At 32.3% G+C, this 58,034-nt stretch overlaps 6 protein-coding genes across 6 annotated transcripts; 1 reads left to right on the top strand and 5 right to left on the bottom strand.

Annotated features, from left to right (window-relative positions):
• Positions 1-3,632: 3,632 nt before the first annotated feature.
• LOC128548827 (uncharacterized) lies at positions 3,633-4,911 on the bottom strand. Its single transcript, XM_053524330.1, has 2 exons — positions 4,861-4,911; positions 3,633-4,292 (listed from the first exon to the last, which is right to left on the bottom strand). Exons 1-2 carry the CDS (start codon positions 4,909-4,911, stop codon positions 3,633-3,635), a joined length of 711 nt encoding a protein of 236 aa, XP_053380305.1.
• Positions 4,890-7,621, bottom strand: LOC123563083 (uncharacterized). Its single transcript, XM_045355663.2, has 2 exons — positions 7,495-7,621; positions 4,890-6,980 (listed from the first exon to the last, which is right to left on the bottom strand). The coding sequence occupies exons 1-2, from the start codon at positions 7,540-7,542 to the stop codon at positions 6,309-6,311; spliced, it is 720 nt and encodes a 239-aa protein (XP_045211598.1). The 5' UTR covers positions 7,543-7,621; the 3' UTR covers positions 4,890-6,308.
• A 2,242-nt stretch (positions 7,622-9,863) lies between these two features.
• LOC123563092 (uncharacterized) lies at positions 9,864-16,793 on the bottom strand. The gene is made up of 2 exons (XM_045355674.2): positions 16,630-16,793; positions 9,864-14,503 (listed from the first exon to the last, which is right to left on the bottom strand). Exons 1-2 carry the CDS (start codon positions 16,660-16,662, stop codon positions 13,850-13,852), a joined length of 687 nt encoding a protein of 228 aa, XP_045211609.2. The 5' UTR covers positions 16,663-16,793; the 3' UTR covers positions 9,864-13,849.
• Positions 16,794-18,184: 1,391 nt separating this feature from the next.
• On the bottom strand, positions 18,185-23,341 carry LOC123558797 (uncharacterized). The gene is made up of 2 exons (XM_045350658.2): positions 23,131-23,341; positions 18,185-21,493 (listed from the first exon to the last, which is right to left on the bottom strand). Exons 1-2 carry the CDS (start codon positions 23,185-23,187, stop codon positions 20,813-20,815), a joined length of 738 nt encoding a protein of 245 aa, XP_045206593.2. The 5' UTR covers positions 23,188-23,341; the 3' UTR covers positions 18,185-20,812.
• Positions 23,342-27,758: 4,417 nt separating this feature from the next.
• Positions 27,759-33,027, bottom strand: LOC123556316 (cubilin homolog). Its single transcript, XM_045346943.2, has 3 exons — positions 32,801-33,027; positions 32,405-32,524; positions 27,759-28,851 (listed from the first exon to the last, which is right to left on the bottom strand). Exons 2-3 carry the CDS (start codon positions 32,466-32,468, stop codon positions 28,019-28,021), a joined length of 897 nt encoding a protein of 298 aa, XP_045202878.2. The 5' UTR covers positions 32,469-32,524; positions 32,801-33,027; the 3' UTR covers positions 27,759-28,018.
• A 2,427-nt stretch (positions 33,028-35,454) lies between these two features.
• Positions 35,455-55,972, top strand: LOC123534187 (uncharacterized). The gene is made up of 2 exons (XM_053525689.1): positions 35,455-35,818; positions 54,535-55,972. The coding sequence occupies exons 1-2, from the start codon at positions 35,762-35,764 to the stop codon at positions 55,207-55,209; spliced, it is 732 nt and encodes a 243-aa protein (XP_053381664.1). The 5' UTR covers positions 35,455-35,761; the 3' UTR covers positions 55,210-55,972.
• Positions 55,973-58,034: the final 2,062 nt, after the last annotated feature.

Raw genomic sequence — 58,034 nt, 5'->3', positions numbered from 1 at the left:
TGTAATGTTGTCTTCTTGCCGACTTAAAATAAAACTTATTGTATTGTATTGTATGTCTTCGTCAGAAATAACAACGTACAATACAAACGACGTCACATCCGTTTGGACGCGAACGTCAACGTGACAAAAAGCGCAGATATAGAGGATATTTGTTTGTTTTGAGTGAATATAGAATATATATCTCACTTCGAAGAGAGAAAATTTCAAATATTTTCACGAGCGCGTAGCGTGAGTGAAAATACGAAAATTTTCTCACTTCGAGGTGAGATATATTCCATATTCACGAAAAACAAACAAATTTTCTTTTTATTTTATGCTCAATTACGTTGAGAAATGCATTTTTCAACTGTTTTAATCTCAGCGCGGGAAACAGACGCGCGTAAACAGACATGACGTCAGACGTTCTCTGACGTTATAAAGACGCATGCAACATAAAGTTCCATTTTGTTTTATATTTTGCTGCATAACGGTATGGAATTCTCTTTAAGTAAAATAATTTGAATCGAGAAATATATTAGAATCTATAAAGAACAAAGTGCGACTATAATTTTCATCCTGTTTTAAGCAAATAATTTAAAATTCATACACAATGTATGAGGGGGCGGAGCTCATATCTCTCACAGTGTGAAAATATAGATTTCATATTTTCACAGTGTGAGCGATGAGATATGAAAATATTTAACTGATAGAATACAGTATTTCATTAGTTAGCATAAAATAAATAGAATATATTTGTATTCTAACACGATCCGATTCATTTTCCTATCAAACAAAGAGGGCTGGAAACAGTGAATTATTAAACAACAATTCACTGTTCTGACGTCACAACTATTACGTCATAGCGTCAAGCGTCGCAGCAGCGCGCTGGAAAAGAAACCGATTGAAAACGGGCAAATATTTAATGCATGCCGACAAGGGTGTACTTTTAAGTCCTTGATAACGTGTTAGAATCGATATATATCTGATTTAGTGATTTGCTCTTGAATAAATCACTGTTTGTCGTTCAGATGCGTAGCATTATACCACTCGGGCTGCGCCCTCGTGATATAATTCCTTCGCATCTGAACTCCAAACAGTGATTTATTCAGCGACAAATCACCGATGAGATATATTATTTCTAAATTAATGTACATATAGAAATGGATCATAATGATACGGCGGGTATTTATCGAAAAACATATTTCTTCAATATGAAGTAGAGAAAAAAAAAATAAAACCCAACATATCTACATGACAAAGTTTGAAGTATACATGTGAAGTATAAGCGAGAATTAACAATACTTATAATTATAATAGTAAATTAACATTAATTTATAAGCTAACTACACACATAATTACAGAAACAAACAATTAAAAACTTTAAAAAGAAATACGATTTAAAGAAAAAATGCAGTCAAGCGATGGAAAAAACAACGTCAAGTCATATTTTCAAGATGGCGTTGCCCACAGAAAAGTGCACAGAAGTAGTTAAGCTATATTATGAGAGTTAAATATCTGTCCCAGTCATTAGATCAATGCAAAAACGAGGGGCACTTCCAGTTTAGCGGTCCCCGGTCGGAAATACGTCGTGACGTCACGTTACTTTGGGGGCTGCCCCCACAGCCCAGTTTTTTTCAATTAGTGCTACCGGCCCCATTCCAACGCTATGCTATTTTAACAAGAATTTAAACACAACCCTCCGAAAATAAGTAGTCAAAGTCAGTGGGGACCACTAAAATGGAGGATGAGAGACTTAGCAAGATGCAACTGCACATAATAGTTAAAAGATTTGAACAGTAAGGGTGAGTTATTGACAGACGACATGGTAACACTGGCCGACCGAAAACAGTCAGATCTTCAGAGGGGACGTCATTTTGAGCACTTGTTGTAAAACTGAACCTTCTCTTTGAAGGGGCATGAAGGTCAGCATTTTAAATATACCTGCTGATGTTATGTATCAAATGAAAATTTTATTATATCTCCTATCGCTTAGTGACTTTCATTTAAAAGTACATTCCATATTTTGAAAAATTTAAAACAGCGAAATGGTAATAGATATTATGAAACAACCTGTACATGCCGCTTGTCAGACTTTTTCTTTACGAAGAAAATGTAGTTTTCACAAGTACATTCTACTTTCTTCTACCTGTAGTATTACAGCTCTGGTGAATCCCAAATTCTTCATTCCATTGTCCCTTCTTCGTGAAATTGTTGGTTAAATTCCTTTTGGTCCAATTTTCGTGAGTTCTGATCTATCACTTGTTTTTTTTTTCAATCCATCAGCTGTTTTTTTTTTTGTTTTGTTTTGGAACATCTTAATTCAATAGGAGTAAGTTTTGCAAATGTAGCTTAGATTTCGTTGCTAATTAACTGCTCGAATTTGCTTTAAAAATGTTTTATGTCGCTATAGTTTATGCTTATTTGTGTTTGTTTCGCAGGACACCCTGCTTTTCTAGATTTACAAACACTATAAAGAATAACAAAGAATCCACAACATCTTATTTTATCTTTTTTTCATTAAATCTGCTCTGTTACAAAATATAGAAGCACTCGATGAATGATTCGTGTATTCAATATTTCAACTATATTCTGGTTCTAAAATGGAACCAATCACAATTCTTGAATCCCGCATTCACGTATTGATTCTATTTTGGAGGGCGAGTTTACCCGCTACCAGGGTTAACAGTGCACGTCTGACAATCATGGCATATTTGTTTTATTCCTGATCACATCAAAAGATGTTCATGCGCTACACAAAATAGTTACATTCGTGAACTGGTCGCGGATGAATTATCAATGATCAAACAGTAATAATTTAACATATAACATGTGTTAATATAAGATCTATCAGATGATAAGTGGCAGTGGAGGGAAGGGGAAGAAGTGGGGAGGGGTGGAGGGCTCCGTGGCCAAGTGGTTAATGTCACCAAATTCAAATCACTTGCTCCTCATCAATGTGGATTTGAGCGTCAGTCGGGGCGTCGAATTTTCATGTGAGGAAGCCATCCAGCTGGCTTACGGAAGGTCGGTGGTTCTACCTAGGGGCCCGATCGCCATATGACCTAAAATTGTGTCAGTGCGACGTTAAACCCAACACAAGAAATAAAAATTAACCTGCTTTGATTGTGTGGTTAAATTACATCTCGGTGTCTTTTTATAATTATAAAATGAATAAAATAAAATCAGATGATAAGTGGTTCAAGCCCATTTTTACATCACTAAATTCCAGCTGACTACTTAGAAAACGTAAATAACTAATTCATGTGTTTTCTTGTAGAGTTCATCTTAAATTTTAGGCACATCAGTCGGGTGTGCCTCCGTAACTTGTCGGGTGTGCATCCGTCGTACATCCGTGATCCGCCGGACAGGAACCAGATAAGGTTTTGTGTAGCAATATATGGATCCACTATTTACGGGTAAAATGAAATGCTTTGCTCAACAAAATAGATTTTTTTCTTACATTGGGTGTTATGACCAAACTTAGCATTTTTTGTTTGTTTAGAAAATGAAGTTTTTGAAACAGAAAGAACAACATACTTCAGTTATTTAGATGTCTTGTTCAATTCAAACCTCGTCATGATATTTACTGACACAAAATAATTGCTCACTGACGTAGGGATTCTCCAGGTGTACTCACTACTGAAACTCCTTCTTCATACAAGACTTTTCGCGTATACTGTCATAGATTTATGTTCACCTGTGTTATCAAAAATGACAGAACCATTCACTTTATAGTCCTCATACGAGAATTCGGCCACAGATTCGAATCCGCATTTCTCAAAAATAGTTTTTGAAAAGTTTGAAGAAGCTGATCCCCTTATGTAACAAGGCTTTATTCCAAGACTATCCAAAAACTTTACACCAGTTTCCATAAGCAACTTCCCAAAGCCACGCCTTCGGTATTTTCGGACAACGCCAAGACCGAAAAATTCGAATATTTCTGTAACACCAAATTTGCTAAAGAAGTCGCATTTGTCCGTTGTGAAGTCAAAGAAATTAAGCAATTTTATCACGCGTTCATCTTTATATTTATTCTTTTCGAAGTAATCACTTTTACGTGTTACGCGGATGACACGCACGCCTATAATTTCTTCACTTTCTTTATCTACTAGCATAAGTGATAAGTTGTACTTTAGAGCATTCAGCCAAACATCTTCCATATCCGAACTCCACTGCATTTGTAGCGATTTCTCCAAGGGTTCGTTGTCGATGAAACATTCTTTAAGTGTCTCTAGAACTTTTGGAAAACAGTCTTCCGTTATCAGCTCCAACCTTCCCTCTGCAAGTGTATCTCCTTGGATTTTCTTGAATGCCTGAAATAAAATAAATAACAATTGAATTTTGGTAGGACTAAGACATGAAAAAGTTTGGAAAATGTTAGTCGCTATAATTACCTCAATACGTTCCGTTGTCGTAAAAGCGGAACTTGCTGACCTGCAGAGTCATCATACAGACATTTGACAATTTCTGTTCGATAATGTGTTCTTGTATACTATTTAATCATTTGACTGTTACACAGAAAACTGGAAAAAGCCTAGAGTGTATACGAAGAATATGTAATCAAACTGAATATGCCAAATTTCATAAAAATCCATTGCATTACAGAAACCTGATAAGCTGTGGGAGAGAGTATTCCTATAAATTGCTTTTCAGCAAACTTCACTCTATATCAGATCAATTAGAGGTTCGAACTCTTTAAGCTGCTGGAAGCTCATCCACTTCGCATCACTAGATTCGATAGAACGCATAGTTCTAGCCCAGCTCGTGACAAAGTTCATTTCAATGTGATTTTTAATAAAGAGTCACAGATTAAGCCTATGAGAGTACAAACTGGAACACATACTAATACAAGAGGGGAGTTACAAAGAAATAAATGCATACCTGCTGGATATCTGAATCCGTTATGTTTCTCAGTCGTTCTTCAGTATACATATTAAAGATTCACTAGCGAAACAAAACATACATAGATATCAGTGTGTTATGTACGTAAAATAGTTTTCCCTACGCACACTCAAGCCAATACTGAACACAAAAATAGTATACTTGCCACCAATAACTACTCATATAATTTATTTGATTTATCATTTAGTTATTACATCGAAAATTTCTGTGTGGTAACACATTTATGTCAGACAATTTGGCATTTTTTTCGGACTTAAATATTTCTGTACGGGCACATGGCTTTCCGTAAAAAAAAATAAAAAAAGGAAATTCGTATTTTCGTATTTTGTCGGCTGTCGTACATTAGAATCTGATTTAGTAAAATTTCATATACGTTTAGATCATTTTCCCCAATGAAATAAACGAAGGAGTGGCGAAAATCCAATTTAGGTCGACCCATAATAAAATTGGGCAAATTAAATTGCCTAAATAAGCGTTTACGTCCGAAACATGCCGAATGTCAAACGAGAATGTGTCAAGCACATGCCCTAGTAAAATTCTCAGAACACTTTATATTCATTTGTTGATTTTAGCTTGTTTTTCCCTTAAGGTAAGTCTCACATTGTAGTAAAAATGGAGAATCAACTATATACGGTTCTTTTTCTGTAAAGAATATATTTCAATTTAAATCCATTTAAAGCTAATATTTTAATCTGTTTTAAATGCAAAGGTACATGAATAACATGAATAAGAATTTAAGATATTAACACAACCCATATACACCGAATAGAGATTAGTGTGCGAACACAATAAATGATAAAGTTAGACCAGATCTCGATAGAGACCGGTAAGTTACCCAGTTACCGCACAAAATATGAACTCAAGGTGATATATAAAATACATTGATTTTAATTGTTAGTTCTATGGAAGTTTAATTATTATTAAGTTGCTATACTACTGGGCCACAGGGTTAGTTTCCCAGTAGTGCTTTTACAACTGCCGTTTAAAGGCGGTGCCCCACTGTTTTCCTTTATTTGTTTTGTCCTCATGTGTTTGTTTTTTATTAGAAGTGTGCACACCTGCGTGCTGAGGGTTTCGTTTTGGGGAGCCTTGTTTTTTTGAACGTGGTATTCCGTGTTTGATATTTATCCTTGTTTCTTTTACTAAGATGAGCACGTGGACCTATCAGCTGGCACTGCCTCACAATTTTCGCACTGTTTTCTCGTTTGATAAACTTTTAAACATATTTCACAAATACTTGTTTACGATAGGCAGTATATTTATTTTTTCTTAGTTTATATACTACATCCCTACAGTATACGGATGTTTAAGACCAAATTTTAGAAGTTACATATTGCCATCACGAATCATCCTACTTGAAACTAAAACATAAAATAACATAACTAGTATTATGCAAACGATTTGTTTCGGAATGATTGATAATAGGCTTAAATTGGATTTTTACTGGAACAAATTCCATAAACTTTCATAGACTTGTGCTCGGCAGTGTTATCAAATACCACATTCCCGTCCTTTTTATATTCATCAAAAGGGTATTCCATCACAATATCAAAATGGCAGTTTTCATAAATTTTCTTTGAGAAATTAGAGGTCCCCTCGCCTTTGATATAATACGGATTGATCCCTAAGTTCCCAAGAAATTTCACAGCAGTTTGCATCAAGAACTTTCCTAAACCACGCCTCCTGTACTTCTTGGCCACACCCAGACCGAGAAAATGAAACGCCTCTTCTATGCCGTATTTGTTGAAAAACTCCGTCACACCGTAACTCATAAATTCAATTATTCTCCGTAGCTTTTCATCTTTCAGACTGTCCAAGTCAAAATGGTCTCCCTTTTTAATCAATTTAGTGGCTCTCATCCCCATTATCTCTCCGTTATCTTCATTGACTAAGATAATGGACAGATTTGCCTCGAATGTGTGTAACCATAGAGACTCGAACTCGTCACTCCACTGAATACCAATAGATTTTCCAAGGGGCTCATCATATACAAAACACTCTTTCGGAATTGAAAGCGCCCTCTGGTATAAATCTTCAGTTACTAAGACAAGTTTACTTCCTGCAGGTACCTCTGTTTCATCAACTGTTTTCTTGAATGCCTGAAATGACGAAAGATCAGTCGTACACATAATACCTTAAGTTCAACATAGCAACTTCCCTTATTTATGTGTTGAAGGGAAATCTAAGGAAGTTCTTCCGGCGTTCTTTAACTTGAACAAACTTGATGGAAACATTTAACCGTCTGGAAGCAACCTTGATGGCATTCCTGCATGCTTTACGTAAAAAAATCATATACTTAGAAACAAGACCTTTTTGTTGCCGTTTGGCTTGTGTTTTTTTTTGAAGACAAAAACAACATATAACGATTAAGGTCTATAAGTAAACGAATTTCCGTTGATCACAAGAGTCGATATTATGCAGTAGACCCTTAACGACAATCGGCAAATTACAGATTTTCGGTAGGCGATGTCGGCATTCTCCGGTGATTACGGATTCACAACATTAAGACAGAGGTCATCTTTTATAAGAATAGTGAAATCAATCTAATGAAATGTCAATTAAGATATTAGTTATTTAGATAATTATGAAAATCTAAATGAAATAATGTGTTACCTTTTCTATGTCGTTCTGTGTTAAACTTCTCATCTGTTTAGTAGCCATGATTTCTAGTGCTTCTAGCAGTGCTCATTAAAGAATGAAGAATGTTAAAAAGTTAAAATGAGTACAGGTACAAACTATGTTTTGGGGAATGAAGAACACCAATCGTTTTTACAGTATGATAACTATAGCGGGAAACGATAACACGTTATAGATATCTGACAAGCGAAATGGAGGCCTATGTATGCGTATGTAAATCTCTTTTTACCCAAGCAGCGTTCATAAGAGGAAGATGTTTCATTTTAACTAAGGGATACTTAACATGACGTGTGACAAAATGATGCAAAAATGTTACAAATGCTTCAAAAAGTGGCAAAAGATAAACATCAGCAACATGGCACATCATAAAATCGGTAGGTAAGAAGATCCTTTGGAAGCATTGAACGCAACGAAAAAGCGTAATTAAAGGCCTAGGTCACTCGGTTTTATCGAGTCTCTTCATGTGAGATTTTATTAACTATCACAACTGAAATCTTTAAGTGCCGTGTGGCGGCTGTAAAAAGTCTCCCCGTACTTGGATTCAGTGTTGTGATATATTCTGGTCCTTTGGGATCATGGAGTCCATTCAACATATGTGTAATAGTGTTCCGCTTAAGCCGGTGCTGGTTGGGGAGGGTGTGTGAGTGGTGTTGCATATTTCATTAACTCTTATGAACAGACTCAATCAAATCGAGTCTGCTGTTATTCTTCTTGGTTGCATTCTTTGCCTCCAAAGGACCTTTTTACATATTTTATTGACTATTCACTGTACGATAAACCATTCAATGTATGTTTTATTACTTGACATCATAAATAAATTTTCATACCTTGTCCTTCGAGTTTTGACTTTTCCCCTGGAATATTCATGGTTAAACTACAGATCGGTCAAAAGCAGAAAATCTGGACCGTCGATTTATATAAAAAGTCATCTAATTTTTATTTTGTTAAGAAGATGACAATTACTAGAGGGGTTAACAACGAGTTATAAAAAGAAGAATTAGTAATATTTCAAAAAATTCATAACTGATTAAATGACGCAAAGTATTATTGAATATGCTGATCAAATTTCGGTACACGATGCTCACAAACATGGACAACATCTGTAATGAACGGTATAACATGTTCAACAGATAACAGTTGTCCTCTACATAAAACAACCCTAACTCTAGCTTAAGAGCGACAGAAGTGCGGCAAATATGAACTATTGGAGGAGATACAGCCGTTTCACACTAACGTCCTGATAAGCATGGGATTGAATCGGTGTCATGATAAAATATGACACACTTAACCTGACAATGTTATGATTAAATATAACACATTTAATTCGGAAAAGGTAACGACCCATTATTGTTAGATTCTTCGTGTTCGTCAGCGAAAGTGAAAAACCAATTCCATGTGATATACGATAAGTACGAATATAAGTGAATAAAATCTGTAAAGGACCCTTTGAAAGAATATAATGCACCCGAGAAGGAAATAATAGCAGACTTAGTTTGATTTAGTCTGTTCATGAGAGGTAATGACATATACAACACCTCTCATGTCCCTTAGCACCGGAGAAACAGAACATTGCTATAATATCCGTTGAATGGACTCCAATGGACAAGAAAACTTCACAGATACTTGGAGTTTGGACCAGCTACGACCCATTTAGCAAATACAACAAAGACCATTGAACAACATCATAACAGCTCCAAAAATAACAAATTAATCAAAATCAATCCACTTGATGAAAATAATAGAAATACCCACTGATCTCTTATCTTCTAGACTATTACAGTCTGTAACTGTCTCGTAATAAGATCTGTAATTAATTGTGAGTAATACCCCAGGACATCGCTTTTATACAGGATAAGGAAAATGCAAATATTGATATTTTGACATTCGGCCTTCACGCGTGACATTTGTCCCTGAATCAAGCGACTTGGGATGCACTTTGAAATGATGGCTTGATGCTAGATTTGTAAAAATGAGCCACGCCATAAGAAACCCAACCTAGTGGCTTTGCGACCAGCATAGATCCAGACCATCCTGCGCATTCGCGCAGTCTAGTCAGGATCCATGCTGTTCGCTAACCGTTTCTCTAATTGCAATAGACTTTGAAAACGAACAGCATGGATCCTGACCAGAATGCGCGGATGCGCAAAGCCACTATGTTGGTTTTCTCATGGCACGGCTCAAATGATTAAACGCCATCTCATTTTGGAAATTTGTTAAACCAAAAAAATCAGTATTGGCTATTTAATACTGATATTGAATATACTGACATTTATACAACAAATTAGTATTCGCAATTTGCTTATATTCTAAATACTGACATCTATATAACAAAAGACTATTGGCAATTTGCTTATATTCTAAATACTGACATCTATATAACAAAATGGCTATTTGCAATTTGCTCGTCCTATATATATATACTGACATTCATACAAAAAGTTGAGGTACTAGCACCGCCTATGTTGTATATACTGATATTTGTGTAACATAGGAGATAATGACATTTGCTTATTTAATACATATTTGAAATCGTAATTAAACCATGGTAAATATTTCTTTCTGTTAAATGAAACTATATAATGATTAGTATTTATATAAAAGAACATCGCTTACTTGAAATCTATGGCACCGGCACAATTTTGTTACGGTTATATCAGTTGTTAGAGCCATCGAGCTTTTGGGCCATTACATACATGTGCATACGTACCTGGTTTCTTCACATAATGCATATTCATACCGTATTCAATGTAGCATTTTTTAAACTAAAACAGTAAATGGTACATGGGTTTCAAGTACCATGTTAATTCAAAGATAATAACTTCTTTATACCTTACCAAGTGTAGTTGTATTAAATATGTATACAATGATCGAAACACGATCTATTTAAGCATCTACTGTAACATGCAAATATTGGTATTTTCGCAACATATTGATGTTTACTTTAGCAAAACGACCAATCACTTTTTGTCCACATTATTTATACACTTCTCAGACACTTTCATCGACTTATTATCGCCCGTGTCATCAAAAAAAAAAAAAAAAAAAAAAAAGGAAGAAGAAAACAAACAAAACAAATCCTAAACATCAACTTTGTAAACTTCATACCATATTGAAACTCTACTGCACTTTTAAACTTGACCTCATTTCTCGGAAATCTCTAGCGAATTGTTGGTCGTGGCTTGTGAAGGTTGGGAAGAAATTTCGGACCTGTTTCAATTAGAAAGATTTAGCGACAATGTCTCCTGTATTTTGGAAGTACACCAACCAAGAAAAACGTTTCTGAAGTACTATGTTGTGCGAAAACACCGAAGTGCTTTTAGGAATTTACAATAAATTTTATTATCTTTTTAGCATTTTTATCTTTGACGTTATCGATTGCACTGAAGTCAGATGCTGCACGAACCTTCATCTCTTGCAAGCCAATAATGTCGCCATTTTTCTCATTCATGACCCTACATGACATTATTTGTTTAAACTCTGACAGCCAGTATTCATATTGTAAAAACAAGACAACTAAGCAGTGTATCAGACTCGAATGAATTTAAATGTATGTCACGTACAGGATACTTACTTTCAAAAGCACGCTCACATATATGCTTTTGCATATATTGTTCCATTGCTTAACCCATTTTGAAATTTAGTAACCTTTGCATTCTAAAATGTGCATGATCACGTGAGAAGACAACAAATTGTCTTCCGTTCTATTTGTCGATAGAAGTTATCGTTAAAACTGACGGATGCTACCCGAAATATGATTATTGAATAAAAATAGATTCACAGACTGGGGGCATGATATGTTGAATAATCGAGTGGCAAATTTTAATCGAATCATTCCACCAAACTAGTCCATTGGAACACGAAGAAAATATGAACACCTCCTCTTGAGAGTGAAATATCCTATGATATTTCGCGGAATTCAAGCCAGTGATTGCTGCTAAATACTCCAGTCTAAGTTGGCGCTATAGTTTACTATGTTGAATAATTAAAGGGAAATAACTCACTGAAAATTATCAGACCGAAACATGAGGTAATATCCGAATGTCACCTGGATTCAGATTTCCTATGAAAGACAAGAGGTAAGGGTAGATTCGAGTGAAGTTTCGATCAATTCCAACCTGTGGTTCTCCGGACAAAAAAGTGGTAAAACAATACATTAATGCTGGATTACTCATTGGAAAATAAGTTCACCGGAACATGATAATTATATTCACATCTCCTCTTCTGACAGAATTTTCCCATTAAGTTTTGAGGAATTCCAACCAGTGGTTGCTAAGTAATACTTTGAAGAATTGTACAGTAGTATACTACTGGCCAATAACTCAGTGGGAAATTTCCTGACCGGAGCACAAAACAAATAGGCACATCTCCTCATGATAGTAAAGCTTCCTGTAAACTTTTTTTTACTGAATTCCAACCAGTGGTTGCTGAGAAATACTCCGGAGAAGAATTATATCATAGTGTACCAATGTTTGATATTCAAACAATCTGTCTTAAGTACTTGATATTCTAAACGAAGATCTAAGGATGACCTGTTCACATTAATCTATTGGTATATTTGGAGATCCGATATTGCTATTTTCGTTTCTAAAAATCTATTTTTATTTGAATCAATTAAAAACGACTCATTTCAACAAGCATCTGCATGAACCATCAAAATAGTGTCGAATGTCACAAGGTGAGAAAACTGTGCTGTCAGTCAAGAGCTTGAACCTGCAGGACCTCTCTAGCTCTTACAGGGCGAGTGCTCTACCGACTGAGCTTACCGGCTGCCTGACACATACTATAACATATGATACTCTCAAAACTAACACGAGGGCGCAGGCATGATGTGGTTATAAGTTATAAGAATTATTATTATGAGTTTGAAAAACCAAGGCTAAATATAGATTTTTTAAACGTCTACTTTCTTTTTCAAAATGTTGAAAGCAAGGCTCTAATTGGCTAGCGGAAGGGTCGTCTGAACGAGTCTATCAAAAGCACGTCTTTAGATCCAAAGCGTAGCGTAAACTGGATATGGTTTTAATCAGATTAATATTCGAAGGTAAATAACTCAGTGGAAAATAACCCTACCAGAACACAACACTAGTTAGTAAAAAGCTTTCCATGAAGTTTCACGAAATTCCAACCAATGGTTGTCGAGAAATACACCAGACAAAATTGCGGGGCGGACTGACAGACGGATGAAACAGCAATTATATGCTTAGCCTTCGGGAGCATAAAATTGCATAAGCATCTATACTTTCATATGATATGAAATAGTTCTTAAGCCCGAGTAAAATAAATAAACAAATAATTAGACAAAACATACGGAAATGACGTCACAAATGCAGTCGGTATGCAATTTTCTCCACTGTATGGAACAATGGTTCTGTCGTATATATTGATATTTGTACAGCATAGCAAAACTGACATTATGTATCTTGTACATACTGACATTTGTACAGCATAACAGATATTGGCATTACGTATCTAGTATACACTTACATTTGGGGAGCAAAGCAGATATTGGCACTACGCATTTTGTATACATTGACTTTGTACAACATAGCAGATATTGGCATTAGGTATCTTGTAATCACTGACATGTGTGCAGCATAGCAGATATTGGCATTACGTATCTTGTATTCACTGACATGTGTGCAGCATAGCAGATATTGGCATAAGGTATCTTGTATTCACCGACATGTGTGCAGCATAGCAGATATTGGCATAAGGTATCTTGTATTCACCGACATGTGTGCAGCATAGCAGATATTGGCATAAGGTATCTTGTATTCACCGACATGTGTGCAGCATAGCAGATATTGGCATAAGGTATCTTGTATTCACTGACATGTGTGCAGCATAGCAGATATTGGCATAAGGTATCTTGTATCCACTGACATGTGTGCAGCATAGCAGATATTGTCATAAGGTATCTTGTAAACACTTACATTTGTGGAGCATCGCGGACATTGGCATTAGGTATTTTGTATACATTGACTTTGTACAACATAGTAGACATTGACATTACGTATCTTGTAAACACTGACATTTGTACAACATAACATATATTGGCATCGGTTTTCTAGTATACTCTGACATTTGTACAACATAGCATATATTATCATGAAGTGTCTTGTATACATTGACATTTGCACAGCACGGAAAGTTCATTGATCATTCATGAAATATTTGAAACAGCAACTGCAAACCAAGTAAATCCTGAGTAATGTTTTAGTTCAATGAAAGAATAAAAGGCATGATAAATATACAACTGATAAAGATATGTAATTACACAACCAGTGAACCAGTTTCCTTCAGCTAATCGAACTCTTAGAGTTCATCGACATTATTGAATACACTTTCCATATACTTTCATCGACTTATTCTCACCCATCTTATCTAAAACGACTTTTTCATCAACTTTGTAATCTTCATATGGAAACTCTGCTAGGGTTTCAAAGCCGCATTTCTCAAATATCCTTTTAGAAAAGTTTGACGTAGCCGATCCTTTTATATAGCAAGGTTTTAGAAGGTTGCCGAGAAACTTCACACCTGTTTCTGTCAGGAGCGTTCCAAGGCCTTGTCTTCGGTATTTAGGAAGTACACCAAGACCATTGAAACCAAACGCTTCAGAAGTACCAGGTTTAGCGAAATATTCAAAGTCTTTTGAGGAAAATTGTATAAAGCCTAATATCTTTTTAACCTTTTCATCTGTTAGGTTATCAAAGTGGTCGGATTTTATTCCAGTTCTTATTAAACGTAAACCCATGATATCTCCATTTTTCTCATTCACGACCATAAGTGACATTCGCTGTTTTAACGTCGAAACATAGTAGTCTTCAACATCGGGACTCCATGTTAATTCTAAAGATTTTGCAAGTGGTTCGTCGGTCAAGATGCATTGTTTAAGTGCATTGAGCATTTTTTGCGAACACTCATCTGTAATTAGTTCGAGTCTACCGTCAGGAAAACGAAATTCTTCTTGCGTTTTCCTAAATGCCTGAAGATAGAAATGAACACTATATTGTTTATGAGAATCAGAAATGAACACTCTATACATTTGTTTCGTGAGAATCAGAAATGAACACCATATACATTTGTTTCGTGAGAATCAGAAATGAACACTCTATACTGAAACTGAATAATTAGATTAAACGCCTATTTGTATACAATGCTATTTCAATGGCGTTGTACATAATAATGATAATAATAGTTATTATAACAATATTAATAATGACAATAATAGTAATAACAACAGCCTTATTGTAATAAACAGTCTTGATCGCACCCCTCCCCTTGAGGTCATGTTTTCCCTATTGCCAATACAGTGTTTAAAACACCTGGTACGCACAGACGGACTGCATATAGAGGTTCAAACCCCTCGGTTAATGGTGCCATCATTTACTATTCAAGAATGAAATACTACACACTACCCTACCCATAGAGCCTTACCAACAAGTGCGTTTATTAAACAAACCTTGGAGATATAAATGTTGAAATGTAAAACCTTTTACTAAAATTTAAAAACTATTACCTGCTGTTTTCGCATGATAAACAATTATCAAAAATTTAAAACAATGCCGAGAAATCTCTGAAATACAGTGTCTTAAGATTTTTTTTCGAATGTGTGAAGTGATTTACTTTTGCGTAGTTCTAACGGCAGTTCATTCCAAAGTTTTGGACCAATAGTACAGAAACATGCATCTATCATTAAATGTTTTGCACTTGTTGTGTGGAACAACATAACGAAATTCAGAATTTTTAGACGATCTCAAACCTTGTCTACTAGGAATATACTCTGTAAGCAATTCTGTCAAGTACAGAGGTGCTCTGCCAGTGTGACAACTATACATGAATACATGAAAGAGAATATCTTGAACTCAATTCTTGCTTTCACCGGCAACCAGTGTAAGTTTTACAATTATTGTTTAGAACTGTCAAATTTCCTCCTATTAAGGACAAGTTTTGCGCACATGTTTTGAATACGTTGCATCTTACGCACCTCACAGTTGAACAAAACTAAAATTTCAGTGGCTGCTTTTGTTAAGTATTTTCGGATGTTCTTAATTTGTAGGTAATTCAACATGGCTGTACGACATTTGCGATTTATATGATTTTTAAAGTTCAAGGTTTCGTCAAGAAATGCACCGAGATATCTAATTGTGCTTTCGCGTTTGGCATCATCTCCAGCAATGGTAACGGAACTTGTATATCATGTGTTCAATTGAGGTCTGCTGCCAAACATAATAAATTCAGTTTTGAAAGTGTTCAAGTTTGTTTCTATGCATCCAGTCATTAATTATAACTGCGCATCTTTCAAGGTCTCCGATCGCTTGTGTTTCTACGGAAACAGAGGTAGGACGAAAGCTTTTATTTGCTATATGATCATCAGCAAAACCGTAGACTGATATGGATTTTGGAATGGCATCAAAAAGAGTTCCAGCATAGGTGAGATACAGCCAAAGGCCAGGGCAACTGCCCTGGGGCACACTGCATTCAAGATGGCGGTCAAATGAATATACATTGTTGATATTAATCTTACAAGTACGAGGCCTTAAATAGGAGTCTACCCATTGAAGAGCTGTATCACAGACGCTACATTGTGCTTTTATTCAGTGACTTCCTGAGAATCGGAAATGAACGCTCTATACATTTGTTTCGTGAGAATCGGAAATGAACGCTCTATACATTTGTTTCGTGAGAATCGGAAATGAACGCTCTATACATTTGTTTCGTGAGAATCAGAAATGAAGAAATGAACACTATATACATTTGTATTCTTCGTATGTAATTTGGGCATTCTCCGGTTGTTATGACAACAAATATTCGGATATGACCGAAGAATGGCGATGATGACGTAGCCAACGGAGTTTGTCGATCGTCATTACGAGTCCTGGATATTTTTATCGATATATAAAATATTTCCATTCTTTCTCATTACTAAATCAGTCAATCGTAATAGATAGAAATTCAGTTTTACGTTTAAGCGAATAAACACTTTCTACACACTTGTAGATATAATGTTTATTATACTAAGCCTTTGTAATGAGGAATCAGTGTGGACAAAGGTCTTAAAGCGTCATTACGAATAATTTTTATTGATTAAGTTTTAAAATGTGTTAATACCTGTTGAATGTCCTGATAAGATATGTTTTCCATGGTTTCAAATATGTGTACTTTTAAGAACTTAACACTAAATCAAGCAAAACAAATACCTCAAACAAGAAAACTAGATAATAAATCAAGCCCGATTAAACTTGAATATATGTCAAGTTTACAAAAGCACGTTCGAATTGTTGACCCTCTGCATATATACGACAACCTGTGAGTTTAGTAACAGGTTACATGTTCACATGTGAAAAGATAAAACATGTCTTCGCATCAGGTTTTATCATTATGTTGTGTAACTGTTTTATTATGTTATACATCTGTTTTAATATCTTTTTGATATTTTGTTATAACTGTTTTAATATATTTCGATATTATTTGTTATGTTTCAGGGAATCACCTAGGGACAACCTCTGCTTACAGTAAAACTGTCTTGTAGCTTTGGAACATGGTCAGGGTTAAGACTGAGTTTTGAAGCGTTCAATTAACTAGTATAATGTAACTGCCACTGACCATTCGAAGGCGGTGCCCCACTTTGCTTAGTTTTCTTATTGTGTTACTTTATGTATGTTAATCAGTCACATATCTAATGATGGCCGGTGCGCCATGTTGATTGCGATTTTTATGCTAATTACTTAATCCTTTAAATTAATACCATATACAAAATGCTTAATGCCATATAATAATTGCTAAACGCTATATTGAAGGCCGTGTCTATGAACACACCGTAAAACTTGTTAATTTCAAATATATTCACACAAAATGTTCCGTGAGTGATGAGCCAATCTGACTAAAGTACTGTCAAATTAACGCTACGCTTTGGATCTGAAGACGTGCTATTGATAGACTCGTTCTGACGACCCTTCCACAAGCCAGTCAGAGCCTTGCTTTCAACATTTTGAAAGTGAAAGTAAAAGTTTAAACATCTTTATTTAGGCTTGGATTTTAATGCTGATGATCATAATTGTTATGACGACCACATCATGACTGCGTCTCCGTATTTTGAGAGGTATCATATGTCATGGTATGTGTCGGGCAGCCGGCCAGCACAGTCGGTAGAGTACTCATCCTGATAGCGAGAGGTCCCGGGTTTGAGCCCTGGACTGACTGAACATTTTTATCACCTTGTGACATCCGAAACTATTTTGATGATTTAGCCAAATGCTAGCTGAAACGCGTCGTATGATTGGTTCAAATATGAACAGATTTTCGGAAATAAAGATGGCAATATCGGAAATCCTTTCGAGTTGGCGGGGCGAAAACACGACATCACGAAAAACGACAACACGAAAACACGAAAAGTTGTACACGAGAACACAACGTTAAGAAGGCGCCGGCACAAAATATTTATTTGTCGAGTTTTCGTTTCGGCGGGTATGAATATGTCGTATCGGCGCCTTTTATTTGTCGTGCCCACCAACCCGAAAACACAAATAATTCCATATTTGTCGAGTTTTCGTGCTTTCGCTTCGGCATCTTTCGTTAGACATGCGCACAACAATTACTAAACTGTGAACAACATAAATGCTAGCTAGAAAATATGTTTAAGAATAAAAATTGACTCTTTTATTATTTTTATTTTTGAATAACGTTTAAGACCCGTTTATTTATCACAAATGTTGTACATTATATTTATATACAACAGATATTAAAACATTTTGTCCTTTTTTGAACATGTACATGTACAGACCTTTTGGCCATTACTAGAAAACGTAGTTCAATCATACTTTTAAAAAGGGAAAATAACTCTTACATAAGTACTATTAATATTAGAATATTAAATGAAACATGCAAAAGAAGTACAATAAGGAAATAAAGAAAAAAGAATAAAGAAATAATTAAGCTGCCTTTACTATTCTAAATAACTTGAAAAACAATTTACTGATCTAATGGCAACATATATAATACTAAATGATGATGATTAGATATGTTATAGCATATATTTAGTTTCATATCTTAGAAACAAGATATTTCATTAATATTCAAGTTATATGATGCATATATAAGGGGGGTCAATATACGTTTCCGTAGATATGTGGATTGACAATAAAAAGATGTACAACTGCCCAGTTTTCTCTCTCTATTTTCTTTATACTGGAGCTTCTGTATATTTGCAGGCACAATTCAGATTACCTATCTAAAGACGTATAATGGTTTCTTCCTCTTCCTCTTTTTTACAAAATGTACAAGGATAATCAGTAACAATATTCATATGAAATAATAAAGACAGTACCAATAATTCTGCGGAGTATTCGTAATTGTAACCACTGAATGTCCTGTTACGAGAAGAACAACTTTATAGACATACTTCCATTCAATATCATTAAAACATAGGTTCCATTTAACTTGACTAGTAGGTATATCATTGTTTGCAATCAGTACATTATACACATGCTTATTTGCCATATTTGAAAATACAACTTTTGAAACATAACACGAGACAACAGGTCCATAGCAACTACAGTTACCACTTGTTATAATATTACATGTTCTTACATAGGACCTTATAGCACTATTTAAACCTTCATAAAATACAAAATTCAACATTAAGTAAGAAATATCACAAATTCACCTGCAACTGATATTATATTGCTAACAAATCGAAAACCTTCATCAAACATACTTTTATCAAATACACCTGTGTTACCAATTTTAAAACAGCTGTTTTAAAATATTGCAAGAAGTTCATCTACAGTTTCAACAGGCATCTTATCCATATAAGAGATAAAACTTCTTAACACATCACACCAGAATTTTTTTTTTTGCCTTTTCATTATATTTTTGCAATACAAATTTCCAAGTTTAACTATTCTATGTAAGTCAAATATTAAATTTAACAACACACAACACTTTCCAGTACCCCTAAAAGCTTTTCTAATCCACGACATTTTCATACTATCTTCAAATTGACAAATATCCACCACTTTCAGCCATCTTTCTTCATAATCTTTATCAACAACAGAGCATCTTATTTTATACGGGCCATTCCATACAAATCATATAACAATTTGTTTAAATCATCCATTAACATTTAAGGTGGTGCTGGCAAAATTGTTAACAAAGTTTTAAAGAGTAGAACTAACACTGATTTCACTACAGTAATTTTTCCAATAGAAGTAAGTAATCTTCTGTTCCAGTAGGATATTATCCTTTTAACATTTTATAACTTATCATTAAAGTTAAGCATTATCATTTTATCAAGATCTACATAAAAAATGATACCAAGTACTTTCAACATTGTAGTACCCCAAGATAGTTTGTACTTTCTTTTTATTAATCGGGTAATGTATTTCATTGTACCTATCCAAATATCATTGTCTTCTCAAAGTTAACTTTTAGAACAGAATAGAATGAAAAGTCATGTAGCATATCTAAGGTAGCATTCCGAGCCATACAACAGTAATGAGGTATCATGAGCAAATTGAGATATTTTATACTCAGCTTCTTCAATAGTAATACCTTTAATTTTCACGGATTTTCTTATTTTGATAGCAACTATTTCGGCACACAATATCAAAATATAATATAAAAATATAAGAAATATAAGGACTAATGAGATCTCCTTGTCGGCAGCCTCGTTCTACTTTGAAGAAATCTGAAAGGAATCCATTCAGTTGTATTGTAGTATAGTATAATGTAAAAACAATCTAAGCCATTCCTTGATTGTGGTTCAAAAGCTAAAAAATCAAGTCTTTTCGATGAAATTAAAAGATAAAGTATCAAATACTTTCGAATTACTTTCTCATAATCTATAGTGATTAATAGTCCAGAAATCTTTCTTTCTTTTGTTGTTTTCATTATATCATACAACAGCCGAGCATTTTCTCACATATATCTACCTACTTTCTAGTTTTTTTCTAAGATACAGCCTTAAAATTTGGATGACATGTACAGTTTTGCACACCGATCATAACAGCATAGAAATTTGGACGACGTCAGTAACTTTCGAAAAGGATTTCAATACTCATCTTTAATGTTCTACGCCTTGACCTACTGACCTACTTTCTTTTCTTGAAGCTACAGCAAAGAGATTTATATACTTTTTAACAGATTTCAGTACGTATCTTGAAGAATTTTTACCATGACTTACTCACCTAGTTTTTTTGTTTGTTTATCAAGTTTGCGCATAGAAATTTGTTCAAACAAGTAATTAAACTCAGGTGATCAATACAGGAGCATCATGGCCCTCTTGTTTACTTTGTTACAGAGTATCATCAACTAAACATTTACCGTATATTTTCATGGATTTATGTTCACCAGTGTTATCAAAAACTACCTTTCCGTACTTCTTATAATCTTTGTACGGGACTTCTTTGATTGTATCAAAGCCACATTTTTCTAAAATTCTCTGCGAGTAGTTAGATGACGCTTCACATTTTATGTAATAGGTACTGATCCCTAAATTTTCAAGAAATTTCAGCGCCACTCGAACAAGGAATGTTCCTATTCCACATCTTCTGTATTCCTTAGCCACGCCTATACCCAGAAAATGGAACGCCTCTTCTGTTTTGTACTTGTCGAAATAATCTCTATCACCCAAACCCAGAAGCTCGACTATTTCTCTCAACTTGGCATCTGTGAAATCTTTCAGATTATCTTTTTCTTCCTTTTTGATAAACTCTGTGGCTTTTAACCCAATAACTTCTCCGTTGTCTTTATTAATTAATATAAATGACATATTTGCCTTGAATGTGTTTAACCAAAAAGATTCAAAATCGTCTGACCAGTGGAGACCTATAGACTTTACTAGTGGCTCATCCTCTATGAAGCATGTCTTTGGAATCTCAAGCGCCTTTTGATACAGATCTTCAGTTACCAGAATAAGCTTGCCCATAGGTACTTCCATAGGTACAACCACTTCGTTGACTGTTTTCTCGAAGGCCTAAAACAAAGAATAAGATAAGTGAGTATAAGAATGCTAAAAGAACTGTCTGCATTAACACAGAATGGTACTTTCCTATCCCGTACTATGCTAGATTTTAATATAAGTTAAACAGATAATTGAGTGATTTTCAGGCGTTAATCGAAACGAAATATTTGTTAAAATTGTTTTAGTCTTCATTAGAAACGTGTATGTATCACAACTGATCTTAATCAAACAACCCAAGATAGAAAAAAGTAGGGGAATTATAGTAAAATTAGGACATATGGCAAACGAAAGAAAATAAATCCTAAATAAAAAACTCAGAAAAAACGTGGATAACCTGTATTTCTAGGAATTTGTTATGTTGTATAAGTATATGATTTAACTAGTAATTATATAGTAGAAAGAAAAATATTATTGATCGAGAAGAAAAGATTTTCAATGTTAAACATTATGATACTGTTTTAGTAGTATTGGGATTCATTTTTGTATACTGCAAACGTTTATATATATATTGGGTAAACCGGTTGCACTTTGTACTTAAAATGGAGTAAAAAAACAAAGAAAAATATCAAACAGGGAATGACACGCACCAAAAGCGCAGCCTCCTCAAAACGAACCCCCAGCACGCAAACGCGTGCACCACACACACACACACACACACACACTCAAAGCTTACACATCAGGACAAAACGAACAACACACACACACACACACACACACACATACACACACACACACACACACACTCAAAGCCAACACATAAGGACAAGACGAACAATAAGCATACACACACGCGCGCACACAAAGTCAACACACAAGGACAAAACGAACAAACAAAGGAACATAGTGGGGCACCGCCTTGGAACGGTCAGTGGCAAAAACACCACTGGGGAGCTTAAACCGGTTTATGGTGCGCACCCAACCTCACTCTTACCCCCACCATGTTCCAAAGACATGGGACAGTGTAAATAAAAGTAATCCCCTCCAGGTGAATCTCTAACACACGTAATGGAAACAAAAAGGCATGGCATGTAAAACACAAAAATGCTCGTGTATAAATATATAAAAAGCAAACCTTAAGAACCAAAAACGTATGTACTCAATGCCTTTTCAGAAGACAGAGCAACAAGAGAAACACCCTTAAGGGCCCGACGAAACAGGCCAGAAGACAAATATCAAAACAGTTCAGTCCTGGTAGGATTTAAAAACTCCTCCTCATAGAGTCCTCCCCCTCTTCCGTCAGACGCAATCAAAGAGGGAAGCGTAGTGTCCAACTGTAAACGGGTTGAACACTAAACATGCGGAAGACTTGAGTTAACGGGTGTTACAACTGGTGTTCTTGTTCTTGTTTGGTTACACGTACTTAAAATCAAATATATGAATGCCTTGATTATAAATCTTTATATAGAAGCTTGTTTATAAATTCCTCTGTGATGTATTGGTCAAAATGATAGGACATTTTTATTGCAAAGGCAACACATACTCAAACATGATTTTATTAAGCATTTTTTTAAAAATAGTGTAGAAACATAAAACCATGTTTTAATGTTCGTAATATGAACAAACGTCAACTTTAATGAAAGATCAGTTTTAGCCAACAACTAATGACAAGTCCTTTTAACATGTTTACACATATAAACATACAAATGTACCTTTTCTATGACGCTTCTTTTCAGTTCATACAGACGAAATTTCCGTTTTAAATCCATGATTTTGATCCTGATACAAAGTTTCAGATTGATCAACACAATTTTTACCTCACTTGTAAGCCTCCTATCAGACTACTGAGATAAAATTAGTTTGTATGCAATACGTGCAGTAAAATATTGATAAAGATATTCGCAGTTTGCATTTACTGGCTGTACGGAGCACTTTCAGTAACAATACAGTCTAACAATGTACGTGCGGTGTGGTGGCTGAAAAATGTCACCCGTACTTGGAGTCAGTTGGTGTTCTGACTTATTGGATAAATGGACTTCATTCAGGGTCTTTTCTGCATAAAAAGAGTTTCAGTTAAGCCGGATTTAGGGCCACGTGTGGTATTAAAATTCCTGCTTGTAGAGATGTTATTAGTTAATGTTTGGTTATTTTTAATGAATACACAACAAAAATATTATAAGATATATAAAGAAATATTATTTTGTCTTTTCCATACTGGATTTCGTTTATACGGATATCTTTCTTTTTCTTTACGAGATCACATTATTTTTTTCATTTTTTCATTTTCTTAAATCGGAAAAAATGCTTCAAATAAAGACAAGAAATATTAGATAATGAATTTGTCACTTATGCGGCTCCATAAGACATTTCCCAGTTACAGGTATTACTACGTGGACGATATTATTAGTAACAAACATTCATGATACAGAGATTTCAGACAGTGGAATTCTGTTTCATATAATTATAATGAATTACTGTTAGTATTGCATTTGCACATGGCAATATGACAGAAAATGATGTACCTGGCCAATGAGGCTAAATTTTCTGATAAAACTGGTGTAATACAGTCATATTACAAGATGACAGATTGGCAATTAGGGTCCTCCCTGAGTTGATGCGTTTTCAAAACTTCATTTTCAAATTTATTCAGTCAATCTCTTTTCAACATATTTTTTTTTAAAACATAGATTTTTTCAGTTACATGCACCTTAGGAACACTCATTCTAACAGACGGTGGTTGTTTATTTACATGTATTTGTTTATTACTTGAAACAGCTGTAATACTATTTAACCTTTAGTCTGCTGGCCGGGCAAGTGATTCTGCCTTTCGACCAGTGCAGACCAAGACCAGCCTGCACATAATGGTCTGCACTGTTTGCTTTTCAGTTAGTAAATTTTCAGTGAACACCCTTTCAAATAATAAATGGTATTGCCCAAAATGATTGATGGATCAGTCCATTTTGGAAATTTAGCAGGCTAAAGGCTAAACACTACTCGGGTTATGAATCAAGAGTCAATTAACTGAACCAATGTAATCATACAACTTCCCCACAAAATTCAGGAGTACTCTCTTTGGTCAAAACGTCATTGAAATTTCGAATGACCCTTCTGAGTTGGCTCACATGCTGATGTTGTTTCAGTATAAACTGAATATTAAACTGTCTTACTTACTTAGAAATATGTTCATGAAAAAATAATCTGTTCCCCCAATCTGGTTCACAATATTTTTTTTTAATTTTATAATGGCAGATCACTATAACATGTAACTTACATATTTGTATTTTCTTTTTGATTAATGTAGATTTCAGACAAATGGTATTCTTTAAGGTGTCACTTACATGGACTTTAATAGTGGAAGCTTTCTTTTCCCTTCAGTGTCATTTTTGGTTTACTTCCACCAATCGTAATGCACAAACTATGATTTGATTTTATTCAAGTGTCTTTCTGAAATGGTATTTCTTATAACTATGTCATAGACCTGTGTGGTCAATCTTAATTTCAATATGAATCAGATACTCTGCCTAACAGTGGCTATTTGCTCTTAATTATTATCGCATGTTAATCGTCACACAAGATAAAAAAAGTATTTCTGTAATTCGGTCGACATGTGTGAAATGCATTTACATTACTTGAACATAACAAAATATTATGCATAACATACAGTCCTCATACATTCCATTGCATTTATATAAATAACACACATATATAAATATGTTTGTTCGAACCTGGCTGTTTATTGGGTCATTCTAAAAGTAGATACAGTGGCAGATTTGAATATTTTTATGTAAGAAAGAAGGTTATTTTATATATACATATATCAGGTCTGATCAAATGTTAGCAGATATTATGAACTGGGTTATCGCCTCTATTGACATTATTTTTCAAGGGTTCACATAATCAAATGCCACTGATATTAACCTTTTTGTACCGAAAAATATAGAGATCTATACATGACAAAACGAAAAATGATTTTCTATATCATAATTTCCAAAAAAATAATATGGAGTAAAATGACTGTTTGGTTTTCAGACTTGCGTGCTATTTTGTGGGTGTGCAATCATTATATTACATAGCTACCATAAGAACCTAACATATATGTTCAGAAAACTGATAATTCAAAAGGAAATGACGTCAACGTGAAACACAAAGCGCAGACGTTCCCGTTCGTTTCATGGAAATTCAATGACATTGAGGAATAATTTATTCCTTTATTAGATTTTTTTCGCGTTTTTTTGCTAGAATAGCGTTAACGCATGTTCATTTCGTGTTATAACATCTTCTGAATCCCTCGGGAAACGTAAGTACCCTCGATTTACCGGGCTCGGGCACCAACCAATCCATCGGGATTCTGCAGATGTTATAACACGAAAAAACGTGCGATATCCCTACATCTATATTTAGACTCTGCAATTTTAGAGATGTGCCACCTTGACGTTACAAGGGTATATGTATTTGGAAATGTGTTTTGGTTGGAGTAAAATATTTAATAACATGTGTCAAACAGTAGAATACCGTAGAAATCGTTGATTGGCTATGGGTTTTCTTTTATAAAATATTATTTCTTATATAAAATCGAAAATTTTCAATTGATAAAAAGGTGGTGACGTGATGACTCTATTTCTGTGACGGATCAGTAGATTTACTTTTCATTCTTGCTTAAAATAAGTAGTCGATAGAACAAATTATTTATAATGAAAACCAATAATTTATATAATATAACCCGATTAACCGAACTGTCACCGTAATGCTGTATGGAAGTGCCGCAAGCATTTTTGTACAGAGGCCTTGGCACATATGCATATAAGCCGCGCCATGAGAAAACCAACATAGTGGGTTTGCGACCAGCATGGATCCAGACCAGCCTGCGCATCCGCGCAGTCTGGTCAGGCTCCATGCTGTTCGCTAACAGTTTCTCCAATTCCAATAGGCTTTAAAAGCGAACAGCATGGATCCTGACCAGACTGCGCGGATGCGCAGGCTGGTCTGGATCCATGCTGGTCGCAAACCCACTATGTTGATTTTCCCATGGCACGGCTCATTTTAACATTTGACATTAAGTTTTAACCTTTATTTCATAGATAAAAAAAGTGAATCGAGTTTATCTTCGGGCAAAAATCTAGAACCAAGAAGAATTATGGCATATATAGACATATGTTTAAGGGTGTGGGGGAGAGGGTTCGGGGGTCCTCCACGACGAATTTTGAAAATTTTGAAGAAAACATGCAGCTTTTTAAATCCACCACAGACAAAATTCGGAAGAAAATATGCTAGATAATTTGAGTATTAAAACGAACTGAGATTCCAATGTTCTATTATACGAGTACAAGCCAAGTAAGCCATATGTTTGTTTACAAACATTCTCAAAAGATAATAGGTAAGGGTAGATTTCTCGGAAGCATCAAGTTAGTACTAGTACAGAATCCAGGAACACCAGTTCGGTTTACTGTCCACGTCAAACCGACACAGTCGTAGGTCATATGGCGACGTTCAAGTTTTTCATGGTGGAGGAAGTGTCTTTTACTGGTGCATAATTACATCACGGGCAGGCACCTGGGTAAAATCAATAACCTTCCATAAGCCAACTGAATGGCTTCCTTCTACGTCCAAAGTGCGGCTCAAACCTTCATCGGTGCGGGGAAAGTGACTGTAACAACTCGGCCACAGAGGCCCCTTTCAGCAGTGGTAGTATACACTAGTTACGTATGTTTCAAAATATTTTCGTCACTGAAACACTAATTCATAATGTACTTTGGGATCTTTGTTGTATTTTATAATTGGTAAACACCCGCGTAGGTATAAGGGACCTAACACTGTATCAGTCAGGGTATCTGCATCTAAACTCTTAGTTTATTGCAACTCCTATGTTTGAGCGGTGTGCAAAGCTACTCCGTGCATATGCAATAAAGGGAGCTCAAATTAGGGCTTTTTAAAAAAAATATATATATATATTTAATTTAATGCATGACTTATGTTTGCGTTTTTTACAAGTTTTTCATAAATGTGTCTTAAAAGTAATCATTGATCTAATATAGATTCTATTTCTTATGTGAAACTTAATATACTTATTTATTGTACATTTATAAACAAAGTTGAAAAAAAAAATTGCTTACACGAAATAATCTGAATATAGGTAAATGTAAAATGATCTTCAATTGTGATATAAAAACATAGGTCAAATGTATTATCAACAACGACAAAGAACGTATTCAGTCGCCTGATTGGAGAATAAGATGATAACTGGAAGATTTTGTTCAGGCGAAAACGATTTGTTATGTGGGTAACTAGGTAACCAGTTTATAAGTACAGTGAAATGTAGAACAATAGGAAATTAAACAATTGATAGTCTATATACGTTTTATTTAGTGAATCCATTTATATACACTTTAAAAAGACCAGTTGCTGGGCTACAACTTGAGTTTGGTGACCAAAGTTGAAAGTCATGTCAAGCAGCATATTTGTTTTATTAAACCAACAAATACATACAAATGCAATTAATTTTAACATTGTGCACATGTATATTATACATTGCTATTTAATGTTTTGAAGCTATAATTTCTTTAAGAATGTATGTGGTTTCATTTCCAATAAATATTGGTACAATTATTTTCCCACTTTTTCCGCAGCTACCTTCTTTTTGAATTGTTCTATTTGTGATGACGTCATTTTCGTTTTCTTCTGCAACTCACGCGCCAGATCTGATGCAGAGCATTCCTCGATGTCTACACATACACCATTGAACTTCATAGCATTTCCAGTGCAATGTTGGCGTGCAGGGTGAGTAAGTTTGATACCCGGTCCTTCTTCTGGTTCACAGACGCAGCATCCCATAGACCGGTAACCACCCTTGCATTTAGGATAACAAAGACCACCGTGCATAGTCTCATTTTCATGACAGCTTTGTCGTTTTGCTAGGGTCTGAACTATTCCGGGACCACCATCGGGTTCACAAATACAGCACCCTACAGGGCTGTATCCAGGGGCACATTTCGGGTAACAACGAGAACCATACTTGTCTTCGGTGCTATTGCAACTTAGTCTCTGAAACAGCGTCCTGACTATACCGACATTGGTCTTTCTACACGTACAACCGTCATCATGGTATCCGACTGGACATTTGTCGCAACATCCCCAAAGAGTACAGCAACATCCCTTACCATAAATATGGGCGTCATTCCAACAGCTTGTTCCATCATCTCGGAGTCCCGACGGACAAGGGGCTTTGTCAGCTGTGCGACCAACACCTCTGCCGTAAGAGTCGATCCAACAGCTGGTACCATCATCACGTTGTCCGTCGTCACAAGGAGATTTGTCTGGTACCCGGCCTACACCACGCCCGTACGAGTCCTTCCAACAACTGATTCCATCATCCCTTAGTCCAGCGGGACAAGGGCGTGTCTCAGTTGGTCTTATTTTCGAACTGCAATCAACGTCACCTAAAATGAAAAGAAAATCAAATCTAGGTAGAGTTAACCACGGTGCAGTAAAAATGTAAGATACATGTGTAATTGCTGGCTATATTTTTGCTTTAATCTGTGTACACGCGCTAAGCTGCTCAGGTGTATTCGTTTGCACATACCCATTTTACGTGTGGTGTATTGTACGGACGGCTGCATTCTTTGAATGTGTAGAGATGGTACCTAAAAAATTCAAATTCATCTTTATAGGTTGTTTTGTAAGTGAAATTATAGCTAAGTGCACCAATTTTCTAAATATATTTATGGTTTTCCTCTTCTCCATGTCAAAAATAGAAATATCTGATATCTAAAAAATGACTTTCTCAAAATATCTGAAGCAAAATGGACAACTCTTGTACTGACCGTTTTTCAAAGATTTTAGGACTTCCCCAATTATAGTCTATATCAAAAGCTCCCACAGCTAAATAAATTCAATAGAGTATAAGGTAAGTTTACTCTACTTTCAACATTTTGAAAGAGCCTATACTGAACTTCCTTTTGTCTTTTAATAAAGTCAAATTCCAAGACTAGCCAAGAGTCTAAAACGTTTGAAAAAATTCTGAGTGAAAGAGAATGACATGCTCTTTATTATAAGCTTATCAAAACCATACCAAAAATGTACCTTAAAGAAGTTATTAAAGATTTTATATTGTAAACTAACCCCACACCATTTTACCATCAATATTTTCCACTCATGAATGCACTCAATTCAGGTGATAATTGTTGATATATTTGTAAATGAGAGGCCCCAACAAGAACCCCTTTTCAAGTTGTGTAAACAGTATAAGTTTTAAATTAATGTTGATATCTGAAATTATCCGATTACTTTGTTTTCAACAATAAATAAAACACCTTTTAGTTTGTTTAGGGTAGTTGACCTGTAACGAAAATCATCAAATAGAGTAATCTCCATATGCTTTTTCAGCATTTATTCGTTTTTCAAGGAAAGCAAATGATCCTGCTAGTTCCCTCCAGAGAATGTTTAAATTGAGAATTGCTTAAGATACATTAAATAGAGTCATTACCTGTCAGCTACCTTAACATGTAGTAATTACAACAACTACCTTAAAACATGGTAATCATATTTGACAAAATGAATTTTTGTGTTACCAATTTAACTTTTTTTCTTATTTCTCATTGTTGGATATATACATTTTACATTTTGATATATAAATGTTGTGTAAACCAATATTTCACCATTGAGAACAATAAATAAACAAGTTTGGCTAAACGATCAAAACTTAATAACGTTTCTTAATATCGTTAATTTTCTTCAAAGGAATGTATGCATTATTCTATATAATCTTCATGCATTACTAAACTTTCTATCAGGGCCTCACTACAACTTACAAAATAACTGTCAGTGTAAGTCATGAGAAAAGCGTGCATATTGTATATTGAATACAAAGGGATTTAAACAAATGTAGGTCATATTTTGTCTGCCTGATAAGTTGTTTGAAAAAGGACCTATCTGATTTTTCTTTCACTTTTGATCAATGTTTAATGTTGGCTTCAGTTTATTGATCAACTCAGAGTTGTCCCCCTATGATTTATTTGGATAGGTACCATCTCTACATTGAATGTGGTTTCTCCTTGTTGTTTTAGTAGACGAGTGCTTGAAAATCTTTGAAAGGGGAGCTATAGATTACCTATACATAGAGATGGTACCTATCCAAATAAATCATAGGGGGACAACTCTGAGTTGATCAATAAACTGAAGCCAACATTAAACATTGATCAAAAGTGAAAGAAAAATCAGATAGGTCCTTTTTCAAACAACTTATCAGGCAGACAAAATATGACCTACATTTGTTTAAATCCCTTTGTATTCAATATACAATATGCACGCTTTTCTCATGACTTACACTGACAGTTATTTTGTAAGTTGTAGTGAGGCCCTGATAGAAAGTTTAGTAATGCATGAAGATTATATAGAATAATGCATACATTCCTTTGAAGAAAGTTAATGATATTAAGAAACGTTATTAAGTTTTGATCTTTTAGCCAAACTTGTTTATTTATTGTTCTCAATGGTGAAATATTGGTTTACACAACATTTATATATCAAAATGTAAAATGTATATATCCAACAATGAGAAATAAGAAAAAAAGTTAAATTGGTAACACAAAAATTCATTTTGTCAAATATGATTACCATGTTTTAAGGTAGTTGTTGTAATTACTACATGTTAAGGTAGCTGACAGGTAATGACTCTATTTAATGTATCTTAAGCAATTCTCAATTTAAACATTCTCTGGAGGGAACTAGCAGGATCATTTGCTTTCCTTGAAAAACGAATAAATGCTGAAAAAGCATATGGAGATTACTCTATTTGATGATTTTCGTTACAGGTCAACTACCCTAAACAAACTAAAAGGTGTTTTATTTATTGTTGAAAACAAAGTAATCGGATAATTTCAGATATCAACATTAATTTAAAACTTATACTGTTTACACAACTTGAAAAGGGGTTCTTGTTGGGGCCTCTCATTTACAAATATATCAACAATTATCACCTGAATTGAGTGCATTCATGAGTGGAAAATATTGATGGTAAAATGGTGTGGGTTAGTTTACAATATAAAATCTTTAATAACTTCTTTAAGGTACATTTTTGGTATGGTTTTGATAAGCTTATAATAAAGAGCATGTCATTCTCTTTCACTCAGAATTTTTTCAAACGTTTTAGACTCTTGGCTAGTCTTGGAATTTGACTTTATTAAAAGACAAAAGGAAGTTCAGTATAGGCTCTTTCAAAATGTTGAAAGTAGAGTAAACTTACCTTATACTCTATTGAATTTATTTAGCTGTGGGAGCTTTTGATATAGACTATAATTGGGGAAGTCCTAAAATCTTTGAAAAACGGTCAGTACAAGAGTTGTCCATTTTGCTTCAGATATTTTTAGAAAGTCATTTTTTAGATATCAGATATTTCTATTTTTGACATGGAGAAGAGGAAAACCATAAATATATTTAGAAAATTGGTGCACTTAGCTATAATTTCACTTACAAAACAACCTATAAAGATGAATTTGAATTTTTTAGGTACCATCTCTACTATACATATTTGCCTACTTATCTATATTTGCCAGTTGGTGATCACGTGATGCTTGTATAAGCGCTTCACGAAATTAAATATGTGTTCTTTTTATATTATTTATGTATATTTTAAACGTGTACATTTCATAACATAAAATTGCCTTTTCTTAACAGCCGTAGAATGCCGAAAGCTCATAAATACAATACGTAATGGAACTGAAAAGAAATGATTTTAGATACGTTCTTGTTGATAATTTTGAATCGGAAGCAAAACATAACGTCCTAGAAATATAAGGGAATAAGAACGTAAACTTTTTGCTTATATTTAACGATATGATATGTATGTTTCATAAAGAAACATTTTCGTGATCTATAGATATGGTAAATAAGCTACACATCGAGGATACTGCCACATTGACACACTAATAACTGGTGTGGAAGCTTATAGAAAGCTGATACCCATCAGCAAAATACATCTATATATAGTCGTACCTTTAATAACACCTGCTGTCAAACCAATGAAGCACAAGGCTGATAACACAAGAGGGCGGTACATTGTCGCTCAGTGGTAAGAATAAAACAGTTCCTCTTCTACTCAATACTACAAGCGATCTGAAATAAATGATGTCAAATCTAAGTTGAAATTCTCTTTTATAATTTGCCTTCAGATTTTTTCAAACAAATTTCATTCAAAGACACCAGTTTTAGAAAGTTAGTTTTAGAGTAAAATGAAATTTAAAATTGAATTACCATGTTATGTACAAACTCCTTCCTAACTCCAAAACGCTCAAAATTTTTATTAAAAGTACCTTGCATATCAATGCAATAGATGCAATCTTTTGAGAGAAAAATAAGAATTTAATTACACATACACAAGAAATAACTTACCTTTTACCAGCAGCTCAGCTTGCACTTCTTTCTGTTAACCAATATGTCGAGTTTTACCTTTATATACAGCCAGCATCCCTTCCGCCCATTAAGTATGTACTTTCACATCTGATTGTATTCTGTCACGATAGTATAGATTCCTAACAGAATTTCCTTGAACAGTTAGGATTAAAATTAACTTTGCATGAAGTGTTTGACAACCAGTCATTCCCAGCTTAATGTCAATTCCACTTAACGTATTCTTTTCCTCGATGTTTTCCTTATTTGGCGTTGCAAGTTTTGCCAACATGTACTTTTTTCTCGAACACTTGCGATCACTTCAAAGATAAGTGTTAAGAGAAATCGTTCGACTTATATTAAGTAATTATGAAACAAGAAATGAGCCGCGCCATGAGAAAACCAACATAGTGGCTTTGCGACCAGCATGGATCCAGACCAGCCTGCGCATCCGCGCAGTCTGGTCAGGATCCATGCTGTTCGCTTTCAAAGCCTAATGGAATTAGAGAAACTAATAGCGAACAGCATGGATCCTGACCAGACTGCGCGGATGCGCAGGCTGGTCTGGATCCATGCTGGTCGCAAAGCCACTATGTTGGTTTTCCCATGGCATGGCTCAAATGGGTTTCCAGTTTTCTATGGACCACATTTAATGGACTCCGTGGTACCGAACAGCACTGGGTCAACATACTTATAGGTACCAGCTTTAGTATAATTTCCCAGTGTTGAAAAAGAGTTTAACTTAAAACAATGTACTGGCATTTCTAACCTAAATTGGGAGAAATTCACACAGTCCAAGTGTACGATGCAAACATTCAGTTAAAACGGAAGGCCACGCCGCTTTATTTTTAACATTAAAATGATTATTATCAGATTGGACTTTGAAAGTTACAAACCCGGAAATAAAATGTAAATAAACATGCAGTTAAATGTTATAGAAGTACACAGCGTTCCGATCTTATGAAAGTTTTCCTTGTACAAATTTCCTCGTGTTTAAAAGGAAAAAGCAATGATATAATAGTTTCGGTTTTTTAATAGAATCATTGTCATAGCTAATACAGGGAAAAGAAGAGTTACTTTAGTGTGGTACTTGAAAGCATAAGTTTACAAATAGCCTAAGGCGATGTATGTTTTTCATATTGTATGGTGGCTGATTTTACCATTTCGTTATTTCCTTCAGTCGCAGCAACACAACGACACACGTCGTTATATGCCCGTGAACATGGCCCGCTGAACGTCGTCTTGCCAAACATCGTACCACGGGAACGTCGTTATGTCGCCAGGCCAAATGTCGTCCCGTCGATCGTTGCCTCGCCGAACGTTGCTCCGACAAACTGGCGACATTTCACGGGGTGACTTTCGGAAGGCTGATATTTGGACAACGTTTGGCAAGACGTTTGTCGGGGCAACGTTTGGTAGGGTGACGTACGGCGGGGCTCAATAACGACGTTTGGCAAAGCGCACTAACGGGACTAACCCATACATTTTGGTCGAAAAGTCAATTCTACCAAAAATCCATAAAAAGTGGGTACTATGGAAATGACTAGTGGAATAAACTTATTGACAAGATTTTTGTAAAACATTTCTACAAACCAAAAACAGTCTGTAGAAAGTAGTAAGCCGTAGCAACGCTTTGAAATAAATGTAGCAAATGTACATCTTGCTTGCAGAGTTACCAGTATCTAACATTTATTTTAACCCACATTATCATTTTACAGTGCCATATATATCCAGTCGGTCCCAAACGTCGCTGAAATGAATACGCTGGAAAATTTCTCTAAAACTTCGGGCGAGTAGCTTCAGTGACGTCTTTTTGTTTTGTCGCTGCGGCAGAACGAAATAACACGATGGCACAAATCAGCCACTATAACAATATAACAGATACTGAAGTGTTTCGTTTAAAGTCTTTACAGTCAGAAAAAAAGGCTTGATGTTATTGTTAAAATGCATCAAATTGTATATTATGGCAAAAAATAAAAATACAGAAAATGCATATATTAAGTAGTAAGTTAAAGTGCAAATCAATTTTGACCTTTTTGTCTCTTCAAACGTAATCACATGATGATAATACATTGTTAAATTACGGTGCCCCTAAAGTGACATGTTACACACTTTTTTCCAATTAGGTAATGTGAGACTTTTTTTATTTCGTTTAAACGAAATGATTTCGTTTAAACGAAATAAGTTATTTCGTTTAAACGAAATCATTTCGTTTAAACGAAATAATCATTTCGTTTAAACGAAATAAGTTATTTCGTTTAAACGAAATGATTATTTCATTTAAACGAAATGATTTCGTTTAAACGAAATAAAAAAAAGTCTCACATTACCTAATTGGAAAAAATGTGTGTAACATGTCACTTTAGGGGCACCGTATTAAATACTGTAAAAACGTCCTTTATTTTTTTTCCTTTAGAAACACAGTATGGTATGTTTCCCTCAAATGGACTGAAGTATAGATAGTTTAACATGTATTATCTATTTCATTATGAAATGTAAAGCGTTTCAGAAATAACAAAGAGTTACAAAGAGAGGGATACAAAACAAGCTATCTTACAAATTGAAAATTCATTTTTTCAATCCTTTGATCCGACTTAAAGAGACACTAAGGCAATCTGTCTATTTTAAACTTTGTTACCAGTCTCTTTAAAAAGAATATCGCACAAAAGCACATGCCTCCAAAAGCACGCTACCTCTGAAAAGTAATATCATCTTCTATTGAAAGCATTGTGAGCCATTTATAACAGTATCACGTTATCAAAACCTTGGATTTAAACTGTTACGAGAGTTATCAAAAACGTTTCAGTATACTTTATATTGTGAGTCTTTAAAGTTCACGATGTCCCAGCTAAACCAACTATAATAACAATAGTGGTATGTCAAGTGTAACATTGGACTTTATCTAAATCACTGAGAGGATTTATCTTTCGTTTTTGTCCTAATATTAAAGTATCCAAAATAAAAATGGAGTCGAACAAAAAAGTTTCAATAAAATTATTAACGCGGGAGGACAAACAGCAGGTAAATCTTGATTATTTTTATCACGCCATGTATACATGTCAAATACTTGTGATGAGTAAGTGTGTAATCGCATGACATTACAGTTGAAAGGTTAAACACTTTTAAAGCCACTTCATAAACTGAAGTTTCTCTTTCATTACAAACATAATATCAAAGTTTCAAATACTTGAACTTCAAACTCTATTACATTTGTTATAGAAATAGCAATGATTAAGAAAAGCTAATTAAAAGTAGTGGTTAGGTACATTAACTTATCACAGATTTTGTTTTGAAATTTTACATGCAGGTTAACTCTGTTGATACCTTACAACAGCACAAAAATATAAACTGAAAGGTTACAACTTTAAATCCCGGCGAGGCGAAGGTACACCGTGAAATTTGAAAAAGCCTAGGGGTCTGAAATTAATTGGCCTCCCTCATTTTTTATATGCAACCTTAGTAGTTATATATATGATGGTGCGAGCCCGATTTTGACCCAACTTAATTTTAGTCTTTGACCTAAACCGACCAATGCCGGACAATTTAAAATACTTTAAAATCCACAGGTTTTAACTTTACTTTCATTTTCTCATATTTTCAGAAAACCTGGTTATAAATAACTGACATATTTTCTGAAAATGTTATATTGGAATTTACGTTGTATTTTCTGAAAATGGCTATGTGGGAAACCACAAATTCAACCAATCAAAAGCCTGCCATTTTTCTGCCAAGTTGGCAGCAAACTGTCATTTGCTTTTACTTTGGCCGAATCTTTGGCCGAATCTTTGGCAGAACTTTGGCAGATTATATTATATTATATTTATTGATAAAATGTAACTTATTTGATCTTATTTTCAATTAGTAAGTATATTATTAGGGTACACATAGTAATTAAAACTTTAATTAAGTTTTTAATTAAACCTTTAATCCAAAAGTCTGTTTATATCATAGGATACAGGTTCGTCCGATATGTAGAATCTGATGTAACTGCCCATCAAAAGCATAAATGTTAATTCTGTAGATGCTGAATCGTCATAAGGGTGAATATCAAACATTGTTCCTTGTTTTAGATAAATTTTAATTTTTTTCTTATACATAGATATTAACTTATCAGTGTCAAAGTCCTCAGCTGCCTCAGCTGTTATATTTACATTATCAAATATATCAAAAAATAAAACATCATCCTGAGGTCTATTATTTCGCCACCTAAATATAAAATTTGATATTGGGCTTTTAGTCGGTTTATACGGTTCACCCGGGGAGCTCGCACCCTTTAATAAAATCTTAATATCTATTATATAAGTTCCGTTTTTTTCGACTATAAACACACCACTCAAAAGCATATCTAGTACATCTATTTTATATTTTTGGTCTATGAGTATAAAGTCTTTATAATCTACGGTAATTCCAGGTCTTATTTCAAATATATTTAAATAGTTCAGATCGGCCATATTTTTATATGTTGAATGTATCCAGGCACCACGACGGTCAAAATACTTTTTCATTTGTATGTAATCAAAAGTATGATTATAATAGTATTCAAAGAGAAACACTTCATGTTTTACTTCCTCTACCCTTTTTTTCTATTTTCCTGTCTTTCTTTTTAAGTTTAAGAATTATTTCAGCTAAATCATCAACTCGTTTTGTTGTAGCAACTTCAGAAGCAGATAAACTATCAACAGTATTTTTTGTTCTAGCTAATTGTGTTTCTTGTTTTAAGAAAACATTTTTTACTTTTGTAATTTCTTCAGCATTAGTGGTAATTTCTTCAACATTAGCGGTTATTGCTTTAGTATTAGCAGTAATTACTTGGGTATTAGCAGTGATTGATTCTCCTTGTTTATCTGATATTTTAACTACAGAGTCCAAATCATTTATTATTTTTTTAATTTGATCATTAATTATCTTAATTGCTTCAGTATTAGCAGTAATTAACTCTCCTTGTTTAGCTGATTTTTCAACTACAGAGTCCAAATCATTTGTTATTTTTTTAATTTGATCATTAAATTCATTAATATCTTCTTGTAATTTTTTTGTAATATTACTTAATTCTGCATATTTTAAATTGTGACGGTTGTCAACAATACTAATCCAATTTCGAATTTGTTTTTTAAAGTCATCTATTTTAGAATTAATTTCTTTTTTAAGGTTATCTAATGCTGTATCATGATCATCACCTCTTTGTGAAGCTGCCTTTTCCAATTCAGATTTATATTCTGCAAATTTATTTGAAAATGTATCGAGTAAATCTTGATTCCCTTTTACCATTTCAGTATTTAGTTTATTTATTTCTGTTTTGATTTCTAACTGATACATATCTTGTAACTTTTTCTCAGCTTCAATAATCTTATCTTTTAGCTCTTCATGTTTAATCATACTATCTTTTAATTCTTGAACTTGAGTGTATAAAATGTTTAAATTGACTCGAAATACTTCTTTTATGTTGTCATCTGTCAAATCAGATTTCTCTTCAAGTTCTTTAATAGAATCAGTCATAGCTTTCATTTCTTCTACATTTTACCTTGTAATTGATTAATTAATAATGAATTCTTTTTAAAATCTTTTGTTAATTCTTCAATATTCTTTACTTCTACTTCTAGTGTTTGTTTTATACTTTTGACATCTTCAAGTTTATAGTCATCTATTACACTTTGAATTTTTTTATACACAAACCGTCTTGAAACTGCATCGTTGGGTTTATCTGGATTTCCTAGGTTGATTATTTCATTACCTCCCATATCTAATGCTCTATTCATTGTGTTATCAAGTTCCTTATTTCTGTGAAGATACGATTCCGTTTCCTTTTTAAGCTTTTTGAATTGTTTTTTAGTAGCATAATCACTTAAATCAATATCAAATTTAACTTTACTTATACTGTCAGGTTCACTTATTTGTTTTACATCATTAAAAACTCCCATTATATAATTATTATATATTACCAGTAAAATTTTTTCTTAAAAACTTCCTTGGTTTGTCAATATATAAGAAATCATATTTTTGATTTGTTGCATTAGCAAAAGAATCACGATCTATATTTTGTTCATCACAAATCCTACCATTTTCCATTTTACCTGGACTTTCAAATAAAATATAATGTGAACAGTTAATTCGAATATCTTTTGGTGTTTTATAGTAAGACTGACTTAAATAAATAACACAACAGTTTTTGTGACGTCCTTGAATAAAGTATTTTGTTATTTCATTTTGAACTTTTTTATCTTCACATACAAAATCATCAAATATTACTACTTTTTGTTTTTCTGATTCAAGATTCTCACAAGGTTCAATTTGGTTGGGATCAGCTGAATATTCAAGTATTTCATTTGGATCTACTTTAATTTTTTTTGCAATTTGGTTTAAGTTGTTAATTAAATCTTGATATTTAGATTGTTCTAAGTTTTTAGCATATAAGTATAATTTATCATAATATATAAGAGGTTTTCGAAGTATATGCATTAATGTATTTGTTTTTCCAGATCCTGACGATCCACATATTAACATTCTAAAACATGAATCTGGCATAAAAGGATAAAATTGTTTAAAGTTATTGGATTTATCACTTTTTGTATCATAATTTGGAATTTCCATTTATATAATATTACATTATTTTACAATATCTTACATTATCTTACATTATTTTACATTATTTTAAATTATCTTACATTATTATATAAATACAATCAAAACTTAATGAAATAAGAATAAGAAAAAAATTAGTCGGACAAAAGATGAGAGCTCTTAGAGAAGAAATAATGAGAGAAAAAATAAGAAAAGCTACAAATCGGGATATGTACACTGAAATTTATAAGCCAATTACTGAAAAAATAGAAAGTCAAAAAGAACAATTATCAAGTCAGTTAAAAGCATTACCTGGAATAAAACAACAATTAGCATTACTTCCAAAACAGTTTTCTGATAAGATGTATGAAATAGAAAATCTACAAATGGTGACAGAGTTATTGGAAAAACAACCACCTCCGGGACTACAACAACCATTACAACCATTACCGCTGGAAGATACTATGGGTTTGGAAGAGCTATTCCGAGAACGAGAACCAATGCGATTAATACCGCCGAAAGATCATATGGGTTTGGATGATGAAGATGATGTGTTTGAAGACACTGATGAATTTTCTGAAAAATCAGAAGAAGAATTTGTGGCAAATTTAGATGTAAATATTGATAAAGATGTATTATCAGAATATGAATTGCCTACATTAACAGAGTTAGTAATAAACAAAAATAAAGATGATTGGATAAAAACAAGAAAAGAGGTTACCGAAAAATTAAAGACCTTTACTCGTAGAATAAATGAATACAGTAAAAAAAATCCAAATGAAAAAATTGAATTTACAGATGCAGAACCTATGGCTGCAGGTGAGTATGTTTCGGAGTTAAAATTACATAGAGAAAATTTTAAAAGATACAATGAACGCTTATTAAAAATTATTAAAGACCCAAAGATATTTGGAAGGGGAATAAAATATCATAACCCATATAAAGTTTCACCAAATGGACAATATGGTAATTTAATTATTAACTTAAATAAACTTTATGGTCAAAATAAGTTAATTGCTAAGGATAGAATAACTGGAAAAGAAGTAATTAACACTAAAGTAGATAATGATTTAATTGATTTGATTAATAAAAGATATAACAATAATAAAAAGCATTCAAATCATTCAATAAAAATATTTAAAGAATTAACAGAAAAGTCAGGATTACCTATCAATAAAAGATCTATGAAATTTAAAAAAGTAATTAGAGGACAAGGTTATGACGTATGTCCATGTAATCCAAAAGAATTGGTTAATGACTTAGAGTTAATTTGTGGTTCAATTAATGCTGGAAATAATAATGAAGAACTAAAAAATGAAGGTATTAGAATAATTGATGAACTATTAAAAATGAAAACATTGTTACCAGAACAACATGAAATGTTTTATAAAAATTATTTTTCTTGAATTTAGTTTTTAATTAAAGTTTTTAATTATATAAATGGAACAAAAAATAGTATTAAGTTCTGAAACAGTTAAAGATAATAAAAATACTCCGAGTGATTTTACAATCAGATTTAGTCGTTCTTTAATTTTAGATAAAAATAAAACTTATGTTGTTGGTTTGGATAGTATTAACACTATGACCTATTCTTGGCATAATATTAGTGATGAATATGACAATAAAAGAATTCGTTATCATAATGGTAAGGATTGGAAAGATATTATATTTACAAATGGTTCTTACAGTTACACAGATATTAATAATTATATTAAGGAAACATTAATAAGTAATGATGATTATGAATTTGATAAATCAGAAATTGCTCCAATAAGTTTGGAATTTGATTTAAGTAGTTTTAAGATTTTGATTTCAATTACAGATAATTTTAAGTTGGATTTGGAAATATCAAATTTTCATACATTGCTTGGATTTGAGAAAAAAAAATTAGACAAAACTGAATGGGGAACTAAAACACCAAATATAACTAACTCTGTGGATACAATTTACATTCATTGTGATCTTATTGATAATTCACTTGTTGATGGTAATTTCAGTGATATTATCTATGCTTTAAGTACTGCAGATTTAACAAGAGCTTATCCATTTACAAAAGAACCACAAAGAGTTGGATATTCTGAAATTAATAAATATATTATAAATTCAATAAGAATATATATTACAGATGTATTTGGTAGAATAATTAATTTTAATGAGGTTGAAACAAGTTTTACACTAATTTTAAAAGAAATTTGAAATTATAAATTTTAGTTTTATATAATGTACAAGAAAGTTTATGACAAAAATAAAGGAATATTTATTTATGTTGATGCTCGGGAAAAGAAATCATACATGGAACAGGTATCTTTGACACTTTAACAAAATTGCTTTCAAGCGGAGTTGCATCTTCAATTAGCACAGCTGGAAAAAAAGCTTTGGAAACAGCAGGAAAAGCAGCACTTGAAAGTGGAACAAAAAAGGTTGGAACAGAAGTTGGAAATTTAGCTGCAGCGAAGCTTATTGGAAGCTTCACTGGAGATACTAATAAAATTATTGAAAAACTTAAAAAGAAACCTGCTCCGGCAGTTGGTAATTTAATTGCCAAGGAATTACAAGAAAAAAATAATAGTAAAAATAATGATAAAAATAATAATAAAAATAATTATGAGGAGGATATTCATATGAGAATAAATAGAATATTGTCAGGATCTGGGACTTTAGCTCGTGCTGGAACTTCAGCTCAACAAAAACGTATTAACAGATTAATTTATAAAAAATAAAGTTTTAACTTTAATAAAAAATAAAATAATATATAATATATACATGTTTAGAACAAAAGAATATTGTGAAAGATATGAATTAACTCCTATTCAATTAGATACAGCTTTAATATCTGTCTTGGGAAATAATGTTAAGCAACAAAAAAACGGATATCACTTTACAATTAATGATAGAAGCTCATATTTTGATTGGTTTAATGGTTATTTTGAAGTAAGTTTTAAAGTAAATAAGCTTGCTGATGGTAATAATTATGATGTTGGAGATCAAATTGCTCTAATTAATAATGCAGCTTCATTAATTGATCAGTTAGTGGTTAAACAAAATGGAAAAATTGTATATGATTGTAATAATTTATACAAAGTAATAAATGTAAAGAATCTGGTTGAATTGTCTGAGGATTATGCAAAATCAACTGGAACAAATGAGTTTATTTATTTAGATATAAATGATAATGCTGAGAGCAGGAAGGATCAAGATAAATATAATTCGGGTTTTGCTACTAGGAAGTTATTAATCCAAGGTGGTAAAGAGGTAAATGCTAAAATTCCATTAAATAATTATTCATTTTTTCAGGGTTTAGAAACTAATATTTTACCTCCAAGTCAAATTCAAATAACACTACAGCTGACAGATGATGATGAATTAATTTTTAGAGCTAATGCTGCTGATGCTGGTAGAGTAATTGTAACAAAATTAATTCTATGGGTTCCACGTTTGGTTTTTAATGAATTTGGGTTTGATCTAATTGCTACTGAAAGATTTACAAAAGCAAGATGGTCATACCTTCGGAAATGGTGACGCAATCAACTGATACACGACAACGGACATAACTTTAGAATAACAGCTGGTGTAATAAAACCACAACATGTATTTGTTTATTTACAACGACCTGAAAAAAGTAATGCACAAAGACAGAATCCACTTTTATTAGATACATTTAAAGTTGATGCAGCAGCTGATAATACTTGTATTTTGAGCTCTTGTCGTCTTGAAGTTGGTAATGGTGTTTTTTATCCAGAAATAGAATACACAAGTATATCAAGAATATATGATGATGTAATTAATTATTATTATAAACAAAATAATAAGACTACCGGAAGCCTTTTAAATAGATTTAATTTTCAAAGTTTGTATGGATTTGTTCATTTTAACTTAGAATATAAAAAGGAAGCAATAACAGAAGATCCTAAGCAGATAACATTAACAGCTAAATTAAATGCTCGGCCGGCAGCACATGTCCGTGTTTATGCAATTGTATTGTATGAGGAAACAGTTGAAATAAATACTATTGGAAATGAACTTGTTATTGTTTAAATAAAATAAATTTTAAATATATAATGTCATCAAATTATATTGAATATAAAATTAACCTTACAGATGGACAAAAGAAAAATTTAGCACAAGCTTATAATAATAAAATTCCACATACTTTTAGATTAAAACATGAACAATTACGTGGAAACTTCCCTTTACTTTTAACAAAAACACAAATTAATCAAATTAAAAAAGCTATTGCAAATAAGAAGGGATTAGAAATTACAATTTCAAAGAAACAAATGTCCAGTCAAGGTCAAAATGGTGGATTTTTAGGAGCTTTGGCTGGTTTGTTAGGAAAAACAATTCTTCCAATGGCAGCAAAAATAGCTCCAAAAATATTAGCCCCTTTAGGCATTGGTGCTTTGTCTGGACTGGCCAGTACTGGTGTTAGTAAAATACTTGGAAATGGTATGATTTCAGTAGCTAATGATAAGAGAAATATGATATCACCATATCTTACACCTAATCAAAGAAAGCAATTAGTAGGATCTGGAGTGATTAAATTAACACAAAAACAAAAACAAGACGGTGGGTTTTTAGGTATGTTGGCTGCTAGTCTAGGAATACCTTTGATTACATCTTTGTTAAGTGGGAAAGGATTACAGATTGATTCACAACGGAGACCTTACAGACGAATTCCTATAGTAAAAAAAAAATAAAATTTATAAACAAACCAATATCTAACTTTGAAATTGAACAATGGGTAAAACAATTAAAAATTAAAAACTTTAGGGGTGTATTTAGTAGAAATAATTTACCAAGAGTGAAACTCTCGGAGACCACAGGTCTACCAAAATTAAAATTAAAAGAAAAGGACGAGTGTGGAATTATAAATTTGGATGACTCTGTTGGTCCTGGAACACATTGGGTTTGTTATATTGGTAAAATATACTTTGATCCATTTGGACTTCCTCCACCAAAAGAAGTAATTAAGTATATACCAAATGTAAAATACAACAATGTTCAATATCAAGACAAAACAAGTACACTCTGCGGATATTATTGTTTATTTTTCATTAAAATGTTACAAGATAAAGTACCGTTGTATGATTTATTGTATAAAATACTAAAAATTAATAATCAAAGAGTAAATGAACAAACTATTATTAATTATTTTAATAAATAAGGACATTTATTTAACTGGAATAATTAATATAATGGGAATATTCAATAATATAAACGAAAAAGTAAATAAAATAGAAAAACAAATTAAAAGAAAACCTCCATTGTTTTTAACAAGTTATACCCAAGATACTGATAGTGGATTATTTCAATGGAAAACTGTAAATGCTAGTCCTGGTTTAGTTCAAAATGGTAATAATGTAAGAATTAATTTTAATTGCATTTTAATTATTCTTGTTGATGCAATTAAATTAGATAAAGGAGAAGCTAAATTACAATTAAAAAATAAAGAAAATGTAATTCTTCAAAGTTATAATGTAAAAAATAACAGAAAAAATGAATCTATTTCTATTAATTATGCAAATGAATTTAAAATAAATGATGTTATTTATATTAATTCTTTAAACGTTATGAATATTCAGTTAACAATTTATGGTTCTATAATTTAATAAAAACTTTAATAAAAACTTTAATAAAAACTTTAATAAAAACTTTAATTAATTTAAGAATAAGCTAATGTATCAATACCATTATCAAGAATATATCTTTTATCGTCATAACATGATAAAGATGTTTTATTTATAACATAACTGGAAAGATTGTGTTTATCAGAACGAATAACTTTAAAGGTGTGATTACTTTGGGTTGAATTAAACAAAGTATCTTTATAATTTTTATGAACTATTGTTTTCTTAACAACAAGTTTTTTAATTCCTTTACATTTTTTAATGTTAACTTCATTTTCTAATAAATATGAATACATTTTACTTCTTAATCCGACAAATTCAACAATTACTACACCGGCAGCTTCATCTTTAAATTTTCCAATTACTTTTTTATTATTATCAAAATAAAATTTTGAGTTGTTATCGTAATCACTATTATCAAATAAATCTTTGTCCTTATAAAAGTCTTTATATGCATCTTTGGTTTTTATTTCATAACATAATGAATCAGTGTCAGTAAACAATAATTTACAATTACTCTCGTACTTTTCCTTAATGTAATTATAATGAAAATCATACATTAAATATTTTGATAAATCTAGAATGCACATTCCAACATAACAAGGTCTGTTTAATAACAAACTTTCTTTTATTCTATGAATACCAAAAAGGTTAGAGTTAAAGGCCTAGATTCACTACTATATAAGTGTCCCCCCCCAAATCCAATATACAGCTCCCATCTTGTCTGCTGCTTATCAGCGATTATGTAATAGCAACTGATTAGAGGGCAATTAGCACAGCAGGGACCCCAACTAGACCATGAAAATGTGCAGTGGAGTTGAAAGAAATTAATTTTTCTTCAGTAAATGTGGAATGATAATAAGAATAATTATTATTTTGATATTATGTAGATGATAATAACTATTACTTTAATGTTATAATAATGATAATAATAGAAATAATCATAATTATTATTATTATTATTATCATTATTATTATATTACATATAGGATGATAAAAGATACAGTAATAATATTGAAAATAATAATGATAATAAAACACAAGTATAGTGAAAACTTCCTGAGTTCTTTGTGCTGACAAACAATATTTTTCGATTTGGAAACTGATTTTCACGTATTCATGTAATCAACATTATTTGAATATAAAATTATTGTGTTCCATCTATACTCAAAAAAAAAATTTTTTCATTTTCAGTATGTTGCCAAAAGGGACTTTTTTCATGCTTTGCTTTGTAACTTTGAAATTCACATTCTGTTTTCAATTTAGGCAAATGTTATTTACAGTATTCTGCAAGCTTTAGATGAGTGAAAGTCACATTTTTCAGAAATATCACAATTCTCCAGGCAGAATTTGAAAAAATAAAAACTTGCATGTTTCTTTAAGTAAGTTTCTCATTATTTCATTGTTGTGAAAATAAGTTTCTGATTATTTTATTTTTGTGTTTGATCAACAAATATTTTTCTTTACATAGAAATGCCAAAAAAGCTAGTATAATTTTAAAAGTTATCAATTATTCATTAATTTAAAATAAATTACTTCGTTTCCCCTTCTCACTAATAGATACACTTGTAAGGTAGACTGACTCTCCAATAAACAATGACCCTTGTTTATTGGAGCCATACTGTGATGGTCATTAGCCCCCAACTGTGCTGGTGAAGACAAAAATCCCTTGGCCCACTGCCAAAATCTAGGCCTTTAAACATCGTTGAACTAACAAATGAAGGTTTGGCTATGTATTTTAATAAAATATTTTCATCATGAGTTAATTTAATATTAACCCTCTTACGTAAATTCTCCATCGTCTTACCGAATACAGAGTTGTTCATTAACTTAAAAAAGTCCTTTTCAAATGAATTTTTTGCTTTAGATCTTTTTTGAGTATTAAAATCAATATACTTTTTTAACCAAGGACTTTCGTCAAAAGTTAATATTTTGTGTATTTTTGTTACTTTTAATCCTAATTGTGTATATAGTTCAAGATTTTTATAATGAACTACATAATTTTGTTTTTTCATTAAAGTTGGAACCAACTTCTTTACATTACTTTTTCCTATTTCAAATTCTGTTTTAATATTTTTACTATAATCAGAAAGCCATTGATCTGGTATTTTAATTTTTTCAGGAGCTAAAGGATAATCATTGTGGGTTTTATGTAATTCTTTTGGATATTCAAGATCACATTCAACTATAAAGTTAGTTTTACCTTTTGCAATTAATTTCTTGAATTGTTTTTCGGATATAAATTTAAAGTTTCCAGAGGGCAAAGGTTGACACATAGCCCAACCGTTAAGGTTATTGGCATCGAGGTACATAATGTATTTGCTTTCTTCTTTTGAATTATAATCTTTCATATATTTATTGTTTGCTTTACTGTATCTGTTTGAAATATAACTTATTCCTCCTCTCAGTCCCTTTTCAATAAAAAGATACATATTAATATCAGTTATTAAATCTAACTTAATTCCAGTCATTTTTAACATTGCATCCCAAGCTAACCCAGGACTACTAAAATAATGACAAGGATCTAATTTGTAGTACTCTAAACATAGTTTTCTAAAATTTTCGAATACATCAGCTAAAAGTAATACGTCAGTTTTTAAATATAGATCATGATATTCTCCCATTGTTTTTATTTTAAATTTTTTCCAGATATTTTTAGCATGTTCATATTCATTATCAGAAATATTAGTTTCATTTAAAATTGAATAAAACTCTTCTTTAGAAGGTAATTCTGTTTCTTTAAATTTTTTAAATGAATCCATGTAATCATATGGATAAACACCTTTTGTTTTTAATAAATTAATGCTTTCACAATCAAATTCTTGAGATAAATATTTAAATTCTGGAATATTTTTTACTAGGTTATCCAATGATTGAGACATAAATTGGAATGAATCAATAAAGACCAAGTCAGAAATCATAAATGCCATATATCTTTCCATATTGTTAGGAATAACATTAATTTCTTTTTTAAATTTTCCTATTTGTTGCATAATAAAATGACCGTCATAACCTCTTAAATTATGAAAAATAACAGGAATTTTGTGTGTTAGTTTAAAATTAATATTACATTCTGAGTGAGCACTTCCTCTGAATTTTCCTGTTATATGACAATGGTCACGGACAGGATTTTCATTTTCCTTATATTCTTTTTCACAAATATGACAAAACTTTTGTTTTTTAAATTCACTTTCATCTTTTTTAGACATTCTTAGTTCTTTGTTGAAATGTTCTTTAAATATTTCTTTACAATATTCCTCTTCCTCAAGCATTTTTTCAATAAACTTATAAACTGCATTAGGACCTCTATAAATCTGGGTTGGTTTAGTATATTTATCGTCATAGCAACAAACAACTTTATAGCCGTAACCACAATCTATATGATTTTGATATGGTTCAGTAAATGAAGATTCAGTTGATGGTAAAGCAGTTAAAACTTTTTTAGTTATTGATTCAAAATCAGCATAAATTACAAAAGGTACTGCTAAACCTTTATGATAATTTTTAAATTGTACTTTACTTCCCTCTTTTGGCATTTTTACGCCTTGGATACCATTAATAGCTAAACAATTTGGTATGTGTTCATTTAATATTCTTTCATTTGTAAAATGTTGCAGACAGCTTTTACAAAAATGTTTTTTATTTGCATGTTTTGTTTTGTTAAACATTAATCTATTAAAGTCTTTTATCCAAACATAATGTTGGACTACAGTTCTTGGGGGTTTACAGTCATCATCAGTTATTTTATCATTTATTTTATCATTTATTTTATCATTAGTAATTAGCAACATGTCACAGTGTTCTTCGTATTGATATTTTGATATGTACAATGGATAAATACTATTTTCTTCATAACCAAAAATATTAAATGATATTTCATTTAAAACTTCTATTTTAGGTATTTGATTTAATGTAACAGGAAATTTAATTCCAGTATAATCAAGATCGTTTATATGTTTTTTTATATTTTGAAATATTTTGAGGATTTTTTTCAGCAGGAAATTTGTAAGCTAAATGACACCATCTAAAACATTCGTTATCATCATTCTTTATATTTATTAATCCTTTCATTGAATTTTGTAATGGTTTTGGTAATTCTAAATAACTTGAAGCAGCCAATGGACTATACTTATATCTATTTATATAATGAACATCAACTGACTCTATTCTCCAGCCACTTCCTTCAGAAATCCAATTACCAATTCTATTTATTATTTCATCAAAAGCTTGATGTAAAGTTTTTTTTATTTCGTTTGTGTTAATAATTTCTAAAGCCTTTGATTGAAAATAAGCTGATTTATATATTGTATCAGTTTTATCCATTTTTGCAAAAGTTATTTTTAAAACAACGTTTATTTTTATACCTTTTAAAGTTTTAAGTTCAGATTTAAGTATTTCATAAGAGTCGTTTATAGTTAAATATAATTGATTCTTTGGATCTTGTCTATATGTAATTTTAATTTCAAATTTCTTATAATATTGTTTTGTAGATCTCTCGATTTCCATCTATATATTATATTTAGAAAAAAAAATCTTCAAGCAAAAAAGGATTAAAAAAATAATTAAAAAATAATAAAATAAATAAAGTTTTAAATTATCTTTAAGAAGAAATAAAATATTTAAACTTATATCTTTTTCCATTAACTTTTGATATTCCACATTTTACTCGGTTTGTCCCTTCACAACACATTTTTATTAACCCAGCATTAATACCAAATTCTTTAGATGCTTTGTAAGTGCTTCTATATATTTTTTCTTCATTAGTATCACAATCGGTTACAATAACATTTTTAGGATTGTTTCGATAATTATTTGGTCTGGGACAATCACATAATCTTTCAGCATTTTCTTCTTCAGTTAATAGACAACCACAGTCCCATTCAAATAAAGTTCTTTTATGAAGATAAGGATCTATAACATTTTGTAATTTATCAATGACATGATTTTTATATTCATCGCTAACTATTTGATCAAGTTTTGATTTAATAACATTTCTTCTTTTAAGAACTTTCTTATATGAATTTTCATCTGGATTCATTATTTCTCCTAAAGTGCTAGATAATTTTGGCATAATCATTCTATCTACCTTTCTATTAACCATCTATATATAATATACTTATAGAAAAAAATCTTTAAAAACGCACCTAATGAAATTATATTGATTTGAGAAATTTGTTTATATTATCTATATCTTTTGAATAAGATTTTAAAGTCATTTTTTCTAAATTGTTATCAACTGTTAAAATTTTAATACCTTCTTGAAACATTCTGTTTAACCATTCTTCGTGTAATTTGTGTAGTTTTTCTAAATAATCTAAACCAACTTTGTTTTCTTCCGTTCTGTTTCTTTTTTGAAGTCTTTTAAAACATATTTCTGGGTCGGTTTTAACATAAACAAATCCATCAATTGGGTTTTTTCCATATGGTTTTATAATATGATCAGTTAAGAAAAGATTGTATACTGCCCACTCGGGGTCATTTATAACACCGTTGTCGTGATGTTGTTTTGTAAAAACATTACTGTTAGTTAAATAACAACGTTCAAGAACAGAAACACCATCAAACTGTTTAGCAGAAGATAACATTTTTATATGACTGTTTAAAGTTGTTAGCTGAAAAGGAAATAAATATTTGGAAGGTTCTTGAGCAGCAAGTTCAAAAAGGTTATATGAATTATAACTTGGGTCCATAACATTTTGCCATTCGTGAATTGGTTCTGGAATTATATTAAAATTAGGATTATATTCTTTAATAATATCTAAAAACGTACTTTTTCCTGATGCAATATTACCTTCAACTGATATAATTTTTCTCATTTATATAAAATACTTATAGAAAAAATCTTTAATTAAAGTTAATACAACTCTTCTTCTTTTTTACTTTTATATCCGTTAAGTTTAAATTCCTTCATATGCATTTCAAGAGGTGTTGAATAATTTTTTTCTTTCTGCATTTCTAATAGTATTGTAAAAATATCCTGAATAACTTTATTTGGATCTTCTTTATTTACTTTTCCAATCCGTGCTTTTGTTATAAGTTGTTTTATCTTATGATGATGTGATTTTAAAAAAAATTTCTTGTCGTCAAGTTTTAGTCTTAGGAATAGCTGGAACAAGTGCTAATGCAGCTGAACAACCAAAAACACCTGCTGTAATATATAACCCAGTACTTACTCTCCCACAAAATTTATAACTTTTTCTGTAAGCAGCAGCTAGTTTAGTTAAGTGAATAATTAATTGATCTATTGTTTCTATTCCATTATTATTAGAAATTAGATTTTTATTGCTCATTTATATAATTAAACTTTTTATTTCTAAATTAAATTTGTTCAAGATCGCTAAATGGTACCCAACTATTAAATTTTTCGCTATAACCCTTCCATTTTACTAAAGCTTGTTTTTTTCTTATAATTTCGTCTAATAACTTTTTCTATTCTAAAAACTTCTTGTGTAGTAGGTAAAAGTTCTTGTTCATAAAATGAACCTTGAATTATTTCATCATTTAAATCTTTAATAGTGTATGTTCTGGGATTTGTATTATTAATTTTATAAATTATAAATATTTCCTCTGTCCAATTTGGTGTATATCCTTTTTCAAAATGTCTTTTAAGTTTGCTCAAGCGAACTCGATCACCAATTTTAAATTTTGCTTTGCTCTTTGGTATCTTTAAATCACCATATAAATTAAAGTAAACAGTACCTTTATTTAAGTTTTTACTAGCTTCGGTTGGTGTCATTTTTATACTAGAATGTTTTGTTTTGTTATATTTATCAACCATATCCTGCAAATTATCTAAATAAGTATAAGTATTATTTGCTGTAAAATATTTCCACATTATTCTTTTTAAACTTCTATTAAATCTTTCTATTACTACAGCCTTTCCTTCATTAAATGTATGGTACATATTAATCTTATTTTTATTCAAAAATGATTCAAACTTTTTATTATAAAATTCTTTTCCTTCATCTACCCATAAATTTTGTGGAATCCTTGCAGTCTTCGGGGACTTTCGTCCCTGAATTCTATCTTCAGAAATTATTTTTTCAAATGCTTCAGTAACAGATTCTCCAGTTTTATTCTTTAATGGAATAACCCAAGCATATTTACTAAATATATCAATAACGGTTAACAAGTACTTTACTCCTTTATTATATTTTGAAAAAAGCTTGCATGTCAACTAAATCAGCTGACCAAGTATCATCAATATCATTAACTATCACTCTTCGTTTCCTAAATTTTCTTTTAATTGGTTTGTGTAATTCTTCTGCTAATTCATCGCTCCAATTTATTTTGGGGGTAGTAAAAGTTTGCTCTACCCCTTTTTCCCGTTTTTTGACTTTTGTCCCAGCCCAAGTTTGTATTTTGTTTTAATTATAGGTTTCACAACTAAATGTTTTGCAATCTTTTCTCCAAATGTTTTTGATTTAGTTTTATTTAAATTGGAAAGCATTTGCTTATCACATGTACCCTTTTTTACATCGCTGTCATAGCAAAAATCATGGTCCATACATACTGCATCCAGTTCATTGACAGGGGGTCCATTATCTAGGGGATTTCCTGGCCCACAATAATTATATCCTGGAAGTGTTAAACCTTTCTTAGGTAATAAAGGTAACATTGCTTTGTGAATATCTAAATTACCCCCTGTACTTTTAACAAACTTTGATTTCATCTTTCCACAAGATGAACAAGTAGCCCTTATCATTTTTCTCCCGTTTTTTGTTGTAACATAATGAGGATTTATATTATCAGTAAATCTTCTTTCTTTCAAACAATATATTTTATTCTGTAAACTCATCTATATCAAATGTATTTAAAATTATTTAAAGACTAATAATGTACTTACTAATTGAAAATAAGATCAAATAAGTTACATTTTATCAATAAATATAATATAATATAATCTGCCAAAGTTCTGCCAAAGATTCGGCCAAAGATTCGGCCAAAGTAAAAGCAAATGACAGTTTGCTGCCAACTTGGCAGAAAAATGGCAGGCTTTTGATTGGTTGAATTTGTGGTTTCCCACATAGCCATTTTCAGAAAATACAACGTAAATTCCAATATAACATTTTCAGAAAATATGTCAGTTATTTATAACCAGGTTTTCTGAAAATATGAGAAAATGAAAGTAAAGTTAAAACCTGTGGATTTTAAAGTATTTTAAATTGTCCGGCATTGGTCGGTTTAGGTCAAAGACTAAAATTAAGTTGGGTCAAAATCGGGCTCGCACCATCATATATATAACTACTAACCTTCAAACAGTATCCTGTGCAGTGCAAGTACTGTTGCAGAATCAAGGTCGGTTGAAGATTATCGCCGTTATATAACTTGAATATTGCTAAAACAAATCAAACAAAATAAATAAGCAAGGTTTAGTATTCAATGTAATCAACATTTCTACAATCTCATGTATATGACCTTGACAAATTTGGTCGTGTTAGTGAATAACATATTGCATTATCATTTAAAGGTATATTAGGTCAACATTTCATATTTAGAAAGAATAGTTACTGCACATAGTATGAATTTAACAAGTTTATGTGTGCAACATATTTGTATACTACTACCACTAAAATCCTGACTGCTTTTAACAATCAACATCTAATTATGGCTGAGCTCTATATGCAAACTTAATTGAGCCGTGCCATGAGAAAACCAACATAGTGGGTATGCGACCAGCATGGATCCAGACCATCCGCGCAGTCTGGTCAGGCTCCATGCTGTTCGCTTTTAAAGCCTATTGGAATTGGAGAAACTGTTAGCGAACAGCATGGATCCTGATCAGACTGCGCGGATGCGCAGGCTGGTCTGGATCCATGCTGGTCGCAAAGCCACTATGTTGGTTTTCTCATGGCACGGCTCAATTATGTGTTTAGTAAAGCTATACACATTTGATCTGGATTTTATACATTTGAAGTAAATAGCTGAAGATGAAATATTTTAGAGTAGGATGACCATTGGATATCTTTAATAACCTGTTTCGCGTTTATGTCGAAATGCATGTAGAGCGCTATATACAGATAATAAAAATGAAAACTTGTTAAGAAAGTCAAGTTACGACATGTAGTTTCAATTATAATCGGACAGCTTTAAACTGCTTAATTATTAAACTTCAAAGTCGAAGAAATAATCGACAGTTTCAGATGGCTTCTCATTGTAAGCACAAATGTTCTGGGGCTTCACTGGCCGGGTGTTAAGTGGTGATGTACGTATGAGACCTCTGCTTCTACCCAGGCACCCATTCGTGGCTGAAATAATAACTAGAAGGAAGGGCACCTAGATGTTTCCCTTGATGATAAAAGCTTTAATTTCTCCATTTAAACTGTAATTGTTTTAGTGTAACAACCAGACAAAAATTACGATATGTACTTCTTCAATTAAGTTATCATTTTTGGTGTGTGACAGTCGACACATCACATCGAATGTGTACCTCCGTATTATCTATATATCTCATTATTTGGCGCATTAACTTGACCAAAACTTTCCATTTGTCAAATTCTAATTAAAGTCACCTTTACACCTGTAATGCTTTTAAAACTAATTTACTTTCAGGCCTTTGAGAAGACACGAGAACAATTTGACATACCTGGTGTCAAGTTGGTTTTAATCACGGAAGAATACTACGAAAAAGCCTTAGAGTTGTGTAGAGATTATTTTGTACCAGATGAACCACTTAATAAAGCATTTGGTCTACAATATACAGAGGAAATGGAATCTTTCTGGCTGCAATTTTTAAAACTGCACCTATCCTTGATGTTCGTAGATGAAGAAACTGGAGAACCTATTGCCTTCAGGACAACAAATATTGCTTCTCGTGGTGAAAAATTGGATTTGAATTCAATAAAGACAAACTCACTCAGGGAGATATTACGGTTTATCTTTTACTGTGACAACGAGGCTGGATTCTTTGATTACTATGGAACTGACGAAGCTTTTAACTTTCTTGGTCTCGTGGTCTCAAGGAAATACCAGAAACGTGGCTTTGCTACACGAATTTTTCGTGCAGCTGTAGATATGATCCGCCATTTTGGTTTTGATGAAGTTTATATCAAAGGTGCAGGAACGTCCAATTATTCGAAGAAAATTTACGAAAAGGAAGGCTTTGAAATATTGTATGAGACGTTTTATGATAATTACGAAGTAGACGGACGCTTTCCCATCCAGAATACTGGTGAACATAAATCAATGAAAGAATACGGATTTAAGGTTACACAAAAACAATCATAGTATGCCTAGAGTTAAAAAAAAGTGACTTGCGTAGGCATTCTCCGAAGATGGACGACTACCATTTTAAACGTTATCTACTAAATGCCACAAGAAAGACTTGCTTGGTAGTCGCCCTTGAAAGGCCCTTTATAATAAGATAAACGAGGTCAAAGGTCATTTGGTGCAAAATACTCTATTTCTTGGTCATTTATCGGTGTAGAATAAAACAATGGTATCAAAAGGAAGCCAGGGCTTTGTACATTTATCTACAAACACTTATTCAAATTTTCTCATTTAAATACTTATAAATATTCATGAAACTTAAAAAATGGGCAGATAATTCGTTAAAACGGATATTTACAAATAATATAAAGATAAAATATTCACTATTTGTGTTTTTAAATGGAAAACAATAAGAAGAATTACATTTGAAACATTATTTTATACAAATATAGTATAGTTTGTAGCATTATTCATTGTTTTGCAAGAGTAAATACTGTCAAAAGTGGATAGGGAATATTAAACATTAAGAAACAAATATTACAAATCTGACAATATTTACATATCTAACTTTTTGATACAGAAAAATGTTTTGATTTTGGAATAATGTTCTTCATAAATATCAATTAAGATATTTTTCAGCTCATTTGTATACTCATGAATATTAATTAAAATGTATCAAATATGCATTTAAAACGTTTATTTAGTACACATATATCTGTTCTTAACCACTTATAAGAATCTTACCAGTTTTATAAATGTCAAAGTAAAGCTTATAAATATTCCAAGCATTAATGATATAATGAGTATGTAACACTTATTAAAATTCAGCACAACTTAATTAGCACAGTTCAATCTTGCTTATTGTGTTTTCTCTATAAACAATACCAGAAGACAATGTTTTAAAAATCTCACAACTTTATTGTCCTCGTTGTATTAACATTGCTATTCTTTGGTATATAAATAGTCCTACATGCACATTCAAACATGTAAACCTAGTTGGATCGGTAGCATGTACCTTGAACTGCCACATTTCGTTTTGCAATCCACATTAGTATATGATTATGTTACTTTGGGTATTATAGGAATACATTCATGCATGTCACACGTGGTATCCTTTGTTTACATGCAAACTTAGATCCATTACTTTACGCTACCGATGCAAGGTTGTGAAGCGTAATTTCAAACTGGCATACATGTATACAGCTGCAAATGTGACAACTATTTAGCCAAAAGAGACATGTTTTTCAGAAGAAACAAATACAGTAGATCTGCATTGTTTCACCTATGACACAAAGCAGATCTTTTGTTTGTCAAAATTGATTTGTCTACGTGGGATTGCTACATACACTTAAGTTTTAATAAAATGTCTGCCTGATATAAAGTTTGACTACACAAAAAACAAAAACTTCAATCAAGCAGTGACGGGCATAAAGGGACATAATTAAAAATATATTCCATCTGAGACACAAAAAACTTATCGTTACAATTTCCAATTTTAACAGGGGGATGATTTTTAAAAGAAACATTTTAGAATATGCAACTTGACTTAGTACAATGCCTAATGACCACGAAGGCAAGTGTGAAGTTTCAACCCAATTAAAATAATATTTTCTAAAAAAAAAAAAAAAACAACTTTAATACGAGGACTATACGTTGAAAATTCAAAAAAATTCAATTTAAAAAAGAGTATAATTTTATTAAATGTATGTCAGGATTATAAAACTTGTCTTTGTACAACGCCTAATGATTACAAAGACGTGTGTGAAGTTTCAATCCAATAAACAAAGTAGTTTCTGAGAAACTTGACATACAACCTTAATGTTGACGTCACCACAGCCTTGGTTGGCAATGCCGTCGCCGTCGGAAAAGCTACGCCTTAGTCTGCCATCAGTTTAAAAAGTTGCAGGCAAGACCACACTGTCTTTCAACGCTCAAAATATGCTATTTGTCCATAACATTAAAATTGATTTAACTGGAAACGTCAGTCTTAATGGCAAATTAGTGCTTTTTTACATGAAACGGCGACCATCTTGGAAAAAGATATTGGGATTTTTGAAACACCCAGTTTTTGTCGTCTTCAAAAAAATAGGTTTTGGAACGCAAAGCATTTAGAGATATTGTTTTCTCAAATTGACAAAATAAAACCAAGTCTGTTATGGTCTGTTTCTGTGCCCCACCACTTCCTGAGTCAGCATCTGGAAAAAAAATCCGTAATTTTGAATTTTAAGTGGTTACGGTCTTTTTGCAAAAAAGTAGCTCAAACGAGTACATATGCAAAATTTTATTGCTTGCATCACCAAATGCAGTATTGTTTCAGTTATCTGTCCAGCTAATTTATCACGTTAAAAACAATCTGGCTTGTATAAAGTTAGGTTTCTAGATGTAGTTTACAAGTGGTTTCTTCAGGTTTCAGGCTTGTATAAAGTTAGGTTTCCAGTTCCAGATGTACTGTACGAGTGGGTTTAATTTGCAGGCTTGTATAAGGTTCAGGTTTCCAGATGTACTGTATGATGTGGTTTGTTTGTGGCTTTGTATAAAATTGGTTTTCATATGCAATGTAAGGAGTGGTTTAGTTTCAGGGGTCTTGTATAAAGTCAGGTTTCCAGATGTACTGTAAGAGTGGTTTAGTTTGTAGGCTTGTATAAATTTAGGTTTTCATATGCACTGTACGAGTGGTTTAGTTTCAGGCTTGTATAAAGTCAGGTTTCCCAGATGTACTGTACGAGTGGTTTAGTTTGCAGGCTTGTATAAAGTTAGGTTTCCAGATTTACTGTACGGGTGGTTTAGTTTGCTAGTGGCTTGTATAAGTAAGGTTTCCAGATTGTACTGTACGAGTGGTTTAG

Source organism: Mercenaria mercenaria, chromosome 15 (genome assembly GCF_021730395.1).
Source record: "Mercenaria mercenaria strain notata chromosome 15, MADL_Memer_1, whole genome shotgun sequence".
Taxonomy (NCBI): Eukaryota; Metazoa; Mollusca; class Bivalvia; order Venerida; family Veneridae; genus Mercenaria; species Mercenaria mercenaria.
Note: the sequence above shows the minus strand (reverse complement) of the source record. Positions and strands in the feature narration are given on the sequence as shown.

Bases quoted from the DNA above. Each gene is read 5' to 3' on its own strand.
- LOC128548827 (XM_053524330.1), bottom strand. From the start codon at position 4,911: ATGTATACTGAAGAACGACTGAGAAACATAACGGATTCAGATATCCAG. The intron at 4,293-4,860 runs GTATGCATTTAT...ATTTTATTTCAG, and splicing joins CGGATTCAGATATCCAGCAG to GCATTCAAGAAAATCCAAGG.
- LOC123563083 (XM_045355663.2), bottom strand. From the start codon at position 7,542: ATGGCTACTAAACAGATGAGAAGTTTAACACAGAACGACATAGAAAAG. The intron at 6,981-7,494 runs GTAACACATTAT...TCGTCATTTCAG, and splicing joins CACAGAACGACATAGAAAAG to GCATTCAAGAAAACAGTTGA.
- LOC123563092 (XM_045355674.2), bottom strand. From the start codon at position 16,662: ATGGAAAACATATCTTATCAGGACATTCAACAG. The intron at 14,504-16,629 runs GTATTAACACAT...TTCTATCTTCAG, and splicing joins CTTATCAGGACATTCAACAG to GCATTTAGGAAAACGCAAGA.
- LOC123558797 (XM_045350658.2), bottom strand. From the start codon at position 23,187: ATGGATTTAAAACGGAAATTTCGTCTGTATGAACTGAAAAGAAGCGTC. The intron at 21,494-23,130 runs GTACATTTGTAT...TCTTTGTTTTAG, and splicing joins AAAGAAGCGTCATAGAAAAG to GCCTTCGAGAAAACAGTCAA.
- LOC123556316 (XM_045346943.2), bottom strand. From the start codon at position 32,468: ATGTACCGCCCTCTTGTGTTATCAGCCTTGTGCTTCATTGGTTTGACA. The intron at 28,852-32,404 runs GTACGACTATAT...TTTTCATTTTAG, and splicing joins GACAGCAGGTGTTATTAAAG to GTGACGTTGATTGCAGTTCG.
- LOC123534187 (XM_053525689.1), top strand. From the start codon at position 35,762: ATGGAGTCGAACAAAAAAGTTTCAATAAAATTATTAACGCGGGAGGAC. The intron at 35,819-54,534 runs GTAAATCTTGAT...ATTTACTTTCAG, and splicing joins CGCGGGAGGACAAACAGCAG to GCCTTTGAGAAGACACGAGA.